Source organism: Oryctolagus cuniculus, unplaced genomic scaffold (genome assembly GCF_964237555.1).
Source record: "Oryctolagus cuniculus unplaced genomic scaffold, mOryCun1.1 SCAFFOLD_118, whole genome shotgun sequence".
NCBI classification, from domain to species: Eukaryota; Metazoa; Chordata; class Mammalia; order Lagomorpha; family Leporidae; genus Oryctolagus; species Oryctolagus cuniculus.
In genome coordinates this window covers 61,457-133,545 of record NW_027208295.1, presented here as the reverse complement: position 1 = coordinate 133,545, position 72,089 = coordinate 61,457, and the positions used below count along the sequence as shown (strand labels likewise).

The 72,089-nt window shown below is 41.8% G+C and overlaps 1 protein-coding gene and 1 long non-coding RNA gene across 2 annotated transcripts; both read left to right on the top strand.

Annotated features, from left to right (window-relative positions):
• Positions 1–14,250: 14,250 nt before the first annotated feature.
• Positions 14,251–66,884, top strand: LOC138848167 (zinc finger protein 717-like). Its single transcript, XM_070067736.1, has 4 exons — positions 14,251–14,563; positions 60,162–60,288; positions 60,533–60,625; positions 64,051–66,884. Exons 1-4 carry the CDS (start codon positions 14,537–14,539, stop codon positions 65,970–65,972), a joined length of 2,169 nt encoding a protein of 722 aa, XP_069923837.1. The 5' UTR covers positions 14,251–14,536; the 3' UTR covers positions 65,973–66,884.
• Positions 66,885–70,017: 3,133 nt separating this feature from the next.
• Positions 70,018–70,666, top strand: LOC138848168 (uncharacterized). The gene is made up of 2 exons (XR_011385981.1): positions 70,018–70,150; positions 70,258–70,666. It is a non-coding gene; the product is annotated as an uncharacterized lncRNA (long non-coding RNA).
• The last annotated feature ends 1,423 nt before the right edge of the window (positions 70,667–72,089 follow it).

The following is a 72,089-nucleotide window of genomic DNA, read 5'->3' as shown; positions in this document are numbered from 1 at the left end:
ATTTATTTAGTATTTGAAAGTCAGAGTTACAAAGAGAGAGCAGAGGCAGAGATCTTCCATTCACTAGTTCAACTCCCCAAATGAATGCCCAACTGATGGCAGGGCTGGGCCAGGTCAAAGCCAGGAGCCAGGAGCTTCATCCAAGTCTCCAACATAGGTGCAAGCAGTTGCGCCATCCACTGCTGCTTTCCCTGGCACAGTAGCAGAGACCTGGATCAGAAGTGGAGCAGCTGGGACTTGAATTAGTGACCATGTGGGATGGTGATGCTGTAGACAGTGGCCTAACAATCTGTACTGCAACACTGGCCCTGTCTCTCTTTTTTAAAGATTTATTTATTTAATAGAGTTACACAGAGAGAAGAAAGGCAGAGAGAGAGAGAGAGAGAAAGAGGGAGAGAGAGAGAGAGAAAGAGAGAAAGATTTCTTCCATCCAGTGGTTCACTCCGCAGATGGTGAGAGAGAGAGAGAGAGAAAGAGGTCTTCCATCCAATGCTTCACTCCCCAGATGGCCGCAACAGTTGGAGCTTCACTGATCCAAAGCCAGGAGCCAGGAGCTTCCTCCAAGTCTCCCACATGGGTGCAGGGGCCCAAGGACTTGGGCCATCTTCTACTGCTTTCCCAGGCCATCAACAGAGAGCTGGATTGGAAGAGGAGCAGCTGGTTCTAGAACTGGCACACATATGGGATGCTGGCGCTTTAGGCCAGGGCGTTAATCTGATGCACCTCAGCATCAGCCCCTGGCCCTCTCTCTTGAAAATTTTAAATAATGAATCTGGGTTTGTTTTGCCAGATGCTTTTTTCTTTGCAGCTGTTATAGAATACAAAATTAAGAGAATTTATATAACCTAAGAACCAATTTTTTGAAAAACAAATTCTAGCAGAAAAAATAAATATATAGGAATGAATTTAATCTTGGAAGATAATTACCTGAATGCTGAATATTTTATAATGTTGGTAAAGAAATTGAATACAACAAAAATAATTGAAACATTACTCAAGTTCATAAGTTAGAATAGTATTAGGATATTCTTACTATCCAAATCAATATACAGACTCAGTGCAATTGCAAAGTTTCAAAGCTATTCTTTAACAAAACTTTTTAAAAGATTTATTTATGTGAAAGAATTGCGGACAGACAGAGACAGAGAATCAAGTGTTCCATCCACTGGTTCACTCCACAGATGGCCACAAAGGCTGTGGCAGGGTGCTGATCCAAAGCCAAGAAACAGGATTTCTTCAAGGTCTCCAAGGACTTGGGCCATCTTCCATTGCTATCCTAGACCATAGCAGAGAGCTGAATCATAAGTGGAGTAGTTGGTACTTGTACTTATGGGATGCTGGTACTGCAGGTGGTGGTTTTACCCACTAAACCACAGTGCCAACCAGCCCCTCTTTAACAAAATATTTTAAAGTCCCCAGAATTGTACAGAACTGTGAAGGATAATGAATAGTCAAGTCAATATTGAAGTAAAAGAAGAAAGCTGGAATGGTCACACTACTTAATATATTTTACAAAGCTATAGTAATCAAAATAGCATATCACTGGCACTAAAGCAGATACATTAAGCAATGGGGCAGAATAGAGAACAAGTCATTAACCTATAGTCAATTGACTTTTTTTTTTTGGACTGGCAGAGTGGACAGAGAGAAAGGTCTTCCTTCTATTGGTTCACACTCGAATGGCTGCTGTGGCCAGCGCACCGCGTTGATCCGAAGCCAGGTGCTTCTCCTGGTCTCCCATGTGGATGCAGGGCCCAAGCACTTGGGCCATCCTCCACTGCCTTCCCGGGACACAGCAGGGAGCTGGACTGGAAGAGGAGCAACCAGGACAGAATCCAGCGCCCCGACTGGGACTAGAACCCGGTGTGCTGGTGCCGCAGGCAGAGCATTAGTCTATTGAGCTGTGGAGCTGGCCAGTCAATTGACTTTTAAGGTGTCTAGAACAGATGAAGAAAAATAGTAGTCTCTTCAATACAAAGTGTTTGGAAAAGTCAACCAATTCTTTTTGCATTTGAAGAGAAATTATCCAGATAACATTGAGAGCCTAGAGTGCTTCATGAAATTTATGGGGTCATGTGAGGGTATTTTAAGGATGAAAAGAGAGGAGGTTGTAGGCATTTCTTTAATTTCTTTATTTGCTTACTTATTAATTAACAGGGAGAGAGAGAGGGAGAGATCTTCCACCTGCTGTTTCACTTCCCCAGATGGTGGCATCAGCCAGGGCTTAATCATGCCAAATCCAGGAGTCAGGAGCTTCTTCATGGTCTCCTGCCTGGGCAGCCAGGGCACAAGTACTTGGGACATCTTCCACTGCTTTTGAAAGGCCATTAGCAAAGTGTTGGATTGGAAGTGCAGCAGCCAAGACTAAAATCAGTACTCATATAGGATGCTGGAGTCATAGTTGGCAACTTTACCTGTTACACCACAACAGCAGCTGCTGTAGGTGTTTCTTTAAGAAAAAACTCCCAAGTTCTGGGTTTAGCTGTAGTGATCTTCTGCATAAATAGAAGGTTTACACAGCCAGTTTCTGCATAGCTTTATCTTGCAGGTGCATCACCATTCTACAGTAGTAATAAAAGCAACATGCTAGTATTTCTGTACCTCAAATGAAACCAGAGAAATTAGTGATTTTTCTGCCTGAAAACTTTCAGTTTAAAGCCAGGAAGAGTCACTGATTAAGACTTTGTGTGCATGGGGCTTCCACTTTAGTGTAGAGGATAAAGCCACTGCCTGTCTTGGCAGCATCATATGGACATGGGTTTGAGTCCCAGATGCTCCACTTCTGATCCATCTTTGATAATGCACCTGGGAAATGAGCAGAGGATGGTCCAAGTCCTCAGTTCCTACAACCACTTGGGAGACCTGGAGAAGCTCTTGGCTCTTGACTTGGGTGGGCCCGTCTCTGGCTGTTGCAGCAATTTGGGGAGTGAACCAGCAGATGGAAGATCTCTCTGTCTCTCCCTCTCTCTCTTTGTAAGGCTATCTTTCAAATAAATAAATAAATATTTAGCAAAAATAAAAAAGACTTAGAATGAGGCCAGACATTGCATTTTAAGACATGTTGAGTTTGGAAGCAGTCCACACAGCAGACTCATAGAATGACAATCATTTTAAATAGCATATAGATGTAGCATTAGGTGTGAGAATATTAAGTATCATATCTAGTTCTCATCTCTTTTTCAAAATGGGAGGGCACTCTAGAGATTGTAGTTCTAGCAGAGTCTTTTTGTGCCAGTTACTATCCATCATTCATTAAAAATCTTTATAACTTCTTTGCTTTATCTAATTTGCTTTAGAGTTCACACCAGTGACTCACTACATCTTGACTTTTGTTTCTTCCTTATGATGAAGATCTGTTTCTGAAATCACAGCTGATCAATCATGTTCCATCTGTCTCTTGTTGCAAAGTTGTATTTGACCTGGTTTTTCATGCAGACCCATGTCAAGATAGAAACATTTGATGAGAAGAAGTCAGTGTAAATATGTTTTTAGTGACATTTGATTAACAATGAAGATTTAGGAGTGGTCATCAGGCTAACTTTATCTGTAGTCCATTGCTAAACTTAGATCTATCTGTTCTGTATACAGAAGACGTTGCCCTGAAGTACCTAGCCAGGATTATTTTGCTGGGAATTGTACTTCTGCAGAAGTATGCCATTCAATAGGCCCAAAGTTCAAAATAAAAGTGTTTAACAAAACCAACAAGATGATAACAAATTGAGTTACATCTATGCATATAAGCTATACAGAAGTTATATGTTAAAACAATGAACAAGGTTACAAGCGAATAGCAGAATACCATAATTAACATCATATAAGTACACAGGAAATGCTTATTAACCTCAGTGAAAGTTTTCAGGCCCATGAACATGGGCTGGTATTGTGGCCCAGTGGTTCAGCTGCCATCTTTGATGCCTACATCCCATATGAGTGCCAATTTGAGTCACTTCTTATTTGACTCCATGCTAATGGATCTGGGAAAGCAGTAGAAGATGACATAAGTGCTTGGACCCCTGTCACCCATGGGGAAGACTCAGATGAAGTTCCTGATTCCTGGCTTCAGCCTTGCCCCATTCCATATATTGCAGCCATTTGTGGAGTATACCATGGATGGAAGACCTCTCTTTCTCTGTCTCTCCCTCTTTGTCTGTAATTCTGCCTTTCAAATAAATGAAAAACTAAATCTATGAAATAAAACAAAAACAATGAACAGAGTTGTGATCTGAAAGAAGTATTACAGTGTGCTAACTACTTACATTAAATATGTATAATGTCTGATCCAAAAATTCTGAAAGTTAAAAATTGAATCCAAGACAGGCTTATATTTTCTTTTTTACCAGCAATATCTGGTATTTTCAAGTTTTGGGGTTCACTAAGAAGTGAAAACTCTATTCACTAATTCCAAGGGTAGGAGTTCATGATGCCAGATATTCTGTGCATAATTTTTGTATATGCTAACGTTTTCAAGGATATTGTGGTATGATGATAATAGATTCTTCTTTTTTAAAATTTATTCATTTTTACTTGAAAGCCAGAATTACAAAGAGGCAGAGGCAAGAGGGGGAGAAAGATGTCCTCCATCTGCTTGTTCACTCTTCCAAATGGCCACAATGGCCAGAGCTGGGCTGATCTGAAGCCAGGAGCTTCTTCTGGTTCTCCCACACTGGTGCAGGGGCCCAAGGGCTTGAGCCATCTTCCATTGCTTTCCCAGGCCATAGCAGATAGCTAGATCAGAAGTGGAGCAGTTGGGACCTGAATCATTGCCCATATGGGATGCCAGCACTGCAGGTAGCGACTTTGCTTGCTATGCCACAGTGCCGGCCCTGGTAATGGATTCTTACTGAGCTCATACAATAATGTTGCCACAAGAAATCAAAAAAGTTTTGCATTTCAGAGGAATTAAGTAGGTAGAAAGGTAAACATTTCCATCTATTTATAAAACTATACTAAAGTATAGTAACCAATAGAAATTGTAGAAATCTTCCTGAATCTAGATGAAACACTGAAATGCAGAACCAAAAAATTTAAATAAAAGCATAGAAATCCATAAATATGATTAATTCAATCTCATGTAACTAATTCTATGTATTTGAAAGACAGTTACAGAGAGAGACAGAGACAGAGAGAGAGAACACTTGCATTTGCTGGTTCACTCCCCAAGTGGCTGAAACAGTTGGAGCTGAGCTGATCTGAAGCTAGGATCCAGGAGCTTCTTCTGGGTCTCCCATGTGGATGTAGAGGCCCAAGGACCTGAGCCATCCTCTGTTGCTTTCTCAGGAACATGAATAGGGAGCTGGATCAACAGTGGAGCTCCCAGGACTTAAACTGGTGCCCATATGGAATGCTGGAGTGTCAAGCCAGGGCTTTAACCCACTGTGCCACAGCACTGGCCCCTCTACTAGCAGTTTAATGGGATTTTTAGTTTTTTTCTTTGCCGCAGCATTCTGGAAATTAGTGTCTAAAGTAGCCTAAGATCTGTATTTAAGAATATTTTTTGCTAAACTGATTTCAAGTGTTTTTAGAAAATACAAAATTATCCTTTGACATATTCAAGGGTCCAGCTAGATATCTCAAGGTCAAAATGCTTAGAACCTTGATCCTGAGAAATCCTATCAAGAATGCAAAAAGGGCTTCACATGTTTGGTCAAAACTTCTCTTGTCATGAGCTGTACCGAATCCTCTCTGGATTTGGGGGACCAAAAATTGGGAATTTCTTACACCCAGGGGGCTGAAGCTCATGGCTCTAAGGCAATCACCATGCTGAAAAATGACTATTTGACTCCTCAGGTACCCTAGTCTCTACTGTGGACCACATATTGATTGTCAGAGTGCTTTGCTTGCACACTAGAGTTTCTCACCTGATTTCACTCAGATTTAAAAGCTGTAGGAAATCATGGGAGTAGCCATTAGGAGCTTAGGTCTCCAGACATCACCAGTCACTGGCTTCCACATTCCCCTTCCTTCCCACAACTAAGTTCAGCTAAGTCAAAGGAAAAGGGTAGCTCTTTGTATTTCCTTTCTGAAAACATCAATGCTGAAAACATTTAAGTGAAGTCTTCTCTAGAAATTTCACTTGGTTAATGCTCTGTCTGCGGTGCTGGCATCCCCTATGGGCACCAGGTTCTAGTCCCAGCTGCTCCCCTCCCAGTCCAGCTCTGCTGTGGCCCAGGAGGGCAGTGGAGGATGACCCAAGTGGTTGGGCCCCTGAACCTGCATGGGAGACCAGGAAGAAGCACCTGGCTCCTGGCTGCAGATTGGTGCAGCTCCGGCCATTGTGGCCATTTGGGGAGTGAACCAACAGAAGGAACACCTTTCTCTCTCTCTCTCTCTCTCTCTCTCACTGTCTGTAACTCTACCTGTCAAATTAAAAAGAAAAGAAAAGAAATTTCAAGTTGGAGAGAACATTTATCCAAGGTCTATGATCTAGATAGCTGATTATTTTTAGCATCTTTGAGCAAGAATTGTTAATGAGCTTTTCATCTTAGATCACCAAAGTGTTCCAAGTTTCAGTGAAGCACCACAGAATTCAAAGGAAATCTCATCAATCTCTTCCTAGCAGTTTATTTCCTGACAGTCACCTCCCAATAAAAGCAGCCAAAAGAACTTCGAAGATCACAGACACACATTAATGGAGCCACATTCCAAGTCCATGTTTATAAATTAGCTTTTAAATGGTCAGGGATTGGGGTAGTAATCTTAAATCTCCATGCACAAGTCCACAAAACAAGACAAGCTGTGTGCCAAGAAAGAGGAGACAGAGCATGGAGCCACAGGCAGACCAGGTTTATTCAGAAGGTTGATTCCCTCCAAGATGAATGCATGGCAGAGAGTTCCCAGCAAACACAGCAAAGAGAGAACCCCCTGTCTTACAGACTGGTGCTTTATATAGCACAAAGTGGTGGGAAGGAGCTTGGAGGTCTGAGCTAAAGCAGGGCTGCTGAGATAGAGAAGAGCTTGGGCTAGATTTAAAGGTCCTTTGAGGTCACAGTGTGAGCTGGGAGGGGTTTGGGCTGAGGCTGGGCTCTGAGGCTGAGCACTGAGATAGAGGGAGACAGCTTGGAAGGAGTGGGGGAGATCTCAGGCTGATAGCAGAGTTTTCACATAGTGTTGTGTCTAAAAGTTGAGGCAGAGCGTGGCTGGTCAAGGCGGGTTGGGGGGGAGAGGCTGTATTAGCAAGTCAGAGAAACAGGGGACTGCTTGTTGTGTAGGTGAGAGATCAACATGGACATAAGGATTTTTGTCCTTTCTCCATCACTGTGTTTGACAAAGTCAGAATAGAGCAGACTTTGGTGGGAAATTTCTGATATAAATTCTATAATAAAATTTAGCCAATCACAATCTTTTGCAGTTCAGATAGATTTCTGTGGGTGATCCCATGGGACTGCCTGCCCTACCCATGCGGGAGGATGAGAGGGCATGGTGCGCTATGCCTCCCAGGAGGGACCCCACAGCCTGGCTGCTGGCAAGTGGCAGGAGCTCCAGGCCCATTTCCTCCATCCCCTCTTCCTGTTGGAAGCCTTGTGGCTATGCTTTTGTGGTTCATAAACAGAGAGCTGATAAGCAACTCCCAGACATGGGCTGGTTGCACAAAGGAGCCCAGGGACCTATGTGTGCTAAGTGACCTAGAAGTCAATTAGTTGGAGGCCTTTTGGCATGTTGCCCCTTCTGCTCTATAGACTTGCTGTTGCCACCCAAGGTTTTTTCTTCCCCTCTTCCCCTATAAATTCTGAGCCTGATTGCTAAAAAACAGACAGGCTCATCAGGCCTGTCTCCAGTGTTTCTTGTGGAGAGATGCTGTTGCTCTTCCAGCCTGACAGCTGAGGGTCTCACGCAAAGAGACCACAGATGTCAGTCTTTAGGTAATGGGATTCATGTTTGGCTGCCTTTCAGCTGGGAACCTGAGGAAATGTCTAGCAAGGGTGAATGCCATAGGAGTTGTCAGAGACCTAGTTGAGAAAATGATGTGCACCACCAATGGCAAAATCCAGCTCTAATGACAGAACTCCCAATCCCAATATGGAGCCACACATTTAGCATCTTTCAAGTCAGCAAGGAGTACTTACATTTTGCAAGAACTCTCAGTCAAGTCTCAAGCTATGTGCATGCCTATATTTGTTTTAAGCAAATATCATTTGTTGGGCCATGTGTAGGAAAGATAAGCAGAATATTAGCCACATTAGGCCCTTTATTCACAAGTTCCAACATCATTACTGGCACCAATTCAGATTTAAGAGGAAGGCAATTACTAACCTTGGGTGTGCATCTTGGGGAAGGGGCAAAGGAGATGCTGTGTTTCCTGTCTCTTTGCTCATTTTCTAGCCTGCAAACCTTTCTTCTTCTCTAGTAGCCCCAGGCAAGAAATCAGCCTGCTTCACTTGCTCATAGGTTCTTCTTGAAAATCCCATGGCACGGCCAGCGCCATGGGTCACTAGGCTAATCCTCCACCTTGTGGCACTGGCACACCGGATTCTAGTCCTGGTCCGGGCACCAGATTCTGTCACGGTTGCTCCTCTTCCAGGCCAGCTCTCTGCTGTGGCCAGGGTTTGCAGTGGAATATGGCCCAAGTGCTTGGGCCCTGCACCCCATGGGAGACCAGGAGAAGCACCTGGCTCCTGCCATCGGATCAGCGTGGTGTGCCGGCTGCAGCACGCTGGCCACGGCAGCCATTGCGGGGTGAATCAACAGCAAAAGGAAGACCTTTCTCTTTGTCTCTCTCTCACTGTCCACTCTGCCTGTCAAAAAAAAAAAAAAAAGAAAAAAAAAGAAAAAGAAAAGAAAATCCCATTGCCCACTCTCCCTCTGTCTGACCCTCATTCATATCAGGCATGTGAGTGAACACATAGGACAGTACCCAACATTGCACATTAAGTTGTCATTATGACCCACAGCCTGCATACATTAACCAGAATCTCATCTGGTGGTCTCTCAGCATCACCCACCCAGCTTGTTGTACTCAATTGAGGCTCATATAAGTTCAGAGGAGCATAAGGGGATGGGCATGTAGTCAGGAGTCCACCCTGCCTTGCAGGGCTACCCCTGCCACATCACCTTCTGAAAATATTGTTGCTATGGCAACTTTCCAACCTTGAGGCCAGTGCTTCATACTTCCTCTGACTGTAGGTCTACACATATACCTTGGCCTCATCAGGCACTCCAGGAGCAGACTTGCTCCATGCATACTGCAATGCTGGCCAGACAGAGGCAGGATTAGCTCAAACCACTGCCACCAGTCATCCCTGATGTGTCAACAGCTGCAGCCAGTACCACGAGGCCACAGCTCACAGCACATCTGTGACCATCCTACTCTGTGGGCAGATGTGTGATGTGGCAAGCCTCTGAGTCTTCTGCTGGATCCTTTAATCAATGGGTTCTAGAGAGGCAGGGCTTTTCCTCCCCAAATGTTTTCTACACTGTCAAGACAGTGCCTGCCCAACTCTGGTCTTAGGGGATTTGTCATTGTTCCAGGAGCATGTACTCAGGGGTGGTTGGCTGGGCACTTCTGAAGTGTGAACAGGATTTTCTGTGTTTTTTTTTTATTTTTGTTTTTTTTTTTGTTTTGTTTTGTTTTGTTTTTTGTTTTTTTGCTTTGTAAGGAGGACTCTATGGTTGAACATGACCAAAGTCCCCTGCCTCAGTTTTCTCACCTTCAAGTACACCCATAAGGTGAGAATAGATTCATGAGTCTTCCATTTACATGATACCTCAAGATTCTCTTCATTCAGCCATTCACATTCACATGTGCCTGGTGATGTGGGGCTATGGGAGGTCTGGTGGCTTGAAAGGTTTATGCTAAGAAGACAAGGTCAGAAAAGAGCCTTCCTATGAAAGAGGAAATCTCAGGGTTAAAAAGATTCTGGCTTCAAATATGGGGAGCTCCCACAGTCCCCTCAGCCACGTCCAGAGATGATTTTCTCTTTCTTGGTTATGCGTCTCTGCCAAGACATGGGCACTAGGATACAAGTTGGGAGATCCCAGCCTAGTCCAAGTTGATGATTGGTTTGACAGCCTGCCAGTCAAGATCCATGTGCTGATCCCAGCTTTAGTTACCAAGCTTCTACCTACCATCTGCCTATTTTCATTTCATACAATGGTGTCATTTCTGGGCTCTGCTACCTCTGAGATCTGACTCTTTTTTAAAAAAAGATTTATTTATTTATTTGAAAGTCAGAGTTACACAGAGATAGAAGGAGAGGCAGAGAGAGAAGAGGTCTTCCATACACTGGTTCACTTCACAGTTGGTGGCTGCAATAGCTGGAGCTGCACTGCTCAGAACCCAGGAGCCAGGAGATTCCTCCAGGTCTTCCCATGAGGGTGCAGGGGCCCAAGGGCTTGTGCCATCTGCTTTCCCAGTCCACCGCAGAGTTCTGGATCAGAAGTGGAGCAGCTGGGAATTGAACCAGTGCCCATATGGGATGCTGGCACTGTTGGGGGTAGCTTTACCCTCTACACCACAATGCCAGCCCTGAGACCTGACCTTAACCTGGTGGTTCCTGCCTGATGGGCATGGCATCCACAAATGATGTTGGTGATTGTATTCTGCACCCACAACTTTTGTCACATTGTTTTGAATTATCTATGTCCTTGTCATTTGCCCACCAGGACTGAAATCACCTTTAGGGTAATCATGATATTCACATTATTCGTATTGCATCAATCATACGCAGGAGAGTACCAGGCATAATGCAGACAAGTCACCCCTGTCTCCCTTCCTCCTCTGCTCCTCATTCCCACAGTGCTAGGGGCTCTTGCTCTTCTCCTCCTCCACCCCTCCCTCTGCACAGCTACCACCACCATGAGACCCACACACCATGCTCCTCTACTCCCTCTGACCCCATACGCTCTCCAGTTCCAGTGGATCCTAACAGGGTGACATATCAAGTGTGGAGGTTTAGTTGTACTCATGAAGCGAAGCTACAGAGCTCCACTATCACTAAGTGAATTGTGGATGTTGGACTTGAAAGCTCTGATTCTTGTGCTCAGTTCTATGGTCCTATGACAGCTGAGAGCATGGCAGAAATTAAGGAGATGCCTGCCTGCATATCCCATTCAGTTAGGAGCCACAGAGCTCTGCAGCATTGTTGTTGGAGCCCTTTCCATTTATTCACTGCTCAAACCTATTGCTTTCTTTTCTGCTTTGTGTCCATCCACTCATATCAGAATAGCCAGGACAGTGAGTTTTTATGAGTCATGATGGTGAGCCAGTGGCTAGACACCTTACTTGGACTTTATAATGTGCATTTTGGCTATTCCAGGAAATTGTTTTTTAAAGATTTACTTATTTATTTGAAATAGTTACACAGAGAGAGAAGGAGAGGAAGAAAGAGAGGGAAAGGTCCTCCATCCGTTGGTTCATTCCCAGTTGGCTGCAATGGTCAGAGCTGTGTCAATCTGAAGCCAGGAGCCAGGAGCCTCTTCCAGGTTTCCCACATGGGTGCAGGGGCCCAAGGCCTTGGGCCATCTTCTACTGCTTTCCCAGGCCATAGCAGAGAGCTGGATCAGAAGTGGAGCAGCCAGGACTTGAACCAATGCCCATATGGGATGCCACACTGCAGGTGGCAGCTTTACCCACTATGCCATAGTGCTGGCCCCTCCCCAAGGAATTTTTTTTTACTTCTTTCCTGCTTAATTGTGCTTTAGTTACCTAAGGTTGATGAATCTATAAATTGTGAATTAGCGAGGTATTCCAAATTTAGCTTTGAAATATATGATTTTGTGGGTTTTTTAACTTAACTTTTTATTTTATAATTTTTTTTTGACAAGCAGAGTGGACAGTGAGAGAGAGAGAGAGAGAGAAAGGTCTTCCTTTTACCATTGGTTAAACCCTCCCATGGCCTCTGCGGGCGGCGCACTGCGGCCGTTGCACCGCACTGATCTGAAGGCAGGAGCCAGGTGCTTCTCCTGGTCTCCCATGGGTGCAGGGTCCAAGGACTTGGGCCATTCTCCACTGCACTCCCTGGCCACAGCAGAGAGCGGGCCTGGAAGAGGGGCAACCGGGACAGAATCTGGCACCCCGACCGGGACTAGAATCCGGTGTGCCAGTGCCACAAGGTGGAGGATTAGCCAATTGAGCCACGGCGCCAGCCTTTTTATAAATATTGACCATTACTACTCTTTTTAAAAAATATTTATTTACTTACTTATTTGAAAATCAGAGTTACACAGAGAGAGGGGAGGCAGAGAGAGAGAGAGAGGTCTTCTATCTGATGGTTCACTCTCCAATTGGCCACAATGGCCAGAAGTGTGCTGATTCAAAGCCAGCAGCCAGGAGCTTCCTCCAGGTCTCCCATGTGGGTGTAGGGGACCAAGTATCCTCTACTACTTTCCCAGGCCATAGCAGAGAGCTGGATTGAAAGTGGAGCATCCAGGTCTTGAACAGGGGCCCATATGTGATGCCGGCACTTCAGGCCTGGGTGTTAACCTGCTGTGCCACAGCGCCAGCCCCTGAATATTACTTTTTTATTTAGAGAAATGGATTATGTCTTCTAGTTTCTAAGTAACTGCATCATAATGAGGACCATTGTAGATTGTAGCAGTGAAAAATATTTGGCTTGATGATCAACATAAGGCTTATAGATAGTAGCTACCCATGAGATTGTGTCTTGGATTTAGGGGAAGTTTATGTCAGTTGGAGGTAGCCTTTAATTACTGATGAACATGAATGTACTGAGAACTCCTTGTCCATTAAATAATAAAATCCAAATGAAGATTTACACATGAGTTCCCTCCTGCTTTCATCTACCATTGAAATCCTGTTGTTTCTGCCTTTTGGATCTCCCTGTAATCTGTTGCCTCTTCTTCATTCCCACTACCACCATACCTTGGTTCAGGTCCTACTAAATTACCTTTGATATACTTTTTAATTGACCTCTCTGCTTTTTGTTTTTCTTACCTTTGTGTAAAGCCTCTTATTTCATCCATTTTTCTGATTGCTCAGGTTCTCTTATTCCAATAACTAGGAAAATCATGTGGCTGGTAGTTCTTTCAACACACTGTGTTTCTCTACAGTGAAGATTAGGATTGTAGATACTCTTCCTCTCCCTCACTTTTTATTTTAGAGATGAGAAATCTGGGGTTTTAGAAACTGAGCCTGCAGATAAAAAAAAATTTCTTTTTTTAAAGAAGATTGTTTTATTTGAAAGGCAGAGTTACAGAAAGGCAGAGGCAGAGAAAGAGAGAGAAAGAGAGAGAGAGAGAGAGAGAGAGAGAGAGAGAGAGAGAGATGGAAGTCTTCCATCCACTTGTTCACTCCCCAAATGGCTGCAATACCCATAGTTAAGCTAATCCAAAGCCAGGAGCCAGGAAATTCTGGGTCTCTGATGTGGATGCAGGGTCCCAGGCATTTGGGCCATCTTCTACTGCTTTCCCAGGCTAGAGTAGAAAGCTGTATTGGAAGCGGAGCAGCAGGGACTTGAACTAGCCCCCGTATAGAATGTCGGTGCTGAAGGCGGAGGCTTAGCCCACTATGCCACAGTGTTGGTCCCGAAAGACTTCTTAAACCAATATTTCATGTTGGTTGGCCTTTAACCTAGACTTTTTTTTTTTTTTTTTTACCATACTTCCATGGGCAAATTCAATTCTAATCTCTTTCCACCTCAGCTTTCTCTTTGTAAATTGAGAATATGGTCTCCAGAATTAACCCAAGGTATAATTGATACAAAGTAAGGCATTTACTCTGTTAATCTGGACCCTAGAAGATACTTGGCAATGTTAGTTCTGTATCCAGTTGTCTTTTTTTTTTTTTTTTTTGTACTTGGTGAATTAGAGGGTGGTGTAAAATGCTTTGAAAAGAACCACAAATAAAAGACACAAGTAAAAATCGTATTCTCAAATCTAGATGTTAAACTGTGCCGTGTACACCTGTGCTGAGAGTTACATTGAAATCCTTGTCATGGGTTACTTGAGAGAAGCTGTCCAGGAATAAAGCAGCAGGGGATTTTCCTGAGGGAAACAGCGTGTGTGAGGGAACCGGGATTTGGGACTCAGCAGCAGTGGCTGTCACTTCTTAAGATTTTGTTCAAGAAAGGAAGAACAGCAGCTGACCCTTGAGATCTGGGGTGGGAAGGAAGGGAAGGAGGGATGGAAACAAAAGCAAACGCTCTCTGGTTCCCAGCCTGTCTCCACCCACCCCGCACTGAAGCCCTAGGAGAGGGCCAGTAAGTCTATCTAGGAATGCCCTGGCCTGGACTCCATTTCCCAGAGTCACCTGGTGCTCCAACGTTTTCCGTGCTCTGAACGCCTGTGCGTGTGCATGTGGGAGAACGTGCGCATGCGTGCCTTTCCCTGTGGCTCGGGGCTGGGAACAGAAGTTCATTTACTGATCAGAGAGGTCCCTGAGAGGCCGCGCTGCTCCTTCTCCCACATTCACTGGGGAGACTTGCTCTACAAGTGCAATTGCAGGCGGTTCGGGAGCACACACCCCAGACCTGCCACCCGCTGCTTCTGTGCCTCTGCATCTGCCACCGTGGGCCCCAAGTTCCAGCGACTTCTCCTGTCCCACACTCTCCGCTTTGCTCCCTGTGTGTCCTGAAGGAAGGGGATGTGCTCCCGAGATTTTCCACAGCAAGTATGGAGAACAGGAGGGGCACAGATGTGTGTGTGGGAGAGGGGAGGGTGCGATGGCGGGTGGCGGCTCCCAGACCTCGATCACTTGCTTCTCAGTGATGCTGGGAGCTTCTCCGGCAGAGTCAAGTCTGGGACCCAGGTGTTGTGTCTCCCACCGCCACTTCCCAGTCTCCCGATGCTCGGCCAGTCCCACGGGCTGCCTCGCTCAAATTCTCCTTAAAGTACACTGGACGAGGAACGGCACCAGCAGGGCAGTTGAGAGCACGCTGAAGGAAGGAGTCCCATTCCCTAGATTTAAATAAGCCCAGTTCTCACTTTGGGTGGGTCAGAGAATGCCTTGTGGCTGGCCTCCGGCTATATCCCCTGGTAGTTCCCGCTGGGCGGGGCTCGGTGGCCCTCAGCCAGAGCCTGAGGCAGTGGAGAGGTGGAGATGGAAGATCAGAGTAGGCTCTGGCTCCTGGCCCCCATGCTGGACCCCGCGGACACATTTTCAGCTGGGGCGCTGTGTGTTTGGCTGACTTTCCCAGCAGCACGTGAAGCTTGTGCAGTAGCTTTGTGGATTGATCGCTCCTCCGTGTTTAATTAACAGACTCTTTTTCAATCTGGAGCTTGAGGCCATGGAAACCTAGCTGATTTATTTTCCTGCGTTTCGATTTCTGTCTTCAACCCTTCTTTCTTCTCATGTTATTAGGGATGTGAACTTTTATTACCTGCTGCTAATCCCTTTGCAAAGTGAGAAGTGAGCTGAAATTAATGCAAGTCTACCATGTGAGTTAATAATGAGCTACTTCAATCTGCATTTTCATAGTGGAGAGCTACGAAAACATAAATACAGAAAAGTATCAATTTTTCTTCTCTAGTTCTTTACAGTCACTCAATGCTCCACCAAGCTGATTATCTTACAGTCCATATGGTTGTAATTAAGGGGGCCAGTTACTTTTTTTTTTTAATTTGACAGGCAGAGTTAGGAAGGTCTTCCTTCCAATAGTCACCCCCCAAATGGCCACTATGGCTGGCGCGCTGTGCTGATCTGAAGCCAGGAGCCAGGTGCTTCCTCCTGGTCTCCCATGCAGGTGCAGGGGCCGAAGCACTTGGGCCACAGTAGAGAACTGGACTGGAAGAGGAGCAAATGGGACAGAATCCGGTGTGCATATGGGATGCCAGCACTGCAGGCAGAGGATTAACCAAGTGAGCCACGGCGCTGGCCAGTTACTTTAAAAAAAATTATTTATTTATTTTAAAGGCAGAGTTACAGAGAGGCAAAGACACAGAGAGAGAGAGAGAGAGAGTGAGCTCCCATCTGCTGGTTTACTCCCCAGATGGTCACAATGGCCAGAACTGCATGGATCTGAAGCCAGAAGCCACGAACTTCTTCCAGGTCTCTCACACAGGTATAGGGGACCTAGCACTTGGGCCATCTTCCACTGCTTTCCCAGGCCATAGCAGAGAGCTGGATCAGAAGTGGAGCAGCCAGGTCTGGAACCAGCACCCATATGGTTTTACCCGCTCAGCCACAACACCAGCTTCAAGTTACTTTTCTTATTCTGGGTTCTGTGTTTAACCCCATGACATTTTCAACACGGGAGGATATTAGTGATAGATTTTCAAAATGATTGGTCTGTGGATGCCTTTGTACACGGTGTTAATGTGAAGATGGGTGAGGAAGAAAAGAGAAAATGTGCCCCTCTCCCCCACAGAGATGCCCACACAGTACAGTAAAAGATGTGGCTTTGGGCTGGCACTGTGGCTCAGTAGGTTAATCCTCTGCCTGTGGTGCCAGCATCCCATATGGGCACCAGTTTGAGTCCCAGCTGCTCCTCTGATCCCGCTCTCTGCTAGGCCTGGGAAGGCAGTAGAAGATGGCCCAAGTGCTTGGGCCTCTGCACCCATGTGGGAGACCCAGAAGAAGCTCCTGACTCCTGGCTTTAGAACAGTGCAGCTCTTCTGGCCATTTTGACCAACTGGGGAGTGAACCAGCAGAAGGAAGACCTTTCTGTCCGTCTATCCATCTCACTATCTGTAATTCTACCTCTCAAATAAATAAATAAAACATCTTTTAAAAAAAGAGAGATGTGGCCCTGAAAACTATTGCTATAGACTAACTTTCAGTGTAATGAAGTTTTCACTTGATTAACTGAGTGATTCATAGATTCTGTTAGAGTCCTGTTGTCACCAGATTACTAATCTGTGAAACTCATTTAGCATAGTAAGGTTACCTAGGAAGTAAGAATAGAAAGGGAATCCTGGATAGAGGTTGCTAGGGTGACAGCATTCTTCCTCTCAAACCCAGTGTGTTTTGATCTTTTCTCGCATGTACTCCCTATCACAGTGCTTGTGAGTGGACAAGCAGTGATGTGTTTCTGCTGAAAAGAGCTGCTTCACACCCAGGAAACAACTGTAAGACACTTTCTTAGCAACTATGTTGTGTGTACATTAATACGAACTTGAAAACAGCCAAGAACAGGATTGCTGGACTACTCAGGCTAACTCACTGTCCTTGGCACATCATTCCCTGCTCTGCAATAAGTTTCTGGCAAGTTCTTTAAAATTTTTAGGAGAGACATATTTCACATGAGAGACATAATCTGGTAATGCAGCAGTGATGTCTTTAAGAAAAGGTGCCATGTGAGGAAGCAGTCTGATATGTCCATTCATCTTCCCATTAATAACTCTCATTGATGTCTAGCATAGGGTGACAGAAGCAATCCTCCTTCTGAATTGCATCAAGCCAGGAGGATTCCTCTACAATTTATCTGAGCTTTCCTTGTATGAGGGAATCACCAAATACTACATTGTATAGGGTTTTTTTAATGCATTTTATTTACTTGAAAGGCAGATTTACAGAGAGACACAGAGAGGTCTTCCATCCATTGGTTCACTCCTCAAATGGCCACAATGACCTGGGCTGGGCCAGGCTAAAACCAGAAGCTAGGAGCTTCTTCTGGTTCTCACACTTGATTTCAGGGGCCCAAACACTTGGGCCATTATCCTCTGCTTTCCCAGGTGAATTAGTAGGGAGCTATATTGGAAATGAAGCAGCCAGGTTTTGAACCAGTGCCCATGTGGGGTGCTGGCACTGCCAGGGTCTGCTTAACCTACTACACCAGTCCCATGTGCATTTTTCAAAGAGGGGGAGGGGTTAAATTTTTTCTAATATGACTCTCAAAATAAAGATTATAATGTGTAGTAGATGATGATTTTGGTTATATTTTGAATTTCATTAAATTTCAATATTTTTTAAGTTAATGAGTACTAGTAGTTATCTTATTTTTTTTAAAGATTTATTTATTTTACTTGAAAGTCAGAGTTACAGAGAGGAGAGGCAGAGAGAGAGAAGTCTTCATATGCTGGTTCACTCCCCAACTGGCTACAGTGGTTGGAGCTGTGCCAATCCAAAACCAGGAGCCAGGAGCTTCTTCTGTGTAGTAGTTATCTTATGCTATCCTTGCTTTCGATAAACAAACTCTCCCATCCCTCATTTAAAATGCTTTTTAAAATAGGATTATTTGGAGGACTGGCACTATGGCATGGCAGGTGAGGCTGCCACCTACAGTGCTGGCATCCCGTATGGGTGCTTGTTTGAGATCCAGCTTCCTGGCATGGCCTGGGAAAGCAGTGGAAGATGGCCCAAGTTCTTGGGTTCTGCACAGCTTGGGAGACCTGACAGAAGCTTCTGGCTCCTGGCTTCAGATAGATCCAGCTCTGGCCATTGCAGCCATTTGGGGAGTGAATCAGTGCATGAAAGACCTCTCTCTGTGCCTCTGCCTCTCTGTAACTCTGCCTTTTAAATAAATAAATAAATATTTACATGCTACACCACTGTGCTGGCCCCAAGACTTAACAGGTTTTCTGGGTGCTTATCTTGGGGTTCACTTTGAGCACTAAGCACAGTTATTCTGTGTGACTGAATATTTCATGTTCCTTCTTATGGAAAAGTTTTTCTCATGATCTGAGTGATTGGCTACATCTGCCCGTAGTGGAAACTAAAACTTAATTTGGCATTTGAACACCCAGAGTGCTGAGTCCTGTAATCTTCTGAATTTAATCAAAAAATGTGTTTTGAAACATTTGGTCTGTGGGTAGGCAGGGCAGTTTTCCTGGATCCCTTGAGAATTGATGAGCTGATGGTGTGTTTCTACCCCACATTATATTCTGAAATTTACTTCCTTTTATTTTCCTAAAATTACTATATTTGTAATTTGCTCCCCCTTTCTGAAATGTTTGTGCTTCTGTCCTCCTTATAACCATGGACATAAGTAGCCCTTTTCCTTCTCTCTCTCTCTCTCTCTTTTTTTTTTTTTTAAACAGGCAGAGTGGACAGTGAGAAAGAGACAGAGAGAAAGGTCTTCCTTTGCCGTTGCTTCACCCTCTAGTGGCCACCGTGGCCAGCACACCGTGCTGATCCAAAGGCAGGAGGCAGGTGCTTCTCCTGGTCTCCCATGGGGTGCAGGGCCCAAGCACCTGGGCCATCCTCCACTGCACTCCCGGGCCATAGCAGAGGGCTGGCCTGGAAGAGGGTCAACTGGGACAGAATCTGGCACCCTGACCAGGACTAGAACCCAGTGTGCCGGTGCCGCAAGGAGGAGGATTAGCCTATTGAGCCGTGGCGCCGTTTCTTTTCCTTCTCTTTATGATGTTACAAGACCAGTGGGACATTGCAGCTCTCTCCCCTGGCAGCACATCTTCCTCATTATGTCTCTTTGAATTAGACCCTGGGTTAACTTGGCTGCACAAAAGGCATATATCTAAACCCAGTGTACCTATTGAATGAAAGTCATCATAAAGTCAATATGCCTTGTAAACCTCTCATCTCTTGTTTTGGAATGTGTTGTGAATGTGTCTTTTATGTCAGTGTCTGTAAGCTGGAGACTTCCCACTTAAGGCAGAAGGCTGCTGAGGGACAGCACAACTGTAGCTTTGCTCTGTTACTTTACTGTGGCTACTCTCTCACCCTCTCTCTTTATTTTATTAAGATTTAAAAATTTTTGAGCCGGCGCCGTGGCTCAATAGGCTAATCCTCCACCTTGCGGCGCCGGCACACCGGGTTCTAGTCCCGGTTGGGGCGCCGGATTCTGTCCCGGTTGCCCCTCTTCCAGGCCAGCTCTCTGCTATGGCCAGGGAGTGCAGTGGAGGATGGCCCAGGTGCTTGGGCCCTGCACCCCATGGGAGACCAGGAAAAGCACCTGGCTCCTGGCTCCTGCCAGGATCAGCGCGGTGCGCCGGCTGCAGCGGCGGCCATTGGAGGGTGAACCAACGGCAAAGGAAGACCTTTCTCTCTCTGTCTCTCTCTCACTGTCCACTCTGCCTGTCAAAAAAAAAAAAAAAAAAAAAAAAAGATTTAAAAATTTTATTTTAAAGCAGAGTTACAGAGAAAGAGGCAGAGACAGAAGGATGGGGATCTTGCATCAGCTGGTTCACTCAAGAGACTGCAATGAATAATGCTGGCCCAGCCTGGAAGTCCAACCCAGTGTCCCACATTGGTGCAAGGACCCAAGTACTTGTGCCATCTGTTTCTGCTTCCCTAGTTGCATTACAGGGAGCTGGATCAGAAGTGGAACAGCTGTGACTCGGGCTGGCATTGTGGCAAGTCACCATCTGTAATGCCAGCTTCCCAGATGAACAGCCGTTCATGTCCCAGTTGCTCCACTTCTAACCTAGCTCCCTGCTGATGGTCTGAGAAAAGCAGCAGCAGATGACTCAAGTGTTGGGGCCATTGTAACCCATGTGGGAGACCCAGATGAAGTGCCTGGCTCCTGGTTTCTGTGTGCTTCAGCCCTGGCCATGGCAGCCATCTCAGATGGAAGATCTCTCTCTTTTTTAGCATTTAGTTATTTATTTACAAGGCAGAGATAGAGAAAGGGAGAGAATGAGAAAGAGATTTTCATCTGCTGGTCTACTTCCTAGATGGCTGCAATGGCCAAGACTGGGCCAGGCCCAAGCCAGGCACCAAGAGCTTCATCCAGGTCTCCCACTTGGCTGTCAAGGACCCAGGTATTGGACCATCTTCTACTTTTCCAGGGTCACTAGCAGAGAAATGGATCAGAAGTGGAGCAGCCAGGACATGAACTGGTGCCAATACCAGATGCCAGCACTGCAGGCAGCAGCTTTACCTGCTAGTCCACAACGGCATCCCATCTGACTCTCCCTCCTCTCCATAACTGACATTTTTTTAAGATGTATTTTATTTATTTGACAGAGTTACTGATAGAGATAGAGACAGATAGAGAGGTCTTCAGTCTGCTGGTTCACTTCCCAAATAGCCACAGTGGCCAGATCTGAGCTGATCTGAAACCAGGAGCCAGTAGCTTCTTCGGATTTCCCACGTGGATATAGGGGACCAAGGACTTGGGCCATACTGTGCCACTTTCCCAAGCACATTAGCAGGCAGCTGGATTGGAAGTGGAGCAGCCAAGACCTGAACCAGGGACCATATGGGATGCAGGCCAGTGTCTCAACCAGCTGTGCCACAGCACTGGCCCCCAAAACTCTGACTTTCAAATAAATAAATCTTTTTTAAAGGATGGACACACATATTGGATCCCAGCATTTTATTTGGTGGTGGTTTAATCCACTGTGCCACAAAGCCAGCCCTACCCTTTATCCTGGTGACTTGTGTGTCAAGATCTGGGTAATATCTGCTGAACAACTGTTGGTATTATGGTAGACTCTTCTGTTTTATTTTGGTTCTCATTTGTTGAGTTTATTTTGGCTGCCACTTTTGGGTAGCAAGCTGTGATGTCATCAGTGGCTAAAGCTGCTGTGTGTTAGGCTGGCACTGATTCTACCTTTCCATTTCTTCAAGTAGAAGTGGAAAATGAAATCCTCTCAAAAGTAACAAGCTACAAAGTAACAACTGGAAATCAAGCTTCCTTTCTTCTCACCTAACAGACCCAGCTGGTCTCTGTGTTTCTCATTTTAGCCCAAACCTACATCAGATTCCTAGAGCAGAAGGAAGCTTATTTTTTAATGCAGAATTCATAGATGTGGTTGTCCATTCACCTCTGAGAATTAAAGCCATCACTCTGCTTTTTGACTGGTTTTCAATTTGTGGTGGTGCCCTCTCTCACAGGAGGACAGATTCCTCACAGAAGAATACACCTTGGAGGAGAAAACTTCAAGGAGTGGGTTTTCCAAAGTGAAATGGAATTCTGGCCTGTATATCCTTGAGATCATGATCAGCAGAGTGGGGAAATTCTTGGCTATGTCCATTCACATCCTTTCCTTTTTGTTCATTGTATTCCTCCCTTATATAGTGCTTTGTGCTCTCCTTCTGTTGCACACACACAAGGCATGTCTGTGATTGAGGCTGTTTGTGGACCACTGCAGCATCTGGAGTTGCCTTTGTCTCCATCTCTAACCAGAAACTCAGATGCAGAGTGAGGAGGGGACTGCCAGCCAGCCACACAGGGTTTGGGCCCCTTGCTCCTTTACTTGTCTTCAGTGCAAGAGCAGCCTTAAAGAGAGCCACACTGGGTAGTATTATTTCTTTTGGATTTGAGTGCTTGGAGAGCAAAAGAAATACACATTTTTTTTCTTATAGAATGGATTGAGGAGGCACTACATAAAGTCAGCAGCAACTTTTTTGGCTCTTGTTACATGTCAAGATGAGTCAGAATATTTAGGGCCATTTGTTAAATTTTTTAAAAAATTAAAAATATTTATTTGAAAGGCAGAGTTACAAAGAGAGAAAGAGAGATGTAAATCATTTATCCACTGTTTCACACCCCTAATGGCCACAGCACCTGGGGTTGAAACTGGATTAAAGTCAGGAGCCAGTATCTTCTTCCACATTTCCCATGTGGGAGTAGGAGCATAGGCAGCAAACTTTGTAGCTTTCCTAGGCACATGAGAGAGCTGGATCAGAAGTAGAGCAGCTGGGACATGAACTCGTGCACAACATGGAATACCAGCATCACAGGCAACAGCTTTCCCACTATGCTCTACTGTCTGTTTTTATTATAATTATTATTATTATTTGAAAGAGAGAGAGAGAAGCAGAGGCAGAGAGAGAAAGAGAGGGAGAAAGGCCTTCCATCTTCTTGTTTACTCCCAGATGGCTGCAATGGCTGGAGCTACCCTGAACTGAAGCCAAGAGCCGGGAGCCTCTTCCAGTTATCCCACATGGGTGCAGGGGCCCAAGGTCTTGGGTCATCTTCTACTGCTTCCCCAGAGCTTAGAAGAGAGCTGGATCAGAAATGGAGCAGCCGAGACTCAAAGCAGCACCCACATGGGATGCCAGCAGTGCAGGCAGCAGCTTTCCCTGCTGGGACACAGTAGCAGCCCCTCTATCATCTGTTTTATAGAAATATTTAAGGGACATTAGAAGGCCATTCAGGCCCTTCCTACATACATTTTGAAATAATGATTGACAGTCCACAAGACTGCTTCCAAAGGGAGAGAGCTGCAGGGACAGAGAGGCAGTGATGTTGAAAGGGTATGAGGAACAAGGGAAGATGGGAAGGCCAGAAGAAATCTTGAAAAGTATTCCAAAGGATAAAGTAATAGGACACAGGTCATTTGTGCAGGTTTCTATTATAGGGTTTTCCTTTCTTTTTTTTTTAAATTAGAGATAATTTCTAACATAATTTGTGATATACTGGACTCACTTTTCAGTTTTCTTCTTACAGATAAGATGTGCTTATAAGATATAGAGGGGCTGGTACTGTGGCTTTGTAGTTTAATCCTCTGCCTGTGGCACTGGCATCCTATATGGGCACCATTCTAGTCCCAGATTCTCCTCTTCTGATCCAGCTCTCTGCTATGACATGGGAAAGTAGTAGAAGATGGCTCAAGTGCTTAGGCCCCTGTACCCAAGGAGGAACAGAGAAGAAGCTCCTGGTTCCTGGTTTCAGATCAGTGCAGCTCCATCTGTTATAGTCATTTGGGGAATGAACCAGCAGATGGAAGACTTTTATCTCTGTCTCTTCCTCTCACTGTCTATAATTCAACCTCTCAAATAAATAAAATCTTAAAAAATAAGATGTAGAGAAGTACTGGAATTAAATGCAATAGTACACTCCTAAATATGCAGTTAGCATTAAATTTTTGTTGAGAAAGGGATGCGCTTGGCTTTATGTGTGTCTTGCTTAGAGCAGAATTTTTATGACTGAATTTGAGATAATTAAAAATCAGTTTCATAATTGAAACATTGACCATTTTTACTGCTGCAGCCTCCCCCTCACTCTGTATCCCTATGCAGATAGTCCACATGAAGGTACAGCAGAAAGAGAGGCCTGCATATCTAGAGTAATGCAAATATGCCCTTTGCTTAAACCAGGGGATTGATCGACTGGAGTTCTTTGTGATTTAGTTTGCATTTTTCTGTAGAGTAAAATATAGTGATTTGGGTAAAGTATCTTGTCTTCTAGTAGATGATTCCAATTGGCTTTCTTATCCATCTACCTGGCATCACAGGTGATTCCCAAGACAGGTGTTGGGCTCTATGGAAAAAACAAAGTAGCCTTTTCAGAGTTGATGTATTTCTCCTGGAAAATTGGAGAAATATTTTGTAAGAAGCAGTTCATGGAGGAAGTGTACTTCCCTAGAAATGAGACAGAAGTGATTCCCTTTCCTTGCCCCTCCCTGAGCTAGTTCCTGAGGCTTATTGATCAGGCCAAGAATGCTAATATTTATAGGCCAATTATGAATGATGCATGTTTGTCTTACACATGAGATGTCTACAGATCTGTTTCTCAAGGCCTTTAAGATAAAATAAGAAAACTTTGCAACAAAAGAGAAGGTTGGCATTGCCTGTTGCCTTGGTCTAGGATCTGTGCATTTATTACCCACTTAGTACTCTGACTCCTATTGTGCGCATCTCCTAATGGTTCTTTTTTGGCCATTCCTGTGTCCAGATTCCTTAATGGGTGACAATCTTTGGCCAGACTGCCAGTCTGATAACTTAGCCCAAATTGGAGTTGACTAGTTTGTGTAGCCACTTCAGGATTAAGGTGGTCCAAAACTGCCAGTGCCCAATGACTGGGCTGCCTTTATGCTCACTCAAGAGATAAGACTCTGGGCACAGGTCCCAAGTGGCTTTGCTTAGTCCTCTTCCCTAGATCTCCCTGGTGAGCAGGCTGATTCTCAGGTAGGCAGGGAACTTGTTGGCTCCAGATTTCTGTTTTGCACTCATCTGGAAAATATTTGAGTTTTCTCTTGGATCTCGAGTCCTGAGTAGGGAGTTTTATTTTGTATTGAGATGTGTCTTTATAAAGACAGGTGTCACTGAAGACTGTGTATCCTCAGAATCAACTGAACTCACCCAGGCCTGCATAGAGTTCTGGGATCCTGGCTTCAAGCTGAACATTGCCTGCTGTTGTGAGCATTTGGGTGTGTACCAGAAAATGGAAGAAATCTCTCTCCCTCTCCATCTCCCTCTACCTTTCAAATAAAATGAAAAACAGATAAAAATTGGAAAAAGTGTGCTTTGCCTTGTGTCCTAAGGCAAAAGTAATTACTGTTGTTATAGGTAGAACTCATTTGTACACTTCACAAATACTCACAAATCTCAGGTTAAAGGCTTGGTGGTCACTACTGCCTGGGTTGCCTACTCAGCTCCCATTCTGTAATGCATCCCCTTCCATCATCTGCAGTTCACTTTGGGTGCTCATAAAACACCAAACTGCCTCCTGACTTTGCATCCCTATGTTCTTTATACATAGCTGGGCCACAATCTCATTTTCTTTAGCAGCATGCTAATTTTTATGAGTGCTTCATAGGCAAAGAATAATGGGGACATTGATTTTTTCTGAGCTTTTGCCCTAAGTGGTTTATTTTATGAAGCTGATTCTGGGTACTGTATAGAACTTTGCTGGATCAGAAGTTGGGGTGCAGAGGTTGACATTAGAGAAATAGAGCTAGCACTGTCACTTCCACCCTGCAACCCATGCCTGCCTTTGGTTTCTGCTTTCATAGAGTGTTGGAATGAGGCAGTAGTGATGCAATAAAGGAATGAACTTTCAGTTGTTAAACATTTTTATTTTTATTAATACAAAGAGAACAGATTGCATAAGATGGTGATTCCAGAAGAACATAACCATACTTCTCTATTGCCCCCTCCTTTCTTCCTTTCTCTTTTTAAGGATTTAATAAGCTGGCTTTTTTTCCCTAACCTAGTCTTTACCCTTTCACCTCCAGCCTTCCTGTCCATTTGTTCCTACTTTACAATCTAGTACTTTAAGCTTTTTTCCCCCTTCTTTCATGCATGTTTTTGCCTACTCCTACTCCAATTCCAAAGAAGGAAAAATGAATAAAAATAATGAGATATTGATTCAAAGACAGGAATCCTATCCAGAAATACAGAAAAAAAGTGACTTCCCTTTTTTTTTTATTAACAATTTATTTATTGATTTACCTCTCTGGAAGAGGCAGCTGGAAGTTCTCCGAGGTCTGTCCTTAGAATGTGAGGAGAGCCAGAGATGTTGGATAGACTCTTTACAGTCTGTTTTACTGTGAGAGATGTGGTTCCACTTGCCTGTGGCAGAAAAAAATGAGATTTCAATGATTTTTTTTATGTATTACTAATTTTTATGATGAGTCTCTTCTTTATCAATGGATAGAGACCTGTCAAATTTACTATGAGCAAAAAATTTCACAGACACAACTGCTTCCAGAGGAGATGAATGACTCCATTCCCACGTGACCTTCCCCTGAGATCTCCAGGTGGCTTCTCTTGGTCTCCTGGAAGCAAAGAGAAGATTCCAACCATAGAAGAAGTTCACTATGACTGTGGTGTTGTTCCTTGGAAGTTCCTGCCAGAAAGTAATCATTTAAGAACACCAGGGGCATTTCATTAGTTTCACAGGACTCTCTTCTTCCTGGCTTCAGTGGAGGGGAAAAATAACCACAGTTGAAGCATGATTCTAGGCAAAGCACAATTATTTATCTGCATAAGAAAAATCCTTATGTTTTTCTGCACATTGTTAGTCTTACATGGGTTAGAAAAAAATGCCATTTAATGTCTTAGAACTCTCTAATGTTAAAAAGTGCAAGAATTAAAAATTGCTATTATTTTATACTCTTATAATGCTGCAAAAGCATCAACATTGTGCATTTCTGGGTGATTTGGAAACTAAATTAGAAATCAATTACGTTGACTGGCTTTGCAGAGTAGGAAGAAAATAATTGGTTTATTAATTATTTATAAAGAGAGACTATGAAAGAAGCTATTCATTGGTACCAATTGTCTAAGCTTTACTGTTTATGAAACTGATTTATTTATTTGTTTGTTTATTTATTTATATTTGAGAGAGTTATATACAGTGAGAGAGACAGAGAAAGGTCTTCCTTCCATTGGTTCACTCCCCTAATGGCCACTATGGCCAGTGCTCTGCCGATCCAAAGCCCGGAGTCAAGTACTTCCTCGTTATCCTGTGCGGGTGCAGAGAACCAAGCACTTGGGCCACCTTCCACTGCCCTCCTGAGTCCAGGAAGAGGAGCAAATGGGATAGTACCCAGCACCCCAACTGGGACTAGAACCTGGGGTGCTGGTGCCACAAGTGAAGGATTAGCCAAGTGAGCCATGGCATCAGCCTATGATTTATTTTATTTTATGAGCTATGTCCACTTGAAGTTGTGAAAGAAAACAAACAATGGTGGTTGTAATTCACTTTAACAGACTTTTTGAAGGATTTTATTTATTTCTTTGAGAGGCAGAGTTACAGACAGTGAGAGGTAGAGACAGAGAGAAAGGTCTTCCATCCACTGGTTCACTCCCCAAATGGCCACAACAGCCAGAGCTGCTTGATCCAATGCCAGGAGCCAGGTGCTTCTTCCTAGTTGCCCTTGGGTGCAGGGGCCCAAGCACTTGGGCCACATTTTACTGCTTTCCCAGGCCATAGCAGAGAGCTGTAGTCAAAGAGGAGTAGCTGGGACTAGAACCAGTGGCTATATGGGATGCCAGTGCCACAGGTGGAAGATTAACCTACTGTGCCATGGCACCGGCCCCACAATTCTCTTGAAAACAGAAACATTTATTCCTGAGTCTTTTGATGAGCTAGGCCAATGAAGTCCTGACAGGGCACATATGTCTCTAGAATTAGAGGAGCGCTCATCATTCTCATACTGTGTTCTGTTGCTGTTCAGCCTGTGACAGTGACATGTAAATAAAAAACCAGATATTCAGCATGTGGTTACCCCACAAGGAGTCTTATCTTGTCTGCATCTGAATAATTTTGATAGCCAGGTGTGTTTTTTTTTTTTTTTTTTTTTTTTTTTGGACAGGCAGAGTGGGCAGTGAGTGAGAGACAGAGAGAAAGGTCTTCCTTTTGCAATTGGTTCACCATCCAATGGCCGCCACAGCTGGTATGCAGCGGCCGGCGCACCGTGGTGATCCGATGGCAGGAGCCAGGTGCTTCTCCTGGTCTCCCATGGGGTGCAGGGCCCAAGCACTTGGGCCATCTTCCACTGCTTTCCCAGGCCACAGCAGAGAACTGGACTGGAAGAGGGGCAGCCGGGACTAGAACCAGTACTCATACTGGATGCTGGCACCACAGGCAGAGGATTAACCTCTGCACCACATCACCAGCCCCAAGTACATGAAGAATTTAGAACAGAAAATCTAACAACCTCATGGAGTTTATCTCCCTTTCAAAACTTTTAATAACCTTTGGGATGGAGAATGCTAATTTAAGGTACTGTAATTAAGTTCACACAAACAAAAGATGTTTTAGGATGTTTTCCTTCATTATTTAAGTTAGATACTGTTAGGAAATTCTAGATTATTTGGGGATAAATTGTAATTTGTTTTCACAAGTGTATTTGAGTAGAAACACAAGCTTTCATAATAAATTATTTATGTTTAAAACATATGCTTATGTATGTTTTGTATTAAAATAACAGCATTTTATGAAGTTTAGATACATCTTGTTCAATACAAGCCTATACTTTTTTAAGTTTTATTTAAAAAGAATCTTTGTATTCATTTTTTTTAACGCAGCAAATTCCGGTGACACAGTAAGTCCATAATTTCCCACAAAATTCATAAACTTAACAACTGAGTATCTTAAGTCTTATAAATCTTCTGAATCATTCATAGTTATGCACTCGATGGAACGTACTCCTCAGCAGCTGAGAAGAATCTTAACTTAAAAGCACCAACTCTTCAGGCATCTCTACAGACCTCTATTTTTCATTCCCTAAGACATGCAGTCAGACTGCTGATGCAGCAAATACCAATTCGCCTTAAGCTGAATGGATAAGAAAAAGCATTTGGGAAACCAACATTCTTAATATTAAGTCTGAAAGCATTTCTACCTCTTTACTGAATGACTTTCCCTTCTGTCAATGTTAAACTCTAATGAATAAAAATTGTGTTTTGAACATAATTTTTTCAGGTTAATCTAGCACTTTAGGACATTTGTATTTGTTTTATAAGCCTTAAGGAAAACAAAAAGATAATCTCTAATCTAGACAATTCTGGACTCTTTCATTAGATTTAGAATTTTACAGCAAAGTAATATGATCTGTCCAAATAGTATGCCTTTTAAAAACTTCTCTTCATGTATGTAAATTAATAAAGCTTATTTCCAATATATATTTTCTGTATTTTCATTTGCTGAAGCAGGGTTCAAAGGGTGTTTTTAGGATCTTGCCAACATCAGCCCTATGTACCCATAAATTATTGGAGCCATTAAATGGACAATAAAAACTGGTTGAGGCTACTGATGAATGCTTCAAAAGGAATCTGAATCTTTTCCAGGTGTCTTTTTAGGCCATTAAGGCGATTGATAACATCCCAAAACCCTGTAGTTTGGAACATACACCCTAGCGGTTTAGACCCTACACTTTAGCCAATCATTTTAAAAAGCATCACCCCCAAAGCCATCTAACCACCTTTACTAGGTCTATTCCCACCACTGGATTTACTAATCAATTTTAAGAGATGTTCTTTAAATTCCCGCAGAATGAGATGATTTGCTGAATGGTGCTATAATATGTAGAATGTCTCTGAAAACTCTATATAAACCCCACAAAGTATATGGGATGGGTCCTCATCAGATGACCACTGTGATGATTGGAGGAGTGGACCCTAGATCAAGCTAGAACAATAAACCTCTTTGCTTTTGTATCATTGAAGTCTCTCATTGGGATAATTGAGTCCCATCCAAGTTCGGTCTAACAAAAAGAGAGTCGACCTCTGCCATGCGCTAGTTCACTCCCCAAATGGCCACAATGGCCAGAGCCGTGCTGATCTGAAGCCAGGAGCCAGGAAATTCTTCCAGGTCTCCCACATGTGTGCAGGGGCCTAAGGACTTGGGCCATCTTTCTACTTCTTTCCCAGGCCAGAGCAGAGAGCTGAGTCAGAAGTGAGCAGCTGGGACTTGAACTGGAGCACATATGGTGTGTCAGCACTGTAGGCCAGGGCTTTAACCTGCTGCACCACAGTGCCAGCCCCCAACTATTAATAAGAGCTCCTAACTGACCTGTTAATTTTGATAAAAAATTTATGACACTCATGAGTTTTATTATGAATCTTCATTCTAGTTTGCATGGCATATAAATGACCCCCTTGGTGAAATACATAATGATCAAACAATGGCTGCCAACAAACACCCTTAGATCAATTCTTGAGCAACTATCCAGTAATAAGCCACCACAGGGCCCTACTTGTCATGCTGCTGAACCTTCAGGTGATGCTGTATTTCTTTCATTTTTAAAATTATTTTATTTTTTTTATTTTGACAGGTAGAGTTATAGACAGAGAGAGGGAGAGAGAAAGGTCTTCCTTCTGAATGTTGTTGGTATTTTGATTGAGATCATGTTGAATCTGTAAATTGGTTTTGAGGGGCTGGCACTGTGGAATAGTAGTTTGAGCCTCTGTCTGTGGCATTGGCATCTCATATGGATGCCAGTTTGGGTCCCAGCTGGTCCTCTGATCCAGCTCTCTGCTCATGGCCTGGGAAGGCAGAGGAAGATGGCCCAAGTGCTTGGGCTCCTGTATCCACATAGGAGATGAGGAGGAAGCTCCTAGCTCCTGGGTTCAGATCAGCCCAGCACCAGCCATTACAGCTATTTGGAGAATTAACCAACAGTTAGAAGGCATTGCTTTTTGTCTCTCCGTCTCTCTATCTATAACTTCTTCTCAAATAAATAAATGATTGTAAAAGTAAAATTAAAAATAATTTCTATTGGTAGAATGGGAATTTTGATGATATTTGTTCTTCCAATTTATGAACATCAAAGATTTTTCCTTTTTTTGTGTTTTCTTTTTTTTCTTTAATGTTTTGTAATTTTCCTTATAGAGATCTTTCACACCCTTGACTAAATTTATTCCAAGGTAATAAAAAATTTTATGGTTATCGAGAATGGCACTGTTCTGATAAGTTATTTTTCAGCCATGACATTTTTGTGTATATAATGGTTATTGATTTTTGTGTGTTGATTTCATATTTTACAACTTTGCCAAACTTTCTTGTGAGTTTCAATAATCTCTTGGTGGAATCTTTTGGTTTCCCAATATTTAGGATCATGTCATCTGCAAACAAATTATTGGACTTTCTCCTTTCTAATTTGTTTTCCTTTGATTTCTTTTTCTTGCATTATTGCCATGGCTAAAACTGTCAGTAGTGTATTGAACAGCAGTAGTGAGGGAGAGCAACTTTGGTTTCAGATCTTAGTGGAAATGCTTCCATGATTTCCATTCAATATGATGTTGCTTGAAGATTTGTCATATATTGCCTTCATTGTGATAAGGAATGTTCCTTCTATTCCCAACTTGCTTAAGGTTTTTATAATGAAAGGCTGTTTTTTATCAAATACTTTCTCTTCATCTATTGATCATCATGTGGTTTTTATTCTTTAGTTTGCCAGTGTCACATATCACATTTATTGATTTGCATATGTTGAACTATCCCTGCATACCATAGGTACATTCCACTTGGTCCAGGTAAATTATCTTTATGATCTGTTGTTGGATTTTATTAGCTAGTATTTTGTTGAGAATTTTGGGATCTGTGGTTATCAGAGATATTGTTCTTTAATTCTCTTTCTCTATTGTATCATTTTCTGGTTTAGAAAATAAGGTGACACTGGCCAAACAGAAGGAGTTTGGGAATACTCTTCTCTTTCAATTGCTTTGAATAGCTTAAGAAGTATTGGAATTAGTCTTTTTTTTTTTTTTTTTTTTTTTTTGGACAGGTAGCATGGACAGTGAGAGAGAGACAGAGAGAAAGGTCATGGACAGTGAGAGAGAGACAGAGAGAAAGGTCTTCCTTTGCCATTGGTTCACCCTCCAATGGCCGCCGTGGCCAGCACGCTGAAGCCGGTGCATCGTGCTGATCCAAAGCTGGGAGCCAGGTGCCTCTTCTGGTTTCCCATGGGGTGCAGGGCCCAAGCACATGGGCCATCCTCCACTGCACTCCCAGGCCATAGAAGAGAGCTGGCCTGGAAGAGGGGCAACTGGGACAGAATCCGGTGCCCCAACTGGGACTAGAACCTGGTGTGCCAGTGCCACAGCTGGAGGATTAGCCTATTGAGCCACGGTGCTGGCCAATTAGTTCTATTTTTAAAAGTCTGGTAGAATTTAGCAGTGAAGCTTTCTGGTCTTGGGCTTTTCTTTGGAGGGTTTTTGTTACTGATTCAATATCTGTTTCGGTTTTTGGTTTGTTTAGGTTTTCTATATGTCTTCATGGCTCAATTTTTTTACCTAGCATGTGTCTTGATTTCTTCCAGGTTTTCTAATTTGTTGGTCATTGCATGTGATACCCACATTCTATATTGCAGTGCTAATCTAAGTTTTCAGTGTTTCACTTCCATAGTAGTTTCCTGCTTAATATCTCTGAGAAGCATAGGGTAGTGGCTCAAATTCTTCAGTTCCTTTCACCTATGTGCAAGATCTACTACTTATTATGGGACCTGAGAGCCTGGTCCAGCCATAGCTGTTGCAAACATTTAGAGAGTGAACCAACATAAGCAAGACCTCTCTTCCTCTCTCTCCTCACCCACTTTCTGTGTGTTTCTCTGCCCTTTCTAAAATCATTTTAAAAGTTATTTACTTCTTTATTTGAAAGTCACAGTTAGAGAGAGAGAGAGAGACATAGAGAGATCTTCCATCATCTGTTTCACACCCGTGGTTTCTCCAATGGCCGGTGTAGGGCCAGGTTGAAACCAGGAGCGTCTTTTGAGTCACCCATGGGGGTGGCAGGAGCCCAAGTACTTGGGCCATCTTCCACTCTATCAGGCCATTAGCATGAAGCTAAATCAGAAGTGGAACAAGTGTGACTTGAACTGGTGCCTATATAGGATGCCAGTATAACAGATGGCAGCTTTGCATACTGCAGCACACCGTCCTCCTCTCTGCCTTTCAAATAATCAAATCTTTAAAAAAGAAATGAAAATGTCCTTAAGATAGTAAAAGTCATCATGATTGAGCACTGAGGAATCTATTGAAATGATTACATTTTAAAAGATTTATTTATATATTTGAAAGGCAGTGTTAGAGTGAGAAAGGGAGAGACTGATTTTCCTTCTGGTTTGTTCTCCTCCAAAATGGCTGCAATGACTGGGGCTAGACCAGGCTGATCTCATGAGATAGGAGCTTCTTCCAGATATCACATGGGTTCAGGGGCCCAAGCATTTGGGCAAGCCTTTGCTGCTTTCCCAGACACATTAGTAGGGAGCTGGATAAGTTTGGAGCATCAATATCTATGACATCTTCCTTGCAGTACAAGGATATAGAGCCCATCTGGCACAATTAACGTCCTATATATGGGTGGGCCAAGTATAACAGCTTCCAACTCTCAAGGTTTGGACTAGATGGGTTCTGAGGAATCGTGTTATAACAGATATTAATCCATAATTCTTGGTTTAAGCTTTTGTTAGCAGATAATGCTGTGACTACTTTGGGTCTCTGGATTGTCACCAGTGAAGGCATCCAGATTAATAGTAATGAAATCAACAGTCAGTAGAATGGTGTCCAGCTGAACTTAAATGGTTTTTCTTTATTGTTGTTAGAATAGTGACCTCCTGCTGTACCCTGGCATCTGGACATAGACAGCAGACATTGGAAGCCAAATGGAGTATGCCAAGTTTGGGTCCATCATCTATTAAGGAGGCCTTAGTAGCCATTCTCATGTTTTACTGTTCTATATCCATGGCCAAAGTCCTACTAGATAACAAGGTTTGGAGAATCACAGGCTCAAGGTGTGTAGGTGACTGTTTTTCCAGTCTAGCACAATTAATAGAAATCTAATTTAATTTTACTGGCACATAGCAAGGTTCCAAGAGAGGTTATTCCTTGCATCACAGCCCTTGAGAAGTAGTGGATATCACAAATGATCCAGAGAATTTAGAAGGCATATGATCTCCATGAGTGAAGAAGTCACTGAGAGCACTAAGGATAGTGCCTACAGAATTCAATTTGACTTTTCATTGGAAGGAGGGGGATATAAGCTGGACTGATTTGTAGCATCCATGACAGTTAATTTTTTAAATGAGGCATGCATTGCACCAAAACCCAGGAAGGGCTAAAAGGTATTAGCATTGTATGTTCTTCACAAGTGTGTCAAATAGTCTCATGAAGGGAGGAAGTCATCAATGTGATATATTCTTGTGCTCCTGATAAAAGCTGGGTACAGTTAAATTCTTTGCAAAAATTATGTTTGATGGCCAAATCAATGAGATGCTCATGTATACCCTAGAAAAAGTGTCTTTCCAAAGTGAAGGCAAACTAGACTGAGGAGCTGTTGGAAAAGCTTTGAGCAAAAACACATTTGCCACTTTTGTAATAGTTAAGACAGGTCATTTATCTACTAAGAGGCATGAGATATGTTAATATTAGATATAAAGTATGGTGAACATAATGGCATATAGCATTAAGATTTTAGTAATCTACCATGAGATGCCATTTACTTTTTTCCAGATTCAACAGGTAAAATTGGGCTGCCAAGTGGGAAACAGCTGGAATAATCACCTTTTTGTTTATTAAGTTTAATGTAATACATTTTAATGCATGAAGACATTGAGTTTCCTTTTATTATGTCATCTTAATTATTTTAGTTTGGGACCTGTGGAGTGTTATTTTCCCTAGTTAAGTTGTAGCTTAAAATTTTTATTTTAATAATTACTCGCTGTGTTAGGCCATCTCTCCCACCTGTGGGAATTTTTGAGGACATCTGACTATTGGAAATTTAGGTAATACTATAGTTAAAATGAGATGTACCAAATAAATAATTTTTTTCTTCTGATACATATTTTGGAACTTTTCTAAAATGATATTAGCACCCTGTTTAAATTTAGGGGGATTCCCTGGGTAAGACTGTTATTTGAGCCACATTACTGATTTCTTCTATGAAAATCTGTGAATAAGTGCATCTAGAACCTGGAAAAGTTGATGTCTTATGCTGAAGAGACATAAGAATCAATGTCTTTTTATCTTTTTTTAATTATATAATTTACAAATAAGTTTTAGATGACAAAAAGGATGAAATTATGTACTTTTCAGAAATTTATACCTATATACAACTATAGTTGATATATTATACATTTTCTTTCTTTAGGTTTTTAAGACTTCTTAGGGCTGGCACTGTGGTGTGGGCAGAGGCCCACACACTTGGGCCATCTTTTGCTGCTATTTTCCCAGGTTCAATAGCAGGGAGCTGGATCAGGAGTGGAGAGACTGGGACACAAACTGGCACAAATATGGGATACCATTCCCATCTAGTAAAACTTGATCAGATAACACTGGTTGCTTCTATTAGTGATAAGTAGCTCAAGCTTGACCTCAAATTTAGTCCTTGTAGGATCCTGAATTAGTTTCAGTCTGTGATCCTCACTCTCTTTATATCTTAGGGACTATATTTTTTCATTATTGATTTAGTAAAATCAAGTGTCAGAGCTCCTATTTCTAAGTGCTTGAAATTAGAAATGCTGGTCAGAAGGTGTATTTAGGGTTTGGTGCCATGGCTCACTTGGTTAATCCTCCACCTGTGGCACTGGTGTCCCATATGGGCACCAGGTTCTACTCCTGGTTACTCCTCTTCCAGTCCAGCTCTGTGCTGTGGCCAGGGAAGGCAGTGGAGGATGGCCCAATTGCATGGGCCCCTGTACCCCCATGAGAGACCAGGAAGATGCACCTGGCTCCTGGCTTTGGATCAATGCAGCGCTGGTGACAGCGGCCATTTGGGGAGTGAACCAGCACAAGGAAGACCTTTCTGTCTCTCTTTTACTATCTATAACTCTACCTGTCAAATAAAAACAAAGGTGTATTTAAAATCAGTGAGAGAAAATGAATTGTAAAAGATCAATCAACAACAATTGAGTGTTGCGTGCTGCCTTCCCACTTTCTTCTCAGGAATCCCCACAGAATTTTCCAGCATAATTCTAAAATCAGCAACTCCTGCTGTCAGAAGTGTGTGGCTACCACTATAGGGAGCAATAATTTTTAGAAAGGACAAGGGAATTCACTATTTCATGATACTATTCTTGTTTGATGCCTACAACTTCATTTTCTGTTTACACTGTATGATGCTGGGAACTAAGTAATAATTTTATTCTGGGTCTGAGGTGAAGTTATGTAAGATTGAAGTTCAAGACTGAGGTCCTTCAATTTGCAGAATGAAGTCACTGAAAGGCAATTACCAGATAATTGCTGATACAGGCATTTGCATGGCACAATTCATACACTATACATAGAAAAAATGACCAGTAGCTGTGGGCCAACAGTCAATGGCCCATGAGACCATCACTCAAATCCTCAAGAGTTTGTCTATAATTTCATGGCCATTCTCATTAGACTAGTTTCATACAAGATGGCCGTGGGAGGAGTAAAAGCAGGAGCTCCGTGACACCCTAATATTTGTCTCTTGCCTAATTTGTGTCAGAAACTACTACTTAAGTGCAGTGTTTTTTAAAATATAGCTTTGTTAAAAATATACAGATAACTGGATGTGATAGATAGATGAATTTCAGGATGTTTTGGGTAAAGAATATTCACAAAGATTTTTCAAGGCATTCACCCTGTTTTCCAGCCATATTAATGTACCAAATTATTACTATTTTACTGTAAAATATGATCCATTGATGGTCCACAAATTATTTTAATAGGTAAGATCAAGCATCATTTTAAAGGATTAAAAATGATTTATTCAGGATATTATTTTCTTCTTTAAACACTAAAGTTTTTTTTTTATTTTTTTTTTTTACTTTTTCTTTTTTAACTTTTATTTAATGAATATAAATTTCCAAAGTACGATTTATGGATTACAATGGCTTTCCCCCCCATGCCGTCCCTCCCACCCACTACCCTCCCCTTTCCCACTCCCTTGCCCCTTCCATTCACATCAAGATTCATTTTCGATTATCTTAATATACAGAAGATCAGCTTAGTATACCTTAAGTAAGGATTTCAACAGTTTGCTCCCACACAGAAACATAAAGTGAAAAATAATAGATGATTTTTTTAAATGATGATGAAATCAGATCAGACCTATTGTCATGTTAATCCCAGTGAGAGTCAAGTTGGGAGTTGATAATTTCTTTCTTTCTTTTTTTTTTTTTTTTGTTTTACAGAGGATCAGTTTAGTATACATTAAGTAAAGATTTCAACAGTTTGCACCCCCATAGAAACACAAAGTGAAACATATTGTTTGAGTACTCGTTATAGCATTAAATCTCAATACACAGCACATTAAGGACAGAGATCCTACATGAGGAGTAAGTGCACAGTGACTCCTGTTGTTGACTTTACAAATTGACACTCCTGTCTATGGCATCAGTAATCTCCCTATGCTCCAGTCATGAGTTTCCAAGGCTATGGAAGCCCCTTGAGTTCTCTGACTCTTATCTTGTTTAGACAAGGTCATAGTCAAAGTGGAGGTTCTCTCCTCTCTTCAGAGAAAGGTACCTCCTTCTTTGAAGACCTGTTCTTTCCACTGGGATCTCACTCGCAGAGATCTTTTGCCAGAGTGTCTTGGCTTTCCATGCCTGAAATACTCTCATGGGCTTTTCAGCCAGATCTGAATGCCTTTAGGGCTGATTCTGAGGCCAGAGTGCTATTTAGGACATCTGCCATTCTATGAGTCTGCTGAGTATCCCACTTCCCATGTTGGATCACTCTCCCCTTTATTCTATCGGTTAGTGTTAGCAGGTACTAGACTTGTTTATGTGCTCCCTTTGACTCTTAGTCCTTTCATTATGATCAATTGTGAACTGAAATTGAGCACTTGGAATAGTGAGATGGCATTGGTACATGCCACCTTGATGGGATTGAATTGGAATCCCCTGGTCTGTTTTTAACTCTACCATTTGGGGCAAGTCAGCTTGAGCATGTCCCGAATTGCACATCTCTTCCCTCTCTTATTCCCACTCTTATGTTTAACAGGGATCACATTTCAGTTAAATTTCAACACTTAAGAATAACTGTGTATTAATTACAGAATTAAACCAGTCATATTAAGTAGAACACACAAAAAAACTACTAAGAGGGATAATGTATTAAGTTGTTCGTTAACAGTCAGGGCTGTGCTGATCAAGTCACCGTTTCCCATAGTGTCCATTTCACTTCAGGAGGTTTCCTTTTTGGTGTTCAGTCAGTTGTCACCGATCAGGGAGAACATATGGTAATTGTCCCTTTGGGATTGGCTTATTTCACTCAGCATGATGTGTTCCGGATTCCTCCATTTTGTTGCAAATGACTGGATTTCGTTGTTTCTTACTGCGGTATAGTATTCTAAAGAGTACATGTCCCATAATTTCTTTATGCAGTCTACCGTTGATGGGCATTTAGGTTGGTTCCAGGTCTTAGCTATTGTGAATTGAGCTGCAATAAACATTAGGGTGCAGACCGCTTTTTTGTTTGCCAATTTAAATTCCTTTGGGTAAATTCCAAGGAGTGGGATGGCTGGGTCGAACGGTAGGGTTATCTTCAGGTTTCTGAGGAATCTCCAGACTGACTTCCATAGTGGCTTGACCAGTTTGCATTCCCACCAACAGTGGGTTAGTGTCCCTTTTGCCCCACATCCTCGCCAGCATCTGTTGTTGGTAGATTTCTGAATGTGAGCCATTCTAACCGGGGTGAGGTGAAACCTCATTGTGGTTTTGATTTGCATTTCCCCAATTGCTAATGACCTTGAACATTTTTTCATGTGCCTGTTGGCCATTTGGATTTCCTCTTTTGAAAAATGTCTATTGAGGTCTTTTGCCCATCTCTTAAGTGGGTTGTTGGTTTTGTTTTTGTGGAGTTTCTTGATCTCTTTGTAGATTCTGGTTATTAACCCTTTATCTGTTGCATAGTTTGCAAATATTTTTTCCCATTCTGTCGGTTGTCTCTTCACTCTCCTGACTGTTTCTTTTGCAGTACAGAAACTTCTCAATTTGATGCAATCCCAATAGTTAATTTTGGCTTTGACTGCCTGTGCCTCCTGGGTCTTTTCCAGAAACTCTTTGCCTGTGCCAATATCTTGAAGGGTTTCTCCAATGCTCTCTAATAACTTGATGGTGTCAGGTCATAGATTTAGGTCTTTAATCTGTGTTGAGTGGATTTTTGTGTAAGGTGTAAGGTAGGGGTCTTGCTTCATGCTTCTGCACATGGAAATCCAGTTTTCCCAGCACCATTTATTGAATAGACTGTCCTTTCTCCAGGAATTGGTTTTAGATCCTTGATCAAATAGAAGTTGGCTGTAGATGTTTGGGTTGATTTCTGGTGTTTCAATTCTGTTCCATTGGTCTATCCATCTGTTTCTGTACCAGTACCATGCTGTTTTGATTACAACTGCCCTGTAGTATGTCCTGAAATCTGGTATTGTGATGCCTCCGGCTTTGTTTTTGTTGTACAAGATTGCTTTAGCTATTTGAGGTCTCTTGTGCCTCCATATAAATTTCAACACCAATTTTTCCAGAACTGAGAAGAAGGTCTTCGGTATCTTGATTGGGATTGCATTGACTTTATAAATTGCTTTTGGGAGAATGGACATTTTCATGATGTTGATTCTTCCAATCCATGAGCATGGAAGATTTTTCCATTTTTTGGTATCCTCTTCTATTTCTTTCTTTAAGGTTTTGTAATTTTCATCGTAGAGATCTTTAACGTCCTTGGTTAAGTTTATTCCAAGGTGTTTGATTGTTTTTGTAACTATTGTGAATGGGATTGATCTTAGAAGTTCTTCCTCAGCCATGGCATTGTCTGTGTATACAAAGGCTGTTGATTTTTGTGCATTGATTTTATACCCTGCTACTTTGCCAAAATCTTCTATGAGTTCCAATAGTCTCTTAGTAGAGTTCTTTGGGTCCCCTAAATAAAGAATCATGTCATCTGCAAAGAGGGATAGTTTGAGTTCTTCCTTCCCAATTTGTATCCCTTTAATTTCTTTTTCTTGCCTAATAGCTCTGGCTAGAACCTCCAGAACTATATTGACTAGCAGTGGTGAGAGTGGGCATCCCTGTCTGGTACCAGATCTCAGTGGAAATGCTTCCAACTTTTCCCCATTCAATAGGATGTTGGTTGTGGGTTTTTCATAGATTGCTTTGATTGTATTGAGGAATGTTCCTTTTATACCCAATTTGCTTAGAGTTTTCATCATGAACGGGTGTTGTATTTTATCAAATGCTTTCTCGGCATCTATTGAGATAATCATATGGTTTTTTTTCTGCAGTCTGTTAATGTGGTGTATCACATTGATTGTCTTGCGCACATTAAACCATCCCTGCATACCAGGGATAAATCCCACTTGGTCTGGGTGGATGATCTTTCTGATGTGTTGTTGCATTCTATTGGCGAGAATTTTATTGATGATTTTTGCATCTATGTTCATCAGGGATATTGGTCTGTAATTCTCTTTCAGTGCTGCATCTTTTTCCGGCTTAGGAATTAAGGTGATGCTGGCTTCATAGAAAGAATTTGGGAGGATTCCCTCTTCTTCGATTGTTCTGAATAGTTTGAGAAGAATTGGAGTTAGTTCTTCTTTAAATGTCTGGTAGAATTCAGCAGTGAGTCCATCTGGTCCTGGGCTTTTCTTTGTTGGGAGGGCCTTTATTACTGTTTCAATTTCTGTCTCAGTTATGGGTCTGTTTAGGTTTTCGATGTCTTCCTGGTTCAATTTAGGTAGGTTGCATGTGTCCAGGAATCTATCCATTTCTGATAGGTTTCCCTGTTTGCTGGCATACAAGACCTTGTAGTAATTTCTGATGATTCTTTTTATTTCTGTGGTGTCTGTTGTTACGTTTCCTTTTTCATCTCTGATTTTATGGATTTGGGTCTTTTCTCTTCTTTTTTTAGTTAGTTGGGCCAATGGGGTGTCAATTTTGTTTATTTTTTCAAAAAACCAGCTTCTCGCTTGGCTGATTTTTTGTAATGTTTTTCTTGATTCAATCCTGTTGATTTTCTCTGGTTTTAATTATTTCTCTTCTCCTACTAGATTTGGGTCTGGTTTGCTGTAGGTTTTCTAGATCGTTGAGGTGAATTGAAAGCTCATCTATTTGGTGCCTTTCCAATTTCTTGATGTAGGCACCTATTGATATAAACTTTCCTCTTAACACTGCTTTTGCTGCGTCCCATAAGTTTTGGTATGTTGTGCTGTTATCCTCATTTACTTCCAGAAAGTTTTTGATTTCTCTTTTGATTTCTTCTATGACCCATTGTTCATTCAGGAGCATGTTGTTCAATCTCCATGTGTTTGCGTATGCTCTAGGGATTCCTGAGTTGCTAATTTCCAACTTCATTCCTTTATGGTCTGAGAAGCTGCATGGTATGATTCTAATTCTTTTGAATTTGCTGAGACTTGCTTTATGGCCTAGTATGTGGTCAATCCTAGAGAAGGTTCCATGTACTGCTGAGAAGAATGTAAAATCTTTAGCTGTAGGATGGAAAGTTCTGTATATATCTGTTAGATCCATTTGGGCTATAGTGTCGTTTAAATCTACTGTCTCCTTGTTGATCTTCTGTCCTATTGATCTGTCTATTTCTGAGAGTGGAGTATTGAAGTCCCCCAGTACTATTGTATTGGGGTCTAAGTCTCCCTTTAAGTCCGTTAACAAATCTTTTAGATAAACTGGTGCCCTGTAGTTAGGTGCATATACATTGATAATTGTTATATCTTCCTGTTGAATTGATCCCTTAATCATTATGTAGTGTCCCTCTTTGTCTCTCTTAATGGTTTTTGTGGTAAAGTTTATGTTGTCTGAAATTAAGATGGCTACACCTGCTCTTTTTTCATTTCTGTTGGCATGGTATATCTTTTTCCAGCCTTTCACTTTCAGTCTGTATGGATCTTTGTTGGAAATATGTGTTTCTTGTAAGCAGCAAATAGATGGGTTTTGTTCCTTAACCCAATCAGCCAGTCGGTGTCTTTTAACTGGACAGTTCAGGCCATTCACGTTCAATGTGACTAATGATAAGTGGTAACTTTGCCCTGCCATTTGCCAAAGATAAGTTCTAATATATGCTTTGAATTCCCTGTGATCTTTTGCTGTGAGCTTTCCTTCCTTGGTTTCCTTCCTTTACCTTCTTTCATATTGATGACCGTGTTTCTTTGTTTCTGTGTGTAACACATCTTTAAGCATCTTTTGCAGGGCTGGATGAGTGGCAACAAATTCTTTCAATTTCTGTTTGCTATGAAAAGTCTTTATTTCACCTTCATTCACAAATGATAGCTTTGCAGGATATAATATTCTGGGCTGGCAATTTTTCTCTCTTAGTTCCTGGGCTATATCTCGCCATTCCCTCCTAGCTTGTATAGTTTCTGATGAGAAGTCAGCTGTGAGTCTGATTGGAGATCCTCTGAGAGTAATGTGACGTTTCTCTCTTGCACATTTTAGGATCTTTTCTTTATGTTTCACTGTGGAGAGTTTAATTACAACGTGTCGTGGTGAGGATCTCTTTTGGTCGTGTTTATTAGGGGTTCTGTGGGCTTCCTGTACTAGGATTTCTCTGTCCTTCTCCAAACCTGGGAAATTTTCTGCTAATATCTCACTAAAAAGACCTTCTAATCCTTTCTCCCTCTCCATGCCTTCAGGAACTCCTAGAACCCGAATGTTGGGTTTTTTAATAGTATCCTGAAGATTCCCGACAATATGTTTTAGATTTCTAATTTCCTCTTCTTTTCTTTGGTCTGACTGTATCCTTTCCTGTTCTCTGTCTTCTAAGTCCGATATTCTCTCTTCTGCTTCACCCATTCTGTTTGTAAGGCTCTCTATTGTGTTTTTCATTTGATCTATTGAATTCTTCACTTCAGTCACTATCCCAGTTTCCTGTTGTACTAGTTGTTTCATTTCATTTTGATTCTTCCTTAATATTTCATTTTCACGAGAGAGATTTTCTATCTTGTCCATTAAGGATTTCTGTAGTTCAAGAATTTGTTTTTGAGAACTTCTTAATGTTCTTATCAATTTTTTGAGATCTGCTTCTTGCATTTCTTCTATGTCATCATCCTCATAATCTTGAATTGGGGTGTCTTTTTCATTTGATGGCTTCATGGTGACTTCCTTGTTTTTATTACCTTGGTTTTTGCATTTGTTATTTGGCATATTGGAGATATTTGGTTTCTTCACTGTGGTGCTTTTTCTTGTTATACTATGACTCTAGATTAAGTGGACTATCTGTTTTTGATGGAGCCTTAGGGCTTGAGATGGGTGTGGCCTGAGAGCTCTGTTTGGTGTGCCAAAGGTGACACTCCCAGGTTAGGCGTGGTAAACCTCTCTCTCTCTCTCTTTCTTTTTTTTTTTTGATTCAAAAGGGAAGTTATTCTGCACAGCTGTACGAAGTTGGAGGTAGTTAGCAGGCAAATGATATACCCACAGGAGCCAGAGATCAGAAGCTCTTTCCCAAGGACCACACAGGGAATCTGTTTGGCCCTCAGAGTGGGCTCAAATTCTCCTTCAGTCTCCCACTGGGTTGCCAAAGTTACAGAATTGTAGCATCTCTGGAGAGTGCTCACGTGAGTTCCGTGAGTTCTCTCCCCCACCGTCTCTTTTTTCACAGTCTCAGTTCAGTAGCACCACAAATTTACAAGGTCCTAATCTCCTGTTAATTTGCCCCTCCCAGAGTCAGGTTTTTCTGCTAGGCTCAGGGCCGGAGCAGACCTGAGGTCGCTCTGCTTATGACGTATGTCCAAGATGGCACCTGCTCTTTGTCTTGCTCGCCCTTGAGAGGTGAGCGGAGAGAGAGAAACCTGTGTCTGTACCAGTCACCTTTTTTCTTTTTTCCTCTCTCTCTTCCAGTTAGCCTGGTGAAGTTTCCCCCCCCGGGGGTCGTTCCCTCTAGTCTCCTCTCTCCACTTGCCTGCCGGTGTCTCGGGCTATTGAGGTTTGGCTCACCTCGTGTTCCAGCGCTGGTATTTTGAGTCTGCTGCTGGTGTCCCGAACTGTGGGCTCCCACGCTCTCCACGCAGGTCCGCTCCCCTTCCAGCGCCAATGTGTGGACTCGGAGCCCTGGACGTCCCAAGTCTCCCCACTGTTGTCTGTGTGGCACGCACTCCCCTTCGAGCACTGGCGCGCAGACCCTGTGGCTTGGGCGGCTCGGTCCCGCGGCTCGGCTTCCGCGCGGTGGGCGACCTTGTTCTCCCAGTAGGTCCTCCGATTCACGGCTACTTGATCCAGAAGAGTTTCCTCTGTAATATTTTCCTGGTTCTTTTTTCTGAGGCTACCGTAACTCCCCTTTTATTAAACTAAATTTTCCCAGACTATCGGTGCGTGCCCTCACTATTCCGCCATCTTGGCTCCGCCCCCTAAACACTAAAGTTAAAGAGAGTCCTTGGAGGTTTTTTCTAAGTATCTGTAGAAGTATTTGAGGTTTTAGAACCACAATTTAATTATGAGAATTTAAAAAATATTTATATATATAAAGACAATTTCCAAAAATTCTTTCCACATTTTAATTTCTCGACTTACAGTATGTTTCTTTTCTTTTCTTTTCTTTTCTTTTTTTACAGGCAGAGTTAGACAGTGAGAGAAAGAGAGACAGAGAGAAGGGTCTTCCTTTTTCCATTGGTTCACACCCCAAGTGGCCGCCACAGCTGGCACGCTGTGCTGATCCAAAGCCAGGAGCCAGGTGCTTCCTCCTGGTCTCCCATGCAGGTGCAGGGCCCAAGGACCTGGGCCATCCTCCACTGCACTCCTGGGAAACAGCAGAGAGCTGGACTGGAAGAGGAGCAACCGGGACAGAATCCAGCACCCCGACTGGGACTAGAACACGGGTGCCGGCGCTGCAGGTGGGGGATTAGCCATGTGAGCCATGGTGCCGGCCAAGTTATAGTATGTTTCTTTCAAATATATTTGCCAAGCCAGGAATTAATGAGGAATTGGAATATTATGCGAGCACTTCATATGGTTATACAAGTTTTATGTATCCTCGCTGTATCCTAAGAGGTTGATTTTCCAGCAAATTTCTTTCTAATGGAGCTGTGCACTGTTTTACAGGGAAAGTAGCTTCATCAGCCCATGATGTCAACAGGGAAAGATCATGGAAAATCTCCTTTGTTTTCCTTCTCAGCATATGCTATTGCAACCACTCCCACCATCTTTAGAGAATTTCTGGTCCTGAAGCTGTCCTCATATTGCTCAAGGACTGTGTGATTGGTTTCTATGTCCGTGAATGTTAGTGTGGGGGTAAAGGGAACTTTGGAGAGCAGGGCAGGTTCCTGTCTCTTGATGGCATAGGTGCAGTTGTAGATTGGAGGCATTATAATCTCTCTTTCAGATACACCCTATAGACCTTGGCTGGTTCAGGAAGGGATACCAGTGGTAGATCCTCAGTTCCAAAGTCATAGAAGGAATGAATAATGTTGGATTTTCAAGGATTTTTTTTTTGTCAGAAGATGAGGGGCTATCGCTGTGGCTCAGTGGGTTAGCGCCCTGGGCTGAAGTGCCAGCATCCCATATGGGTGCCGGTTCTAATCCTGGCTGCTCCTCTTCAGATCCAGCTCTCTGCTGTGGCCTGGGAAAACAGTAGAAGATAGCCCAAGTCCTTGGGCCCCTGCACCCATGTGGGAGACCCAGAAAAACTCCTGGCTCCTGGCTTCGGATTGGCACAGCTTGGTTGCAGCCATCTGGGGAGTGAACCAGCGGATGGAAGACCTCTCTCTCTGTCTCTACGCCTTTCTGTAACTCTGCCTGTCAAATAAATAAAAATAAATCTTTTTTAAAAAAGAGAAGATGATGTGTCTGACAGAAGACCAGTGGGTCTCCAGGTATACAGAAAGGGGTTCTAAAATTTCTGTAGACAACTAGTCTCATACAAGATGGCTGTGGGATGGAGATGGGTATTCAGACCATTTGAGCTGAATTGTACATGAGCTGAATGTAGGTTGCACCTCTGTCACTGTTTACTCATCTTTAAGATGAGTATAGCAACAATACTAGTGAAATGTCTTCACTGTGAAATGTGTGCACTCTGACTTACACTGTGTTGCAATTGCATTTATGGGGTTTCTGGTGTATCTTCCTTAAATGAAGTTTCTCATTTCCTGCACTGTATAGCCTTCCCAGTGCTACTCATTCAAGGTTACAGAACTTATACAATAAACAGTTTCTGGGAACATGGAAGTTTGGGTACTGGGGAACAGTCCCATTTCCTTTGGAAGTGAGAAGTTTTTATGGCATTTGAAGAAGGGAGCTCAATAAATAGGAATCTTTTCTAACAGAATACAACTTAAAGCTCTCTGAGATAACACCTTAAGGCTCAGAGCAGAGACAAGAGTCATTAAAAAGTAAAGATCCTAGTTGCATGGTTCAAGCAGTTATGGGTCATACTGACCAGAGTGAACAAGATGTGCTTGATATTACGTTACCTCACCCATTAGTTTTCAAAACTTGGTAGTAATAGAAGTCCTGGACCAGCATTCAAAAGAGAGTTGTGAGTGGATTAGAAAGACAAGGGTCTTAAGGGTGCAGCCTGGAGTGGAGGGATAACCTCTCCAATCTGAGAGTCACTATTTGCATTGCTTCCTGCCACATGCCCATTACATCATTCCACTATCAGCATCTCTAGAAATGGAGGTCTGTAAAATCTAGTCTGTTATATACTTGGTACCTGGGCTATGCTTCTGCCCACTGTATTCTTTTCCTCTTTAACTTTTATTTAATAAATATAAATTTCCAAAGTACAGCTTTTGGATTACAATGGCTTCCCCCCACCACCTGCAACCCTCCCATCTCTGGCTCCTTCTCCCATTCCATTCACATCAAGATTCATTTTCAATTATCTTTATATACAGAAGATCAATTTAGCATATATTAAGTAAAGATTTCAACAGTTTGCACCCACACAGAAACACAAAGTGTAAAGTACTGTTTGAGTACTAGTTACAGCATTAATTCACATTGAACAACATATTAAGTACAGAAATCCTACATGGTGAGTAAGTGTACAGTGACTCCTGTTGTTGATTTAACTATTGACAGTCTTGTTTATGGCATCAGTAATCACCCTAGGCTCTTGTCATGTGTTGCCAAGGCTGTGGAAGCCTTTTGAGTTCACCGACTCCAATCTTATTTAGACAAGGTCATAGTCAAAGTGGAAGTTCTCTCCTGCCTTCAGAGAAAGGTAGCTCCTTCTTTGAAGGCCTGTTCTATCCATTGAGATATCACTCACAGGGATCTTTTATTTAGGCTTTTATTTCTTATTTTTTTAATTTTTTTTTTCCAGTGTGTCTTGGCTGTCCATGCTTAAAATACTCTCATGGGCTCTTCAGCCAGATCCAAATGCCTTAAGGGCTGATTCTGAGGCTAGACTGCTGTTTTCCCATGTTGGATCATTCTCTCCTTTTTAATTCTGTCAGTTAATATTAGCAGATACTAGTCTTGCTTATGTGATCCCGTTGACTCTTAATCTTATCATTATGATCAACTGTGAACAGAAATTGATCACTTTGACTAGTGACATGGTATTGGTACATGCCACTTTTATGGGGTTGAATTGGAATCCCCTGGCACATTTTTAACTCTACCATTTGGGGCAAGTCAGCTTGAGCATGTCCCAAATTGTACATCTCTTCCCTCTCTTATTCCCACTCTTATATTTAACAAGGACCACTTTTCAGTTAAAGTTAAACACCTAAGAATAATTGTGTGTTAATTAAAGAGTTCAACCAAAGTATTAAGTAGAACAAACAAGTACTAAAAGGGATAAAGTATTAAGTTGTTCATCAATAGTTAGGAAAAGGGGTGATCAAGTCACTGTTTCTCAAAGTGTCCGTTTCGCTTCAACAGGCTTCCTTTTAGGTGCCTGGTTAGTTGTCACAGATCAGGGAGAACATATGATATTTGTCCCTTTGGGACTTGCTTAATTCACTCAGCATGATGTTTTCCAGATTCCTCCATTTTGTTGCAAATGACCAGATTTCATTTTTTTTTTGACTGCTGTGTAGTATTCTATAGAGTACATGTCCCATAATTTTTTATCCAGTCTACTGTTGATGGGCATTTGGGTTGATTCCAGGTGTTAGCTATTGTGAATTGAGCTGCAATAAACATTATGGTGCAGACATCTTTATTATTTGCCAATTTAATTTCCTTTGAGTAAATTCCAAGGAGTGGGATGGCTGGGTTGTATGGTAGGGTTATATTCAGGATTCTGAGGAATCTCCAGACTGATTTCCATAGTGGCTTGACCAGTTTGCATTCCCACCAACAGTGGGTTAGTGTCCCTTTTTCCCCACATCCTCGCCAGCATCTGTTGTTGGTAGATTTCTGTATGTGAGCCATTCTAACCAGGGTGAGGTGAAACCTCATTGTGGTTTTGATTTGCATTTCCCTGATGGCTAGTGATCCTGAACATTTTTTCATGTGTCTCTTGGCCATTTGGATTTCCTCTTTTGAAAAAATGTCTATTGAGGTCCTTGGCCCATTTCTTAAGTGGGTTGTTTTGATGTTGTGGACTTTCTTGATCTCTTTGTAGATTCTGGTTATTAACCCTTTATCTGTTGTGTAGTTTGCAAATATTTTTTCCCATTCTGTCAGTTGTCTCTTCACTTTCCTGACTGTTTCTTTTGCAGTACAGAAACTTCTCAATTTGATGCAATCCCAAGTGTTAATTTTGGCTTTGACTGCCTGTGCCTCTGGGGTATTTTCCAAGAAGTCTTTGCCGGTGCCAATGTCTTGCAGGGTTTCTCCAATGCTCTCTAATAATTTGCTGGTGTTGGGTCATAGATTTAGATCTTTAATCCATGTTGAGTGAATTTTTGTGTAAGGTGTAAAGTAGGTGCCTTCCTTCAAGCTTCTGCATTTGGAAATCCAATTTTCCCAGCACCATTTATTGAATAGACTGTCCTTACTCCAGGGATTGGTTTTGGATCCTTGATCAAATATAAGTTGGCTATAGATGTTTGGATTTCTGGTGTTTCTATTCTGGTGCATTGGTCTATCCATCTGTTTCTGTACCGGTACCATGCTGTTTTGATTACAACTGCCCTGTAGTATGTCCTGAAATCTGGTATTGTGATGCCTCCAGCTTTGTTTTTGTTGCACAAAATTGCTTTCGCTATTCGAGGTCTCCTGTGTCTCCATATGAATTTCAGCATCATTTTTTACAGATCTGAGAAGAGTGTCTTTGGTATTTTGATTGTTATTGCATTGAATCTATAAATTGCTTTTGGGAGAATGGACATTTTGATGCTATTGATTCTTCCAATCCATGAGCATGGAAGATTTTTCCATTTCTAGGTATCCTCTTCTATTTGTTTCTTTAAGATTTTGTAATTCTCATCATAGAGATCTTTAACATCCTTGGTTAAGTTTATTCCAAGGTATTTGATTGTTTTTGTAGCTGTTGTGAATGGGATTGATGTTAACAGTTCTTTCTCAGCCATGGCATTGCCTGTGTATACAAAGGCTGTTGATTTTTGTGCATTGATTTTATATCCTGCTACTTTGCCAAAATCTTCTATGAGTTCCAATAGTCTCTTAGTGGAGTTCTTTGGATCCCCTAGATAAAGAATCATATCATCTGCAAAGAGGGATAGTTTGAGTTCTTCCTTCCCAATTTGTATCCCTTTAATTTCTTTTTCTTGCCTGATGGCTCTGGCTAAAACTTCCAGAACTATGTTGACTAGCAGTGGTGAGAGTGGGCATCCCTGTCTGGTACAAGATCTCAGTGGAAATGTTTCCAACATTTCCCCATTCAATAGGATGCTGGCCATGGGTTTTTCATAAATTGCTTTGATTGTATTGAGGAATGTTCCTTTTATACCCAATTTGCTTAGAGTTTTCATCATGAAATGGTGTTGTATTTTATCAAATGCTTTCTCTGCATCTATTGAGATAATCATATGGTTTTTCTTCTGCAGTTTGTCAATGTGGTGCATCACATTGATTGATTTGCGAACATTGAACCGTCCCTGCATACCAGGGATAAATCCCACTTGGTCTGGTTGGATGATCTTTCTGATGTGTTGTTGCATTCTGTTAGCCAGAATTTTATTGAGGTTTTTTTCATCTATGTTCATCAGGGATATTGGTCTGAATGTTCTTTCAGTGCTGCATCTTTTTCCAGCTTAGGAATTAAAGTGATGCTGGCTTCATAGAAAGAATTTGGAAGGATTCCCTCTTTTTCGATTGTTCTGAATAGTTTGAGAAAAATTGGAGTTAGTTCTTCTTTAAATGTCTGGTAGAATTCAGCAGCGAATCCATTCAGTCCTGGGCTTTTCTTTCTTGGGAGGGCCTTTATTTCTATCTCAGTTATGGGTCTGTTTAGGTTTTCTATGTCTTCCTGGTTCAATTTAGGTAGGTTGTATGTGTCCAGGAATCTATCCATTTCTGACAGTTTTTCCTGTTTGCTGGCATACAAGTCCTTGTAGTAATTTCTGATGACTCTTTTCATATCTTTGGTGTCTGTTGTTATGTTTCCTTTTTCATCTCTGATTTTATTGATTTGATCTTTTCTTTTTTTAGTTAGTTGGGCCAGTGGGTTGTCAATTTTATTTATTTTTTCAAAAAACCAGCTCTTTGTTTGGCTGATCTTTCGTAATTTTTTTTTTGATTCAATCCTGCTGATTTCTTCTCTGATTTTAATTATTTCTCTTCTACTAGATTTGGGTCTGGTTTTTTGAAGTTTTTCTAGATCCTTGAGATGAATTGAAAGCTCATTTATTTGGTGTTTTTCCAATTTCTTGATGTAGGCACCTATTGCTATAACCTTTCCTCTTAACACTGCTTTTGCTGTATCCCATAAGTTTGATATGTTGTGTTGTTATCCTCATTTACCTCCAGAAAGTTTTTGATTTCTCTTTTGATTTCTTCTATGACCCAGTGTTCATTCAGGAGCATGTTGTTCAGTCTCCATGTGTTTGCATATGCTCTAGGGATTCCTGAGTTGCTAATTTCCAACTTCATTGCACTATGGTCTGAGAAGCTGCATCGTATGATTCTAATTTTTTTAAATTTGCGGAGACTTGCTTTATGGGCTAGTATGTGGTCAGTCCTAGAGTAGGTTCCATGCACTGCTGAGAAGAATTTAAATTCTTTAAGTGTAGGATTGAAAGTTCTGTAGATATCTGTTAGATCCATTTGGGCTGTAGTGTCAATTGAATCTGCTGTTTCCTTGTTGATCTTCTGTTGGGTTGATCTATTTCTGAGAGTGGAGTATTGAAGTCGCCCAATACTATTGTATTTGAGTCTATGTCTCCCTTTTAAGTCCCTTAACATATCTTTTAAATAAACCGGTGCCCTGTAATAAGGTGCATATCCATTTATAATAGTTATGTCTTCCTGTTGAATTGTTCCCTTAATCATTATATAGTGCCCCTCTTTGTCTCTCTTAACAGTTTTTGTGTTAAAGTTTATTTTGTCTGATATTAATATGGCTACACCTGCTATTTTTTTGGTTTCTGTTGGCATGGAATACATTTTTCCAACCTTTTACTTTCAGTCTGTATGCATCTTTGTTGGAAAGATGTGTTTCTTTTTCTTTTTTCTTTTTTCTTTTTTTTTTTTTTTTTTTGACAGGCAGAGTGGACAGTGAGAGAGACAGAGAGAAAGGTCTTCCTTTTGCTGTTGGTTCACCCTCCAATGGTCGCCGCCGCTTGCGCACCGTCCTGATCCAATGGCAGGAGTCAGGTACTTATCCTGGTCTCCCATGGGGTGCAGGGCCCAAGTACTTGGGCCATCCTCCACTGCACTCCCAGGCCACAGCAGAGAGCTGGCCTGAAAGAGGGGCAACCCGACAGAATCTGGCGCCCTGACCGGAACTAGAACCTGGTGTGCTAGCGCCACAAGGCAGAGGATTAGCCTAGTGAGCTGCAGCACCGGCTTGGAAAGATATGTTTCTTGTAGGTAGCAAATAGATGGGTTTTTTTCCTTAATCCGTTCAGCCAGTCTGTGTCTTTTAACTGGAGATTTGAGTCCATTAACATTCAATGTGACTATTGATAAGTAGTAACTTTGCCCTGCCATTTTCCCAAAGATATTTCTAATATATGCTTTGAAATTCCTGTGATCTTTTACTGGGAGATTTTCTTCCTTTACCTTTTTTCATATTTATGGCCATGTTTCTGTGTTTCTCTGTGTAACACATCTTTAAGCATCTTTTGCAGGGCTGGACGAGTGGTGACAAATTCTTTCGATGTCTGTTTGCTATGAAAGGTCTTTATTTCACCTTCATTCACAAATGAGAGCTTAGCAGGATATAATATTCTGGGCTGGCAATTTTTCTCTCTTAGTACCTGGGCTATATCTTGCCATTCCCTCCTAACCTGTAGGATTTCGGATGAGAAGTCAGCTGTGAGTCTGATTGGAGATCCTCTGAGAGTAATCTGATGTTTCTCTCTTGCACATTTTAGTATCTTTTGTTTATGTTTCACTGTAGTGAGTTTGATTACAATGTGTTATGTCGAGAATCTCTTTTGGTCATGTTTACTAGGGTTTCTATGAGCTTCCTGTACTAGGATGTTTCTGTCCTTCTCCAAATTCAGGAAGTTTTCTACTAGTATCTCACTAAAAAGGCCTTTCTCTCTCTCCATGCCTTCAGGAACTCCTGGAACCTGAATGTTGGCTTTTTTAATAGTATCCTGTAGATTTCCAACAATATTTTTTAGATTTCTAATTTCCTCTTCTTTTCTTTGGTTTCACTGTATGCTTTCCTGTGCTCTGTCTTCTAAGTCCAGTAGTCTCTCTTTTTAAGGCTCTCAAATGCATTTGTCATTTGATCTATTGAATTCTTCATTTCATTTTGATTTCTCTTCACTATCACAATTTCATGTTCTACTAATTGCTTCATTTAATTTTGATTTTTCCTTAAGATTTCATATTCATGAGAGATTTTCTACCCTGTCCAGTAAGGATTTCTGTAGTTCAAGAATTTGTTTTTGAGAACTTCTAAGTGTTCTTTTCATATATTTTTTGAAATCCATATGTTGCATTTCTTCTATCTTCTCATCTTGGCTTGGGGTGTCTTGTTCACTTGGGGGCATCATAATGTCTTCCTTGTTCTTGTTTCCTCAGTTTCTGCATTTCTTGCTTGGCATTATGGAGATATTCTTTGGTTTTCTTCTTTATCTTCTTCTTTTTTTTTTTTTTTTTTTTTTTTTGCTGTTGTGGTTTTTCTTGTTATACTATGACTCAATTAAGTGGACTGTCTGCTTTTGATGGATCCTTAGAGGCTTGTGATGGGTGTGGCAAGAGAGCTCTGTTTGATTCTTCAGGGTTAAGGGTGACACACCCAGGTTAGGCATATTAAATTTTTTCTCCTTCTCTCTGGTTTTTTATTTTTATTTTTTATTAAGAAGGTAAGTAATTCCACACAGCTGAGTGGAATTGAAGGCAGGCAGTGTCTGAGCTCTGGCCCCTGTGGGTATAATATTTGTCTGCTCTGTCCCAAGGACCACACAAAGGATCTGTGCAGTCCTCAGTGTAAGCTCAGATTCCCCTGAAGTCTTCCACCAGGTTTCCAAGGTTACCAAGTTTGTGGCGTCTCCTAAGAGTACTTACATCTCAGGCACTCCACGAGTTCTCTCACACACCCTCAGTTTGTTTTTGTTTTTTTTCACAGTCACAGTTCATAAGCTCCCACACATCACTAGGTCCTAACCTCCTTTTATTTCTCGCACCAGAGTCAGGTTTTTCTGCTTGGCTGAGGGCGGGCACAGCCCTGAGGTAGCACAGCTTTTACATATGTCCAAAATGGTGCCTGCTCTTTGTCTTGCTCACCTTTGTAAGGTGAGTGGAGAGAGAGAATCATGTCCATACTGGTCCCTTTTATTTTATTTTATTTTATTTATTTTATTTCAGTCTTTTAGTTAGCCTAGTGGTCTTTCCCCCACAGGGCTTTAAGCCTCATTCCCTCTAGGCTCTTCCTGCGACTTCCCTGCCAGTGTCTTGGGCTACTGAGGTTTTGCCTCACCTCCCTTTCCAGCACTGGCGTGTAGACTCAGCAGCTTGGGTCCTGAGCCATGGGCACCCGTACCCTCCACATGGGTCCACCATGTCCCACTAGTTCTGGAAGAGTTCCTTCTGCAGTTTTTTCCCCTAACTCTTCCCTGAAACTACAGTATCTCCACTTTTATTAAACTATCTTTTCCTGGACTATCAGTGTGCTCCCTCCCTATTCCACCATCTTGGAGGACTCCTGCCCCCTGTATTCTAATAGTCCTTCTTGGTAGCTCAAGGAAGTTTTGCCAGGATCTCTGTAAAAAAGATGAAATAAATTGTATTTCAGGAGAAAAGTGCTTTGTGTAGTGTCACATGATTTGTAAATACCCAGCACCTTAACTTCTGCCTAATGTTCTCTATCTTGCCACAGTTAATTAAAAAACATTTATTTTTCAGATCCATTTCAGAAATTGTCACCAATTCAAATAGTACTGTTTTAGAAAACTTTCATGAGCATGTCTTTCCTTTTGCTACTAATGCTATGTTTGGAGTGTATGACTTCAAAAAGCATATCATGAGGCTGGTGCTGTGGCACAGCAGGTTAATGCTCTGGCCTGAAGTGCCCACATCTCATATTGGCACAGGTTCAAGACTTGGCTGCTCCACTTCTGATCCAGCTCTCTGCTATGGCCTGGGAAAGCAGTAGAAGATGGCTCAAGTCCTTGGGTCCCTGCACCCATGTGGGAGACCTGGAAGAAGCTCCTGGGTCCTGGCTTTGGTTGGTGCAGCTCCGGCCATTGCAGCCATTTGCAGAGTGAGCCATCAGATGGAAGATCTCTCTCTCTCTCTCTCGCTCTCTGCATAAATTTCACTTTCACATAAATACATCTTTAAAAAAAACAAAAAGCATATCATAAAAATTTCCTCCCTTTCAGTAATTTCTTCTTGAACAACATGCAGTATACATGCAGCTACAGAAAATTACTGTGAACCTTTATCCTGCCTTCTGAGATAGTAAAAGTATATTAAATTAGATTTCATATGATAATAAGCTTCTTAAAATTTAAACCAAAAGAACACAATGACCATATATAAGCCGAAATGTGAAGAACAACCTTATGGTCTCCAGATAATTTATTTTTATGAATCCCAGGACTTTTTTTTTTTTTTTTTGTATCAGCAGCTTTTCTAAGGTCTAATTGATAGGCAAAGATTGTGTTTATAGGAGCTTTTATTCAAGTTTTTTTAAAAAAAATTATTTGAAAGTATTGTATATAGAGGAGAGACCCAGAGAGATCTCCCTTCTGCTTGTTCACATCACAGATGGCTGCATTGAGCAGGGCCAGGAAAGAATGAGGCCAGGAACCAAGATCTTCATCTGGATCTCCCACATTGGTAGCATTTGCCCAAGTATTTGGATCATCTTCCATTGCTTTTCTCAGGCCATCAGCAGGAAGCTGGATCAAAAGCAGAAGAGCCAGAACATGAACCAGTGCTCATATGGGGTGCTTGTATTGCAGACGGCAGGTTTACTTGCTATGTGACAATGCTGGCCCTGTTTTATGGGAACTTCCAAATGAAATTTTGAAGTTGTATGCATTGTAGTTTGCATGTAATTCAACTTTCTGCCATACTTACTGATATATATCAGCATTTGATGTAGGACAAATCAGAAAACACAATGGCTTAACAAATAGCCATTTGATTTGCAGTTCAGACTCTGTGTTATGGGCTGTACTCAACTGGGCAGTTCCTATGATCAGTCCAGGAGCAGAAATGAGAGTTTAGTCATTTGGGGAACTGATTGAGGCTTCACTTAAGTGTCTGGGGTTTGTGGTGAATCTTGGCTATATATTATCTCTTTTTTCTTTTTTTGACAGGCAGAGTTAGTGAGAGAGAGACAGAGAGAAATGTCTTCCTTCCATTGGTTCACCCCCCAAATGGCTGCTATGGCCAGCATGCTGTGCTTATCCAAAGCTAGGAGACAGGCACGTCCTCCTGGTCTCCCTTGTGGGTGCAGGGCCCAAGCACTTGGGCCATCCTCCACTGCCTTCCCAGGCCACAGCCGAGAGCAGACTGGAATAGGAGCAACTGGGTCAGAACCAGCACCCCAACTGAGACTGTCACCTGGAATACCAGTGCCACGGGTGGAGGATTAGCCTAGTGAGCCATGGCACCAGCCTACATACTATCTCTTCAACAGGCAGGCCCCAGGGTTTTTCAGAAGATAACTGTCAGAAAAAGAAAAGCTGAGAAGGCAAATACTTTACAAATTGTCTATTTCTGGGGCTGGTTCTGTGACATAGCAAGTAAAGACACCACCTGCAGTGCCAGCATCTCATATGGGTGTCAGTTCATGACTCGGCTGCTCCACTTCTGATCCAGCTCTTTGCTACAGCCTGGGAAAACAGTAGAAGATGGCCCAAGTCCTTTGGCCCCTGCTCCCTTGTGGGAGACCTGAAAGAAGCTCCTGGTTCATATCTTTGGATCTACACAGCTCCAGCCATTGCAGCCATCTGGGGAGTGAACCTGCAGTTTGAAGACCTCTCTTTATTCCTCCTTCTCTCTCTCTCTCTCTCTCTTCTCTGCCTCTCCTTCTCTCTTTGTGTAACTCTTTCATATAAATAAATATTTTAACAAATTGTCTATTTCTATCACATTTACTGGTATCTCATGGGGTAAATCAATTGAAATGGTGAAATTCATGGTCTTTTTCAAAAATATTTATTTATTCATTTGAAAGAGTTACACACAGAGAGAGGGAGAGGCAGAGAGAGAGATAGAGAGCTCTTCCATCTGCTGGTTCACTCCCCAGTTGACTGCAATGGCCAGAGTTGTGCCAATCCAAAGCCACGATCCAGGAGATTCTTCTGGGTCTTCCACATGGGTACAGGGGCCCAAGGACTTGGGCCATCTTCTACTGCTTTCCCAGGGCATAGCAGAAAGCTGGATCAGAAGTGGGGCAGCTGGGAATCAAACCAGTGCCTATATGGGATGCCAGTCTGCAGGTGGCAGTTTTACCCATTAGGCCACAGTGCCAGCCCCAATCCAGGGTTTTGTGAAGGGATGAATACAGGGAAAGGTGCTACTTGGAATCATTACTGGTAAAGTGCACTGCATTAAATATGCATTATGTGTATTTGTTAAATTTCTTTAGTATAAACTTTAATAACAACATAATGTTTATCTCTGATAACCTTATTCATTTGAACACTCAACTTTTCTTTTTACTTTCACATTATTATTTTACAAAATTTGTAGATAATGCTTTTGTTAAACCAATGCTAACTTCTGTATAATCTCTGCTACTTAATATAGGTGGATGCATTTTCCTATGTATTTCTATTTTTAGAGGTTTATTCCTCCACAGTGAAGCTGATGTTTTCTTGGTTAATGTATTTATTATTCTTTATTCATTCTATTATATCCTTTTTTTTCCCCAATGTTCAGTGCAGAAGGAAACCAGAGGTTTTTTTTTTTTTTTTTTTTTTTTTTAAGATTTCATTTATTTATTGAAAGAGTTGCAGGGAGAGAAAGTCTTCTATCTGCTGGCTCACCCTCCAAATTACTGCAAAGGCTGGAGCTCAGCCGATCCAAAGCCAAGACCCAAGAGCTTCTGGGTCTCCCATGCAGGTGCAGTGGCCCAGGGACTTGGACCATGTTCCACTGCTTTCTCAGGACATAGCAGAAAGCTAGATTGTATGTTGAGGAGGCAGTACTCAAACCAGAACCCATATGGAATGCTGGCACTGAAGGCAGCAGCTTTACCCATTATGCCACAGCGTTGGCCTCTAGAGTTTTCTTTGAACTCCTGCCATTCACCTTCTCTCCCAGGTATGATTCTGGGTCCTCCACATGTTTCTAAGAGGAAAGAAAATTAATATATCACCTGTAAGTGTTTTTTTTTTTTTTTTAATTATTCCCCAGCTTGTCAGTACTCATTTTAGGTGTTTAATGCTAGTTTATTTATTTATTTTTTTAGTTTTTTTTTAATTTATTTGAAAGTCAGAGTTACAGAGAGGCAGAGGGGGAGGGAGAGAGAGTCTTCCATCTGCTGGTGCACTCCCTAGTTTGCCACAGTGGCCGGAGTTGCACTGGTCCAAAGCTAGAATTGAAGAGCTTCTGGGTCTCCCACATGGGTTCAGGGGCCCAAGGACTTAGGCCATCTCCTACTGAATTCCCAGGCCATAGCAGAGAGCTGGATTGGAAGTGAAGCCACTGGGACTTGAACTGGCACCAATATGGGATGCCAGCACTGAAGGCAGTGGCTTTACCTGCTAGCCACAGTGCCAGTCCCAGTATACTAGTTAATTAAAATGGAAAATATGGGGCTGGCTCTGTGGCTCAGTGGGTTAATGCCCTGGTCTAAAGCATCGACTTCCCATATAGGCACCGGTTTGAGACCTGGCTGCTCCACTTCTGCTCCAGCCCTCTACTATGGCCTGGGAAAGCAGTGGAAGATGGCCCAGGTCCTTGCGCCCCTGAACCCATGTGGGAAACCCAGAAGAAGCTCCTGGTTCCTGGCTTCAGATTGGTGCAGTTCCAGCCATTGCAGCCAACTCCTCTCTCTGTGTAACTCTGACTTTCAAATAAATAAATAAATCTTTACAAAATTTTAAAATAGAAAGATAAACATAAAATTTGTTCTCACAGAATATACAGAAATGAATTATGAATTTGGCATGATTATGAAACATTACTGTCATCTATAATAATGCAGTTTGGTCTCTTTCTGTTGCTATAGCAAAATATATATTTGTTACATGAATTGAGTTGAAACTAAGCACAATATGCTACATTTTTGGGGTCATGTCTGAAACATTCTACACATAGATGATGTACTGAACAGTGTTTTAGTGCTACCTATGAAGTAAACACTTAGCATTCTGCAAGAGGAAGAGTTACCTAGTGCTAAAACACAGATAAGTTTGTTTTCAAATTGTTAGAGTAATAGAGTCCTTAATACCTTTGAGAAGCTGAATTGGATTCTGGAATAGGATAAGGAATGTGTGGAGAAAAGAATCTACTGGAGGCTCATTTATTTTTTTAAGATTATTTATTTGAAAGGTGGACTTGCAGAGATTGGGAGAGACAGGGAGACAAAAGGATATATCTTCTATCTAGTGTTCATTCCCCAAATGCCCACAATGGCTGGGACTGGGCCAGGCCAAAGCCAGGAGCCTGGGACTCCATGGGTCTCCCACATTGGTGGAAGGGTCCAAATACTCAGGCCATTTTCACTGCTCTTTCAATCAGATTAGCAGGGAACTAGATTGGAAGTGGAGCAGCAAGGACTCAAGTCCTCTGTTTACATGGGATGCCAGCATTGATGGTGGAGGCTTAGCCTGCTGGATCACAATTCTGGTGACTATTGCAGGTTCTGAAACGAATCTCTAAGCATTTTTCTCAGTGAGTCACAAATGCAGATTGTACTGCAGACATTCCCAGGTTCTCTTTTTGGGCAAAAAATTCCATTGCTTTCATTTAATTATGTATAATGTCATTTCAAATGTTTATCATTTGAATGCTTTGGGCAAGTATTTCCATTGCTTTCACTTTAATTAGGTATAATGTTATTTCAATTGTTTATCAGTAGAATAATCATAGACAAGGGCAAAAGCTAATTTGTATTCTTTATCTTACCTGTATTTTCTCTTTTACTTAAAAAAATATTTATTAGCTTGATAGAGAAAAAAGTTGATGGACTGAGAGATAGAGAACTTTGATACTTTAATTCACTTCCTAGATAACCATACCAAACAGGTGGGGCAGGACTGAAGCCAGGATTGAGGAATAGAATCTAGGCCTCCTTCATTGGTGACATCACCATTGCTTCCCCAGGTTTGCATTATCTGGGAGCTAGAAACTAGAGCTGGCATTGGAAATCATAGACACTCTGAGGTGGCATCATAAACAACACTAAGCTAAATGTCTGCCCTGTCTTTTAATATATTTTTTCTTTGACATATTGGAAATGATATGCATGGTGTTTTCCTGGAAATTGTTTTCTGTTCATTCCCATCGTAGTTTCACTGATGGTTTCTTGCCTTTTTTCTCAATGCTTCTACATACTTCTCCTTAACATTGCCCAGTCAAGAGTCAGTATTGCCCCTCTTCTAGCCTGCTGTGCAATTCCCCTTGACAGATGTGGCCTTTGTGATTTGAACCTCCTGGTTCCCTCCAGCTTGGGCATGTCTCACAGCCTGTAGATCATGGGTTTGACTCTGTTGAATGCTCCGTGTGGCTTTCTAAACACTCCACAAGTCTAATGTGAAACCATATCCTTCCTTTTTTCCTTCATATCCATACACAACTGTCAGTGTTTATTTTGTGACAGAGTTAACATGTTGACTAGAAGTGTATTATTATAGGTGATGACAGCATTTGAAGACCTGGCTGTGTACTTTACATGGGAGGAATGGCAGAAAATGAACAATGCTCAGAAAATCCTGTACAGAGATGTGATGCTGGAGACCTACAGCAGCCTGTTCTCCTTGGGTGAGTGACACCCATCACATGCCCAGTGATAACATTTTCTTGCTATTTGACAAATAAGGGAACACTTTATAATGTTTAATATTGGGCAGGATTAGAATTTGAGTCCATGAATAATCCGAATATCTACCATCTAACAAAAGATTCAAATTGGAACATTTGTTGCATAGCTCCTGAACCAAGCTGTAGTCCTTTAAATAACCCAAGATAGTGATTTTACAAAGTCTTACTTTGTTTCCATTAATAGGGCACTGCATTACCAAACCTGACTTAATCTTCAAGTTGGAGCAAGGAGAAGAGCCATGGATCGTGGATGAATGCTTGAATCTGAGCCTTTCAGGTCAGTCTGCACATAAGAGACAGGGAGGCCAAGGCAGAAAGTGTGCAGATGTTGACTGGTGTTCTTTCCATGAATTTTTCTCAAGCCTTACTCCTGATGACAGCTGGTTTTGTGCATCAGACACAGGCATTTAGAGATACCAGTATCTTCCTAACTTTTGTTCTTAGTGAAGATGTTCTTTGATTTCAAAAAAAAAAATCCAGTCATTTTCTGATGTTATTAAGGCTTTTATCTAGGTTTGATACATTCCCCCGATTCTAACTTGTCCTTCTCTACACTTTCATACCTTTTCCTTCATGCACTTATTAGTTCCTTCAGTGCTTGTTAATTAGGCAACATACAGAAACTTATTTTTTTTTAGGATTAATTTTTCTGTGGTTTTTTTTTTTTTTTTTTTTTTTTGACAGGCAGAGTGGACAGTGAGAGAGAGAGACAGAGAGAAAGGTCTTCCTTTTGCCATTGGTTCACCCTCCAATGGCCACCATGGCCGGTGTGCTGTGGCTGGCACACCATGCTGATCCAAAGCTAGGAGCCAGGTGTTTCTCCTGGTCTCCCATGCGGGTGCAGGGCCCAAGGACCTGGGCCATCCTCCACTGCACTCCTGGGCCACAGCAGAGATCTGGCCTGGAAGAGGGGCAACTGGGACAAAATCCAGCACCCCAACCGGGACTAGAACCTGGTGTGCTGGTGCCGCAGGTAGAGGATTAGCCTATTGAGCTGCCATGCCAGGCTGTTTCTGTTTTTTTTTTTTTTTTTTTAAAGATTTATTTATTTATTTGAAAGTCAGAGAGAGAGAAGAGGGAGAGGCAGAGAGAGAAAGAGAGGTCTTCCATCCACTGGTTCACTTCCCAATTGGCTGTTGTGGCTGGTTCTGTACTGATCTGAAGCTAGGAGCCAGAAGCTTCTTCCAGGTCTCCCATATGGGTACAGGGGCCCAAGTACTTGGGCCATCTTCTACTGCTTTCCCAGGCCATAGCAGAGTGCTGGATCAGAAGTGGAGCAGCTAGGACTTGAACTGGTGGCCATAAGTGATGTTGGCACTGCAGGTGGTGGCTTTATGCTATGCCACAATGCCAGCCCCCAGAAACTTATTTCTAACTCATTGCTCAGATTGAGTTCCCACTCATGATTTTGCCCAGGCATAGAACTTGCTCAGGATTGAATCAATAAATGTGAACTCTCTCTTAGTCTCTTTCTTTTTTTTCCTCTGTGCCTCTCAAATAAATAAGAAAATTACAGTCTGTTGGAAACATTTGAGGAATAAGCCTACAGTTGGCAAACCTCTTTTTCAGTCTGTCTTTATCTCTCATTCTGTCTCTCTGACTCTCAAGTAAGTAAATAAGTAAATGCTAAGAGATGGTCATGTGGCTGGTGCTGTGGCACAGTGAATTAACACCCTAGCATGAAACACCAGCATCCCATATGGGCACTAGTTTGGGACCCAGTTGCTCCACTTCCAAAAGCAGTAGAAGATGGTCCAAGTCCTTGGTCCCCTGCACCTGAGGGAGACCCAGAAGCAGCTCCTGGCTTGTGGCTTCAGATCAGCACAGTTCTGGCCATTGTGGCCAATTGGGGAGTGAACCATTGGTTGGAAGACCTTACTCTATCTTTGCCTCTCCTCTCTTTGTGTAACTCTGACTTTCAAATAAATAAATAAATCTTTAAAAATAAAAGATGGTCATGAGTAAGCCTCTGTGCTGTGACATCAGAAATTATGAAGCTAGGAATGACACTGTGGTGCAGTGTGTTAAAGCTCCAGCCTGTAGCACTAGCATTGCATATGGGTGCCAGTTCAAGTCCCAGCTAGTCCCCTTCTAATCCAGCTCTCTGCTAATGCACCTGAGAAAAGAGCAGAGGTTGGCCCAAGTCTTTGGCCCCCTGTACCCATGTGGGAGACAAGAAAGACACTCTGGCTCCTAACTTCATTTTGGCCCAGCATTGGTTGTTGTACCCATATGGGGAGTGAACCAGCAGATGGAAGACTTCTCTCTGTCTCTCTCTCTATAATTCTAGCTTTCAAATAAAGTAAATCTTTGAAAAAAAAAGAAATCCTAAACTAAGCATGAACTTACATAAAACATGAAAATAAGTGATCCTAGACTCACCAAGAAAATACTGAGATTTTGAGACCCAAGGTCAAGTAGCCTCATGGGGTTATGTTGAGTGGCTCAGATTTCTTTAAGGGTGGAGTTTGAAGTATGATTTCTCTCTTATTTTTCAGTATCATTGAAAAATAAGCATACAAAAAGATAAGAAAAGCATAGGAAATGAAGCTTTCAGTGAAAATAGGAGGCAACTGATCAAAAGCCTCCAGAAATTCAAATTATCACACAGGAATGTTTCTAGAAAGAATTTAGAGGAGGTAACCAGCACTGATGATTTCAGAATGAGTTAGAAAACACTTTTCAAAGATGAGCAATTCCCGGTTTGCAGAAACAAATTCTTCAAACTGATTGGGAGTGTTTAACTAAAGTGGTATATTGGGAATTTTCTGTACCTGTTGTACTTCTGAGAAGCTGAAGGTGTTGGGTGTCCTTAGGAATTTGGGGAAGCTGTCATAGAGTAGAGACAAAGTCATTTTTCATTTGAAAAATCCCACAAATGATGTTTACCTAGGAAGACTGAGCATGAGACACTCATAGATTTAAATCCTACTCCTTAAATGTTGTCCTGCTTAAAGTACAGGCACATTTCACTCTTCTCCACCTGCAAGTAAATGATCAGTAAAACTTTTTCATGTTTATGGTTGAGATATCAGAGAAGCAAAAAGCACACAATTTTTATAAAAATAAACTGGAGAAAAAGCACAAGGAAAAAAATGGTTGCTAGGTAGTGGGTGAATATTTTTATTAAATATTTGCCCATTCTTTAAAATATTTTATAGCTATTTCATCTTTGTGAAAGGCAGAGTGATAGTGAGAGAAGAGAGAGAGAGAGAAAGAGGTCCTCTATTAGCTCACTTCCCAGATGCCTGCAACACTTAGGTCTAACTAGTCTGAAGCCAAAACTCTAGAATCCCTCTAGTCTTCCCTGGTTTCTCACAGGTTCCCAGGCACATGAACCATTATCTGCTTCCTTCCAGTTTACATAGGCAGAGAGCTGTACTGAAAGCAGAGTAGCCAGGGCTCAAACCGACACTGTTTTGAGATGCAGGCATCCCACACATCATAGCACAAATGTCATTCTACCATCCTTAACAAATTCCCATAGTAAAAAGGATCATGTTTGAACATTGGGAAACCTCATGGTATATTAATGTATTAAGGAGAAAAACCATATAATGGTCACATATAAGTACCTCATACTGATTTTGTGAACATCTTATGCCACTTGGATTACAAGTAACTTCATTCCCTTTACATGAGTATGGCAGGAGAAACAGTTACATGTGATTCAGTGACATGATTGCTTTTTTCTCATTTCAGTGGTCATGAAAAGGGATGACCTGATTAGGATCAACCAGGAAAGTCAGGACAAAAATCTGAATCAGGATTTTATGAAAAATAACAAGACATCATCTCTCAAGAGAATTGAATTAAGAAAAACACTTAGTTTAAATTCAAGCCATGTTCCAACACTGATTATTAAAAAGGGAATCTATTCAGGATTGAAGCCTGAGGAATGCAATAAATGTCACGCTGTGTATCCCCCCAGTGGGCCTGATCAACTACAGGCTGGAGAGAAATTTGATAACACTAAGATACCTGGAAAATCTCTCCAGTTCTGTGAGCCTCCTAGCCAGCTTGACAATATTCACATCATGAAGCAGCCATTTGGACCCACTGGACAAGCAAAAGTCTTCACAAGAAAGATGTTCTGTAAATCTGAGAGGGTTCATATGGCAGAAAACTGTAATAAGTCAACTGTCACTTTTGGAAAAGCAACGCAAATAGAAAAAGCTATCCATGAAAATTCTAGCCTCAATATGCATCAACAAACTCACACAAGAAAGAAATTTTATAAGTACATTATGTATGTTGAACCTGTCATTCACCAGTCACATCTTGCAATAAACCAGAGACTAAATACAAGGGAAAAACTTTACACATGTAAACCTTGTGGAAAATCACTCAGTTTTAATTCACCTTCTGAATGTAATGACTGTGGAAATGCCTTTGGACAAAAGTCAGTCCTCAGGAAACATCAGCAAATTCACACAGGGGAGAAACCTCATGAATGTAGTGTCTGTGGAAAAGCCTTTGGACAAAAGTCAAACCTCATCATACACCAGCAAATTCACACAGGGGAGAAACCTCATAAATGTAATAACTGTGGAAAATCCTTTGGACAAAAATCAAACCTCATCATACACCAGCAAATTCACACAGGGGAGAAACCTCATAAATGTAATGACTGTGGAAAAGCCTTTGGACACAAGTCAAACCTCCTCATACATCAGCGAATTCACACAGGAGAGAAACCTCATAAATGTAATGACTGTGGAAAATCCTTTGGACAAAAGTCAGACCTCATCATACACCAGCGAATTCACACAGGGGAGAAACCTCATAAATGTAATGCCTGTGGAAAAGCCTTTGGACAAACGTCAGGCCTCAGGAAACATCAGCGAATTCACACAGGAGAGAAACCTCATAAATGTAACGACTGTGGAAAAGTCTTTGGACACAAGTCAGGCCTCAGGAAACATCAGCGAATTCACACAAGGGAGAAACCTCATAAATGTAATGACTGTGGAAAAGCCTTTGGACGAAAGTCAGAGCTCCTCATACACCAGCGAACTCACACAGGGGAGAAACCTCATAAATGTAATGCCTGTGGAAAAGCCTTTGGACGAAAGTCAGACCTCATCATACACCAGCGAATTCACACAGGGGAGAAACCTCATAAATGTAATGACTGTGGAAAAGCCTTTGGACAAAAGTCAAGCCTCATCATGCATCAGCGAATTCACACAGGAGAGAAACCTCATAAATGTAACGACTGTGGAAAAGCCTTTGGACAAAAGTCAAACCTCATCATACACCAGCGAATTCACACAGGGGAGAAACCTCATAAATGTAATGACTGTGGAAAAACCTTTGGACAAAAGTCACACCTCCTCATACACCAGCGAATTCACACAGGGGAGAAACCTCATAAATGTAATGACTGTGGAAAAGCTTTTGGACGAAAGTCACACCTCATCATACACCAGCAAATTCACACAGGAGAGAAACCTCATAAATGTAACGACTGTGGAAAAGCCTTTGGACACAAGTCAGGCCTCAGGAAACATCAGCGAATTCACACCGGAGAGAAACCTCATAAATGTAATGACTGTGGAAAAGCCTTTTTCTATAAGTTATACTCATATCAAAACAATTCATACAGGGCAGGAACCTTATGAATGTAGTAAGTGTGGAAAAGCCTTTATAAATCATGTTGTGAATTCTGTGGTATGATATGAGCTATGATTTATAACATGGGAGAGACTTCATGAATGCAGTGACTGTAGAAAAGCCCTTGGCAATGTCACATCTCAGAATGCATCAGAAAATGCACAGGAAGAGAAACCTTTTGGACATAATGACTTGGAAAGCTTTTTCCCATAATTCAGCCCTCATTGCACATCATCTAATTCATATGGGGGAAAACACTTCGGATATAATGCATATGGAAAAGCCTTTATCCATAAGTAACACCTCATAAAACATCAGAATTCACATGGGGGAGAAACCTTATGAATGGAATGAATGTTGGAAAACTCTGCCAAAATCACACAATATAACATCAGAGAATTTATTACATGGTGGAAATCTTGTAATAAATGTGGGAAAGCCTTTTGTCAGAAGGAATACCTCATAACATGTAGATCAAACAAGGGAGAGAACTTAAGAATATAATGAACGTGAAGGACTTTTTGCAAAATCAACATAACCATGTGACAGAGCCTTTTGCTGGAAATTACATCCCATACAATAGGCACTCCCATAAGGAAGAAAGGTTGGGACCAGCGCTGTGGCACAGTAGGTTAAAGCCCTGTCCTGAAATGCTGACATACCATGTGGGCACTGGTTCTAGTCCCAGTTGCTCCTCTTCCGATCCAGCTCTCTGCTATGGCCTGGGAAAGCAGTAGAAGATGGCCCTGCACCCACATGGGAGACCCAGAAGAAGCTCCTGACTCCTGGCTTTGGATTGCTGCAGCTCCAGCCATTGCATCCGTCTGGGGAGTGAACTAGCAGATGGAAGACCTCTTTCTGCTTCTCTGTCTCTCTCTAACTCTGTCTTTCAAATAAAAAAATTAAATTGTTAAAAAAAATGAAGTTCAGAAATATTAGTGTGACAAAAAGCCATTTGTCAGAAATGGCATTATACATCAGAAAATTCACACAAAGGGTTTCTTAGGAGTGTAATGAATGTGGAAGTATATTTTCATAGAATTCAGGCTTGCATAAATATGCAACTCAAAAAAGGTGATATCCTTCAAGTGCAACAGACCTCAAAAAACCATAGCCAGAAATTAAACATCAGGCTGGCACCGTGGAGCAATAGGTTAATCCTCCACCTTCTATGCTGGCATCCATATAGGTGCCAGTTCTAGTCCCAGCTGCCCCTCTTCAATCCAGCTCTTTACTGTGGCCTGGGAAAGCAGTAGAAGACAGCCCAAGTGCTTGGGCCTCTGCACCCACATGGAAGACCAGGAAGAAGCACCTGGCTACTGGCTTCAGATCAGTGCAGCTCTGGCCATTGTGGCCATTTGAGGAGTGAATCAACAGAAGGAAGACCTTTATCTCTGTCTCTCTCACTGTCTGTAACTCTACCTGTCAAATAAATAAAAATCTTTAAAAAAAAGAAAACAAGAAATTAAACATCAACTAACATCAGAGAATTCATACAGTAAAATTTCAATTTAATGCATGTGAAAAAATTTTTCTGCCATTAATCAATTCACATGAAGAGACTCCAAAATGAGAAAACATACATGCATAGAAAAGTCATGTACCATGGCCATGGTGATTTCACTTTTATTGTAAGATCATCATCACCCCCAACATTCTGTAAGTTGCCCTGGAAACTGTCAGGTACACAGTGTCTCAGGGCCATTTTAGCCAAGGGTAATAATTCTTTCTCCTCAATGTAATATATATATATATATATATATATATGAATATATGTAACATATATAACATACATATATTTTATACATAGATAAATTTGCCACTGTGTGTCTAGATACTAGTATATTTCCTGAAAATTATGCGGGAAAATAGTGGGATCTTAATGTGATTTTTATCCCAGAATTATGTGTGTTTATTTAATTTTAGAGGTTGGTAGACTTGGAGACACAGAGAAACAGAGATTATGAGCTACAACTTGGTGGCTTACTCTTCATTCTTGTAATGATCAGAAACTGGATTATTACAGAAAGCTGAGCTATTCTTTTCTGATGATAAATACATTATAAACATTTCAAAAGGTTGCTCTATATATTTATATTATAAATTATATATATGTACATTTATATTGTAATGTCATAAATTAAACACACACACATATATATTATATAAACACCTTTAAAATTCTCCTTGTTATTGGTATAAATATTTTGAAATTTAAATATTTCCTTTTAAAATTTTATTTAATATAAGTTTGATATATTTCATATATACAGACTAATGAAAGTAAGTGACACTTCCCCTGATACCCTCCCTCCCACACACAGTCCAACCCTTTCTCCTCTTCCCTCTCACATTCCCACTTAACTTTTACAAAATCTGTTTTCAGTTTACTTAATGATTGTATAGTTAACCCTACACTAAGTAAGAGTTCAACAAGTCAGCAAATAGTATGAAGCAAAAAAAATAAAAAAAAATCACCGTTCCTCAATGGAGGAGACAAGGGCTCTAAACAATCATCAAATCTCAAAATGTGTATCTAACTCCAATACATTACATTTTAGGTACTCTATTAGCTACCTCAGATCAGGGAAAACATAGGATATCTGTCTTTCGGGGACTCGTTTGTTTTACTAAGTATAATGGTTTCCAGTTTCATCTATCTTGTTGCAAAAGACAGGGTTTCTTTTTCTTTCTTTCTTTTTTAATAACTGAGTAGTATGCCATAGTGTGTATATACCATAATTTTCTTATCAAGTCAACAATTGATTGATATCTGGATTGTTCCCAGATCTCAGCTATTGTGAATTGTGCTGCAATGAACATGGGGTTATAGATAACTCTTGCATATGCTAATTTCTTTTCATTTGGGTAAATTCCATGGAGTGGGATGGCTAGATCAAATGGTAGGCCTATAATCAGATTTGTAAGATATCTCCATACGGTCTTTCACAGTGGCTTGCACCAGTTTACATTCCCACCAACAGTGGACCAGGGTAACTTTTTTCCACATCCTCATCAGTTTTGTCATTTGTTGATTTCTTTATTTTTTTATTTATTTATTTATTTTGGATAGGCAGAGTTAGGCAGTGAGAGAGAGAGACAGAGAGAAAGCCTTCCTTCCATTGGTTCACCCCCCAAATGGCCACTACGGCTGGCGCGCTGCAGCCAGCATGCTATGCTGATCTGAAAGCAGGAGCCAGGTGCTTCCTCCTGGTCTCCCATGTGGGTGCTATTCTTTCTTCCCTAGTTCTGACTCTTTAAAATTATGGGATTTGATTCAATGCACCAGGTCTTAAATTTAAGGTTTTATTTCCTGACTTTTGAACAACCAAAGAGACAGATTCTGTGTTATTGTAAAGTAATCTACTATGTTCTCCTAATGCCTCTTAAGTTCTAATTGTTTAAAACAACTGAGTTTTAAAGGAGTTATGATTTGATCAAATCTGGCCCTTGGGCTAGATGGTGAAAGTGACATCTTAAGTTTTAACATATTTATATATATATATATGATTAAGTTTAAAAGTGACTGTATTTGACTGCATTAAGTTTTAAATTGGTCATATAGGAGGCACTAATTGTTAAAGTGATCATATCAACAGAATTAAAGAGTAGTAAATGCTTCAACATGGGAAGCAGTCCATACAGCAGACTCATAGAATGGCAATTGCTCTAAGTAATGCTCAATGACCTCAGAGTCATCCCTAAAGGCATTCTGGTCTGGCTAAAAAGCCCACAAGAGCATTTCAGGCATGGAAAGTCAGGACACTTGTGCAAAAAGGTGTGCCTACATGGAGAGTCTCCCTGGGTGAGACTCCTGTGGAAAGAAGTGGTCATCAAAGAAGGATGTACTCTCTTCAAAGGGAGAACTTTCACTTTGCTTACGGCCTTCTCTAAATATTGATGGAGTTTGTGGATTCAGAAGGCTTCCATAGCCTAGACAGTTCATGTCAAGAGCCTTGGGTGATCACTGACAGCACACAAAAGAGTGTAAATTGTGAAATTAACCATAGGAGTCACTGTGCACTAACTTCCCGTGCAGGACCTTAAGACTATGCTTAAAAAACAGAGGGGAGAGTACGGTACCCCCACTATCAGTGTATTAACTTTGCTCCTTTCACCATAAAGTTCTTACAGGTCTCACCCCCTGGAGAGCCACCAGCAGTGAGACACTGGAGACCTTTCACAGGTGCAACCCAATTGCCTCTGGTTTGATGGAGGGACCCAACCACCCAACAATGGAAGGTGCCTGATCCCCTCATAATGATGGGCAAACATTTTGCTTGTGCTTTCCAGAGATCACTCTGCAGCCTGTGTGGATAGCAACCTGAAATGCCAAACCCTGGACCCAGTCTCTGAAAGCTGACCCTCTACAAACCAACTTCAGCACCTTTCCCTGAACAAGCCATTCATAGAAAGATCCTCTTCAGATGGGCTACAGCTTAAATGGAAGGGACCTTACCAGGTGCTACTGAACATGACTACCTCAGTAAAATTAGGATTAATGTCTACCTCGCAAGTCCTCACAGATGTATTCAAAAGACATGCCTGATTATTCCTGTAAGCCAGAGATCTTAAGCAAAAAGGAAAGTAAAGCCTTTGCTTTCCTCACATTAAGAGTGCTGCGCCTGAAGGCAGGCATGGTGTACCTGCCTCTTTGATTCTCTCTATTATTAACAATAAAACTCCTAATGTGTTCCTATAATTCTCTATACTCAAGCTAAATGGGTTTATAATATACCACCACCCACTATCTGGGAGTCTGTAGGATGTGGTCTTTTCATCTTAAAGGGGCACTCCATTTACAATTGGTCATGTTCCAGTTTTGTTCATACTAATTAACAAACATATGTTCCAGAACTCAACAACTTCTGGAAGTCACTGACCATGCAGGGGACACAGACATTGGTGGTGACCAAGATTGCTCCAGCTCACAAAGAGAATTTGTTAGATGAGATAGGCAAAGACTTCCAGACTGAGGACAGGCAGGCCCTGAACTACATCCCTCATAAACAGGAAGCAGCTATACAAGATGTGATGATTCTACACCCTTCAACATCCCTAGGATTAAGGGAATGGAGTCTCTGAAGGGGGGATGATGCAGGCAGTCATATATCATTAGACTTGAGAACTGGAAGGCTATGCCTTCATCACACTGTCCCCAGCCCCTGTGTGATCTCATGCCCCTGCTTTCCCATACCTGTGCACCGCCTGCCAATTACAAAGGCCTGAAACATGGTGGGCCTGGCCTTTTTCCCTTTGCCCTTCTTTTCCTCCCTGCCCTTAATCCCCATGCTAGGCATTCTTCAATTTAATTTAAAGCTTATTGTGGGCTGCGGCTTGTTGCTGTGCCACACTAAGCAGAGTCACACTTGCCCTAAAACAAAGGGGGGAGATGTGGGTGATCCTGTGAGACTTTCTGCCTAGCCCATGTGGCTAGCCTGACTGATGGTGGGAGGTGGGAGCCTCAGGCACATTTTCTCCCACCCCCACCTTCTGCCAATTAGGTAAACTGTTGCTGGGGGTGCTTCAGGCCCACCTGGAAAGCTACCCTAACTATGAGACCTTCAAGCTAATTGGAGATGCTTATTGGTGCCAGTGTTGGTTCTATCCTATAGAGTTAGGGTTGCCCTGAATTAGTTATGCCCCTTCTGCCTGCCCTTTGAAAGGGTACATGGTCATTAATAAAGGTGGACATGTTCACTGAAGCCTGTCCCTGGTGCTTCCTGTGGAAGAACACCATTGCCTCACCCTCCCCGATGGTGTGGGCCTCACAGGACAAGTCCACAGCTCTTGGCCTGCTCCCTGCTTGGTATGGCCCCTACTTAATTTCCAGACTTTCCTTTCTCCTTTAGATAGAGCCCTCACTCTCCTATGTGTTTCTCTCACTGAATAAAAGCTTAAAAACTCAGCTTATCATCTGGTCTATTTGAGCCAGTATTCAGAATTTGTCTCTGAATTCATGGCAAGAACCCACACAGATTATTAATTTCAGAAATATTAATAAGTGCTGAAGTCTCAGGGCCTAATTATGGAATCTTTTATTTCTAAAAGCCAGTGGCTGCACAGGGGCGTGTGCTCTCCAAATCATACTGCCCTGAAGGAGCTCAAGGTTAAGCTTCTAAAGG

Coding starts and splice junctions, on each gene's coding strand:
- LOC138848167 (XM_070067736.1), top strand. CDS start 14,537: ATGTGCTCCCGAGATTTTCCACAGCAA. Junction 14,564..60,161: donor CCCGAGATTTTCCACAGCAA/GTATGGAGAACA, acceptor GTATTATTATAG/GTGATGACAGCATTTGAAGA. Junction 60,626..64,050: donor CTTGAATCTGAGCCTTTCAG/GTCAGTCTGCAC, acceptor TTCTCATTTCAG/TGGTCATGAAAAGGGATGAC.